We start from the raw sequence: 72089 nt of genomic DNA on the forward strand, positions 1-72089 counted from the left end.
TTAAATAATAGAATTACAGAGTTATAGATTTCTCAAAATTTGATCTAGGTTTGCCTCCAGGAAAAATACAATGAGGATACCAAAAGAAGTATTTTCTTCCCTGAAAAGAAACAACTTCTGTTCCTAATCAGTACAGTGATGTTTTCAGGGTCAGGGGTTAACCTGTTCTTTAGAACTTGCTTTCTCTCGTCCTACTTGAAAGTCGAGCAGAGAGTGACCTCTTACAAACCTACAGAGGATTTTAAAGGGCTGCTTTCAGGCCATAATAAGAGGCAAAGAGATTCTGCTAGGATAAATACTTTGCTTAGGTTCGGACCCAACACTCTCAGACAGTCATATACCTACAAACTCTTCTCAGATACAACTGTTTACATTTGTAAATGTGCCTTTCAATATCTTAATTTTCCATCTTCTTTTATAAAAATGTCTGCTTCATTACATAAATTTTGCAATCCTTTTATAATATTTCAACCTTAATACCTTTAAAACTTGAAAGTAGAAACAACTCATTGTTGAATCTATAAAGTTAAACACCAAGCATATATTAAGTCTTGTTTATTACTTAAGAGGAAAGTATGGTTAATATTTTAAAATATTACAATCTCTTAGTCTAGTATAGAAATAGGCTCAGGCGATTCTCCTGCCTCAGCCTCCCAAGTAGGTGGGGCTATAGGCACGCACCACACCTGGCTAATTTTTGTATTTTTAGTAGAGGCAGTGTTTTGCTCTGTTGGCCAGGCTGGTCTTGAACTCCTGACCTCAGGTGATCCACCTGTCTCTGCCTCCCAGGGTGGTGGGATTGCAGGTGTGAGCCACAGCGCCTGGCCGGTGGTTTTTTAAAAATATTCTTTGATGGTCTCATTGCCATGTAAATTAGGTCAATGCCTTTAAAAATATGTATATATACATCTCAAAAATAAGTAAAATAAAATAGTAAGTATTAGAAAAGTAATACAAACATAAGAAATAGAACTAATGTATGAAAAAACTCTATTCTGAAAAGGATACACTGTTGTAAAAAATAAGATCAATTTTCTTCTTTAAGAATATAAATTCTTATATAAAATTCTTATATAAATTCTTATATAAACTTATAAATTACAGTATTTCCAATACTTGTCAGCTTCCATGCTTAACCTTAATCAAACTGTTTCACCAAAAACTACATCAGTGTGCTTATCTCTTGATGTTTTTGGATTTTACTGTCATGTAAGTGTCTTATTAAAGCATTTTAGGGTATGTGCTACTCCCTGCTCAACAAGTCTGAGTAGCATGAGCTCCTTAAAAGAGTAAATCAGCTTGAAATTCTGTGAGGTTGTGCATTAGTATCCTAGAGCTGAGATAACAAAGTACCACAAAATGGTGGCTTAAAACAATGGAAATTTATTGCCTCACACGTTTCAAAGCTAGAAGTCAAGATGTTGGTAGAGGGTAGGGTTGGTTCCTTACAAGGGCACCAAGGGAAAATCTGGAACATGCCTTTTTTTCTAGCTTCTGGTATTAGCTGGCACTCCTTGGGATTTCTGGGCTTATAAATGCATCACATCTCTGCCTCCATCTTCACATGAAGTTCTACCTGTGACTCTATCATCTTCACATGGCTGTCTTCTTACAGGGACACCAGTCATATTGGCCAAGAGGACCACTTGACTTCAGTATAACCTCATCTTAACTAATTAACCTGCAATGATCTTATTTCCAAATAACATCACATTCTGTTGAACTGAGAACTGGGACTTCAACATATATTTTTCCAAGACATAATTCAACCCATAGTAGATGTATATTCAGACATATCTAGTTAATATTGTCAGAGAGCACGAATTCTGATAAAGCATGAATGTATGTCATTGAAGGTATAATATTAATGACCCTACTTAACAATTGGTTTTTAAAAATTTGCTTGATAGAGAAATGAATTTGCTCCAATATATCAATGACTTCCAGATTTCGGTTTACGTTGATCTTCATTGTCAAAGATCTATTTGGTTTTGCACCTCTGAACAACAGCTTACATTATAATATTATTTGAATCCATATTCCTGCATCTTTCACGTCTTTTTTAATGGTACAAATTGGTGCAATTATCTCAATAATGTGACACATACGGTTTGCTATTTGATAATAAGATGCTGTGATAAGAATTTACCCTGAGTTTTTCTTGCCATCTATAGCCCTGTCAGGTCAGGGGACCAATATGAGGATTCTGCAAGTTTCCAAATAACAATGTCAATGAGGCATTAATGAACTGAAAATATATATATATATATATATATATATATATATATATATATATACATATGTATATATATATATATATATATATATATATATATGTATATATATATATATATATATATATATATATATATATATATATATATATGTATATATATATAAGGTGGTTTGAGAATTTACTGGGCCTACTCCAAGATTCACCTGGGCCAAAATTCTACTTATCACCTCATCACCATAAGCCCTCTGGTAACCTATAAATAATCAAAGGAAGACTTGCAGCATATAACCTATATGCCCTTTTTTCAAGAGAACTGAGTGCTCATTTCAATCACAGAAATCTCAGGTTGCCAAGCAATGTGAGGAATCAAAGTTTGTATCCTGTTTGCAAGCTCATAATTTAAATTGCTAAAGTTTCATCGATGTTGGCAAAAGACAAGAGCCTCCTGAATCAGAGACAAATAATTTTATTACTCAAAGACAGGCAGAAAACATAAGCTTAATATTTGCATTGGTTTCCCTTGCCCACAGTTCCTACAGAGCATTGCAGAGCCACCAACATAGATGCTTTGCCTGCAGTGGGTTTGCATCTCAACTAAAAAACATCAAACTTAAAATACCCCAATCTTTCACAATGGGTTGCAAGCAAACCTGCCCAACCTTTGCCCCAGAAAAAAACATTATCTTTATTATGGGGAAAAATATCTCCATCTGTCCTAGAGGAGAAATTGTTTATCTTTCAGAGTTGCTTGTCTTATAAACATCTTAATAAAGATCCAAAACAAAAGTTGTCTATGTCTCTGCTCAAAAGACTTGCCAAAAAATGAGAGACCCCATGGAGAACTGTCTTTCAACACAGTATGTGTTGAATTGTATTGTGTTGAACCAATGTATGAATTGGTTTAGACCTGGAAAATGAGTGACAGATAATTACTTCCAATTGTAGTTACCCCAGTGGGATTTTTCCTAACCAGACTCAAAAATTTTCCCATAATACAGGTAAGTAATTTTTTAAGCTGATGGTACTCCCAGATTAGTGTGTTTCTCAATGTATTTGTAAGGAAGAGTCCTCTGGGCCCTCTGGTTAGCAAAGTTAGCAGAAAGTGGTAGTGGGAGAGAATGAACGGGTACAACTTAATAACTCTAAACAGCATTCTTATTGTCTTAGTCTTTGGATTTTTTTTCATAATGGTGGAGAAGTTCTAGCATTTTGATCTAATTTGACTATAGGCTACCATTGAATCTACATTTTTATTCAGATGGTTAGAGCCACTTTCCACTATCTGAGCAAGCACATTAAAAGCAAAAATCTCTGCTAAATGCATTTTTATGAACATATTAAGCCTGACAATTCTTAAATCAGCCTTAAGAATCAATTTCTACACTTCTTGTATTCCTGCTTATGAATGTTAACAAGATTTTGCAACATTTTTGACATCGAAGACATCTTAAAGATCTCCTAGACATGAGACTATCTCACTCAATGAATCTATAAGCAACAAGGAGTATTGGGAATGGATCCTGAGAAGCTGCATCTCCTTGCTAGGCAATTCCTGCATTGAAGGTTTGAGGATTCAATGTTCTCAGATTTCTCTAAATCTGGCCTAAGTTTGCCAGCCCAAATCTTAGGTTCCCTCTCCTTTCCAATTAATGCCCTAATCTTAACATTCGGTCAGACTGTGAATTGGACTTGCAACTTGCTCACACTACCCATGAACTTAATTTTTGTTTTGTTCTTCAGCAATGCATGATCAGATATTTTTAAAAAGAAAAAAATGAGAGATTTTTTTTAAAGATATAGGTACTGTGGTTCTCTATTCTTTCCCTGAATGAGAAGTTTATGCCCCTGTGCTCATAATATACTTTTGGTAAACTTTTCAGGGTAAGATGGCACAACATCCCATTAATCTTGTCTTTGTTGTCAATAGACTTGTAGGGTGCAGTAGCTGTTCATTTGATCAATACTTAATCCAAACCCATGTGATGGTATTTGTAATTATGCCACTGGATGCCATAGATGATAATTGTCCTATTTTCTGTTTCTATGAATGTTATCACTGTGTTCAGTCTCTAGCAGGTGAGCAGTTTATTTCCATTCTCCATCTTGGAGGTCTGTTTCTTAAAACAACCTAGGCTAAGAACTTCATCAGTCAGTGTTCAGTCAAGAAAAAAGAAACTTATATAGATGCAAGTCAATGCAATGGATATTTTTAACAAAGTTAATACAGTTGCTGAGAACACTAATGTGGAATGAGAGGAGATGTAACTGTAGCTTGATACATTGGCCGAGCAAAGGAATAATCAATAGCTTCCTTCTTCTCAATCTCCAACCTCCTCTTAGTGCCAACTAGTGGCTGAAACTAGCTTGAAATACTTTGCAAGGCAACAGAAATATGCTTGATTGCAATGCAAAGTGGAATGCGGCAGATAGAATAGCATTCCTACCATACCCCAAAGAGGTTCACAAACTAAACTCCAGAACTTGTGAATATGTTATGTTTAACAGCAAAGGAGAATTAAGATTGCAGATGAAATTAACATTTCTAATCAGCTGTCTTTAAAATAAGAAAAGTATCTTGGATCATCTGTAGGGCTCAATATAATCACCAGATTTCTCCAGATGTGGAAGAGTCATGCAGAAGAGTTAGAGTCAGAGAAGATACAAGGAAAGAAGCAAGTTTGAATTGAGCAAGGAGAGGTTCAACTCACCGTTGCTGGCTTATAATAATAATAAAATTAAAAAAAAAAAGACGGAGGGAGGCCCACCAGGGCTAGGGATACAGATAGCCTCTAGAAGCTGGAAAAGTCAAGGCAACAATCTCTTCTAGAGTCTCCAGAGGGAGCACAGCCCTACAAACACATTGATTTTAGCCCAGGGTGATGACCATTTTAGAACAGTAAACTCCAAAATTGCAAGATAACGAATTTCTTTGTATTTTAAGCCACTACATTTGTGGTAATCTGTTATAGTGACAATAGAAAACTACTACAAAGAGCAAGTAAAGGTATAGTATATGAGAACCAACAGGCAAATAACCCACACATCTAATACTTTTAATTCTTAGAGTATCAGCTCACAACATCTGTGCATTGTGAAAGAAGTGCCAGGTCCTTCTGTGTATGAGCAGTAGGCTATGCATAAACCCTACTGGTACCAACCCCCTTTTTATCCACTCAATTATATCATTGTAAAAGTAAAACTTTAGTACTAAATCTGGATTTATTTTTTAAAAGCAATACTTTACAATAATTTATGTGGAATGATTCATACATATGTATTTTATAAAACTGCTTTAGAATAACTTTTCATCAAGAACATAAGGGCTACTCAAAATCATTATCAGAATCAATTATGGAAACAGTACAGTGTGATACAAGGAACAATTGGTAGAGAAAGCTCAGCTGAGGCAGCTGAATAATTTGGGGACAGGATCAAGTTAAGGGTCCAATTTGATTCCTATAGATTAGGAAATGTATAGATTATTTTTTCTTTTTTTTTTTTTTTTGAGATGGAGTTTCCTCTTATTGCCCAGGCTGGAGTGTAATGGCATGATCTCGGCTCACTAGAAGCCCACTGCATGATTTTGGCTCCCAGGTTCAAGCGATTCTTCTGCCTCAAGTAGCTGGGATTACAGGCATGTGCCACCATGCTCAGCTAATTTTGTATTTTTAGGAGAGATGGGGTTTCTCCATGTTGGCCAGGCTGGTCTCAAAACTCCTGACCTCAGGTGATCCGCCCACCTGGGCCTCCCAAAGTGCTGGGGTTACAGGCGTGAACCATCGCGCCCGGCCTGTATAGCTATTTTATATTGAGATGGGTTAGCTTAGAACATAGGCCATGAAACCAACCTGCAACATATGGAGAGGATTCAGGACCAAGTTGAATGGACACTGTCCTCATTCGCTTCAAAGGTACAATTTGTGCAGGAGAAGGCTCAAGCGAAGTTGGATGCTAAATATATAAGTTAAAAGTTATGTGCTCAGGGTAAATGTACCAATGTCAGGTTGTAGATATCTAAGCTGGAGAACACAGGCAGAAGTGGAGCGCTCTTACACAAGCTCAGATAGACTTTTTTATTTAGAGGAAGCTAAGCACAAAACCAACCAACCGCCCAAATAAACAAACAAACTAAAAAGGCAGTAATAGGAAACGAAACACAGAGTAGAAAACTAGACAACCAGACACAGCTTTTCAGGATCCCAAGAAATTAAGTGGTTTCTGTAATCAGCCCAGCTAGAATGATTGCTTTCTCTTTCCTTCTTTTAAGCAGTCTTCTTGCTGATAAAATGAGTTCACAGTGCAGGCTGTTTCTCAGAGCAAGGTAGGTACAAATATTTGTTGTAGAGAAACAAATCTCTTAATCTGGGAAGTAATTGGGGTATTAAGATTTTTTTTTCTTATTCCTGCAGTTAACAGATATTTAAAAATTGATGACACTATAGTCATTTCGCTACACACTAAAAATTTAAATATAGCTCCTCTCCTCAAGAAATGTATTGTTGGTTAATTTAGGCATCTAGATTAGTTTAACCATCCTATAAATTGATTATGTCTTTCATGGACCTAAACTCTGACTTATATTCCTCATAGTTAAGTTTATTTAATTCTTATACTCTGTATAAAAAGCAAACAGCTGATCATTACTACCCAGACCATGTTCATGAAACAGGAGAGGGTTCAAATTTCTCTCAATACTATTCATCACCAGACATATTTTCTATTCTCAATTTTTATTCTTTCTTTCTTTTTAATGAACCATCAACGTTTTCCATGTCTCACTTGAGTTTTGGAACTTAAAATTAGATGTAAAGAAACATGTTTATACTGTACATTTTATTTGATAATGACAGTCAAAATTTCTAAATACAGAATGTGGATCATAGCTTATGTAAAAGGTGAAATAATGTATCTGGATTTCTGCTGATAAAACTTTCCACTATCTGTTGGAAAATAACATTGAAAACAGACTCTTGCAGGAAGCCTTAAAGTGGAAATCTGTAGGCTTTCCCAGATTTAGCAGGTTAAATCTGGAGTTAGTACTCCCTTGTGATACCTCAGCATTTTAGCATGTTAAAGATAAAGCACATTTAATGGTCACAGGAGAGAATGCAATTACAAATGCAAGCTCATTTGCACTCCCTTCCTATTCTCTGGTTTAGCTAGAAAACTAGAGTAAACATCTGTGTATATAGTGCAATTTGAACTGTAAGAGAAAATGCTACTTCTAGATTAAATGATTCCAGCCTCAACTAGCTAGCCAAAAGCAGCATGAATGCAGCGTTTCAAGTAATACTTGAAAATACATAGAACACTTCTATTTTACTTGGACTGGGTCATCTGAATAAAATCTGAACATGTCCAATTCAGTCAGAATAATCCAATTTAACTTGATACCTAATTGAAAATATGTTTCCTCTGCATTGTCTTACTAATTAGTAAACCAGGATTTTGTTGCTATGTAAATGTTTTCTGTCTGAAATATTTACATAAGCTAACATAATTGAAGTAATTATACTAAAACCTTTATTAATTAAACCATTAAATCTCTATCAATCTTAACTTACTTTTGACACTAAGAAAAAAACAAAGGCATAGATTTGGTATTTTGGCAAATTATCATATTTTGTCTTCCCTTTTGTAATTACCAGAGCTAAGAAATTAAAATAATTTTTTTAACCCATAACAAAGTCACAGGAGAATTCCACACAGATTCCTCTTGAGTTCTGCTGGAATTTCCCTGACACTTGCCCAAGAAAATGTAAAGATTAAAACCTGAATTTGGAACACTAAGCCTCAAACAGCTGACCTATTACAGCTGTTTAGATGACAAATACAAAATATTTTAGAAGCGAAAAACAGTGGTGGCAGAGAAGAGGAGGGGTCCAGGTGGAGAGATCAGATGTCTAAAATACGAAGTGTTTCCAATAATTCAATTTTTATAAACATTGTGCTAAACTAGCCAAAATACTTTGGAGGCATTTCATTTATACTGTGTGAATTTAAGCTAGAAAAAATAATTTTAAATAATAACTCAAACTAGTGGTGTCATAGACATAACCTCAGTGAAATCCAAGGAGCTATCTTATGAGCAATTTGAAAAGAAATATTTCATCATATTTTATCAAATAGGATATTTAAAATTCTGAGCTAGTTTATGTTAATCCCATGCTTTAATTAATACAATACTATTATTTGAATTATGTTTACTTAATAAAAGCCATGAAAGATTAGAACTCTTCACTTGCAAATAATAATATAGCGTTCTTTAAATAAACAATTCCCTGGCACTACTTTCTTCAGGTAATGCAAGTAACTGCTTTGAGTCATAGACAGTCAATAGATACCTTTTCTAGGTTTAATTATGAAGGGAAAAGACTTTCAAATATAGTTAAAGGGAAAATGATTAATGCAAAAATTGCAGTTTAAAATGTAATCATCACCCCTCAGATTACAAAGGATAACATTAAATGATCCACAGCTAATAATCACTCTCAACACATATTCTTCACAACTTCTCAATGTATACCCAAGGACTAAGGAGTTCATAAATGTTATATTAGGAAGCTTTTACTTTATCATGCAAACCACGGCTGTGACCCAAAGCAAGCATATACAATACTTTCCTATTGGATATTCAGTCACTTTCATTCCCTTTGATGCTCTTTCCTCACTTTCAGGGAAGGAGCAGAGGGAGTTCGGGTTTGTGGCCTGCTCCCCTGTTGTCCTTCATTCTACAGGCACTGAAAATGAGATGAAACCTCAACTGCTCACTAGTGCACACACACGCAATCCACTGGCTTTCATCAGTAACTTTACTTTTTTATGAAAGTTTCTATCAGAGAGCAGTGCACCTTATTATACAATCCATCCAGCTCCACTCATCATGGTCTAGTGTGAAATGAGGAATTGCAGAAAATTCCACAAAAGATTTCTTCATCTGTAAGATCCTCAGATGAGTTCTTTTTCTTTTACAGTGTTGAGGAGTAGCTGAACTGAATGAATCTCCATAGGCATGCAAGAATTGGTAGATCATAAAGGTTTCTATGGCCCTGATAACCTCCTTATTTTACTCCGCCCACAGAACTGTTAGGGGGTGGAGTCAGCATCTCCATGATCAAAGTAGGTGGTCCTAAATATTTGCCATTAGATGAAAGTTTCCAACAACAGTGAGGAAGAGTAGCTCTTATTAATTCTATTTATTTTTGTTTTTTGTTCATTTTTTTTTCCTTTTTATAAGGTATAGTTGAAATTTTTCTAAAGGTATCAAAGATAAAAATTCAAGATATCACTATTTTATACTTGCATCAACTTCTTTTGTACCTCATATAAATGTAAGCTTTTAAAAAAAAAGTAAAAGGAGGAAATAAAAACACAGCAACAATAATGCATAAATCCAAATAACCTTGCTGAGTCATATAATCTGTTTTTTTAACTCTAAAAAGGAATAACTATGAATATATTACAAAAAGTGCTAAATCTTACAAGCAAACATCTACCTTTATTAGAATTGAAAATATATCCCTCAATATTAAGAATTTGAAGTTCAGAAGGATTTGTAGAATAACCATAAGAAGTACATCTCTAGTCTAGGATTGCTCTCACAACTTCTAATGTTCTTGCTTGTAAACATATTGTAATTATTTAAAACATAGATATTATACATGTATTGATTTAAAAATATTTATTTATTTAATACCTTCTATGTATTAGGCCTTCTCCTATGCAAGGAGGATATAAATGTAAAACATATGGAGCAGGAGATAGAAAATAAATGAATAAATGAATATACCATAGAATGACAGATGAGGTAAGTACTATGACAAAAACAATAAATTAAGGTAAATATTAGACAGTGATGAGGGATGCTAATTAACACCCCTTTCTGAGGGGGACAGCTGAACAAAGACCAGAAAAACTGAGAGTGTAAGCCACACAGGTGTCTCTGGGAAGAAGCTATCAGGGAAAGAGGATATCAAGATGCAGTTCCTGAGGCAGGTGTTGCCTCGATATGTTCAAAGAAATACAAAGTGGTCCATATACCTGAAGTAGATGGATCAAGGGAGAAGGTGAGAAAGACATAATGGATAATGCCTAATCTTAGAGGCCATGGCTAGGACTTCAGGTCTTACAGTGTGTATGATGATGAGAACATATTGCAGAGATGGTAGAATGCCAGCATCAGGTATATAATTTAATGGGGGTAACTTTAGCTTGTAGATACACTATAGTTAGGCAAGAGTGAAAGCAAAAGAACAGCTTGGAGGATATTGTGCTAACATAGCACAATCAAGACAGAATGATGGCTTAATCTGGACTGAATGTTGGTGTTGATAAGAAGATAATTATTTTTTAAACTACTTTAACTTTATTTTATTTTAAAGTATAAAAATAAAAAATGAAAACATTTGATTGTGAATTTTTCTTGATGAAAATTATTCTTGTTGAGAAATATTCAGTATTCTTTTCTGTCTTCTCAAAGCTGCCATTGAAATCCTCTAAGTTTTTCATGTCCCTCTTGTATTTTTCAGCTTTAGAATTTCTATTTGATTTCATTATCTATTAGTATATTATATCATGTACTATAATTATTTCTTTATTGATATTCTCTACTTGTTTATACATTATTTTTCTGGTTTTTTATAGGTCTTTGAACATATTTAAGACACTTGATTTAAAGTCATTGTTTAGTGAGTCCAAAGTCTATATTTCTTCAGAAACAGTATTTTAAATTTTTTTGATAAATGAGCCATATTTCTTGTTTCTTTTCATGATATGTAATTAAATAAAATCAACGTTTTAAATATGATAGTGTGGTAATTTGGAAATTAGAGTCTTCCCCTCCTCAGGAGTTGTTTGCTTGCTATAAGCTAGTGTTATTTCCTTCAATTTCAGAAGCCAAAAGAGGTGGGGGGAAAAGAAGAAAGGAGAAAGGAAAAGAAAATAAAAGAGAGAGAGAAAACCAAAACAAAAAAGAAGAAAATGAAAAAATAAATAAAACCTCTCCCAGTTTTTGCTGATGGCTCCCTGCTGACACACCTTCCACACTTAGGCCATTTATAACTCTGCCTTACCTTTTATTTTCTGCTTCTAGTGTGCCTAGAGATTAGAAAGAGGTAAAAGTTTAGGGTTTTTGAAGACTATTACAGAACATGCATCCTGCCCTGGGCCTGACTGCGGCATTGTATATTCTTCATTATGCATGGTTAGTTTAAATGCTCTAATTTCCTCCAAGCAACTCTTTTTTCAGCTTTTTCTCCATAGATTTGTTGCTTTATTCTATATCTCAATTTTAATCTTTTCCATGGTAGCTGTGGATTGTTTGCCTTACAGTGTTTTGGACAAATACTCACTGCTTATCTGTCCTGAATGAATTCCACGTTAGGCGAGCCTAGGACAAGCACCTTGTGTCAGTTATTCAGGTAGGTCTAGAAAGGCTAAAACTGACTAATACAATTATTTAAGAGTAAAGTTGGAAGTCCTAGCAAAATAATCAGGCAAGAGAAAGAAATAAAAGGCATCCAAATAGGAAAAGAAGAAGTCAAACTATCTCTCTTTGCTGACGATGCAATTCTATATCTAGAAAACACTAAACACTTTGCCAATAGGCTCCTGGAGGCTGACAAACAACTATCAATGTGCAAAAATTAGTAGCATTTCTGTGCACCAACAATGATTACGCTGAGTGCCAAATCAAGAATGCAATTCCATTCACAATAGCCACAAAAAAGATAAAATACCTAGGAATACATCTAACCAAGGAGGTAAAATATCTCTACAAGGAGAACAACAACAACAACAACAAAAAGTTAAAAGAAATCATAAATGACACAAACAAATTTTAAATAAAACATTCCATGCTCATGGACTGGAAGAATCAACATATTAACAAATTAAACAAAAAGACATCAAATGAAATGTCTATAAATAAATTCAACCAAGGAGGTAAAATATCTCTACAATGAAAACTATAAACCATTCATGAAAGAAATTGAAGGTGATACAAACTTAAAGAGAGATATCTTGTATTCATAGTTTAGAAGAATATTGTTAAAATGTCTATACTATCCAAAGCCTATCACAATGCTGGTAACATTCTTCATGGAAATAGGAAAAAAAAAAGTCTAAAATTTGCATGCAATCACAAAAGAGCCTGAATAGCCAAAGCAATCTTGAACAAAAATAAGAAAGCCAGAGGCATCAGACTACCTTACTTCAAAACATGGAATAAACCTACAGAAGCCAAATTGCATGGTACTGACAAAAATATCATAATAATAAATTTAAAAACAGATGAAAAGAGCAATGTCAAAGAATAGAAACCCCAGAAACAAATCTACACATCTACAGTTAGCTGATTTTCCACAAAGATGACAAGTACATACAATTAGGAAGAAACTGTGTCTTTAATAAATGGTACTAAGAAAGCTGGATATTTATAAATTTTTGATGTAAGTTTTTGTAAGATATGCAATTTGAAAATATCTTCTCTCCCAGTCTGTGGGTTGTGTTAGCATTCTCTTTACAGAGATTTTTTTTTGCTATTTTAAATTTATTTTTTCTTTGATTTTTAATTTTTAAAATTATTAATATTTTTTAAATCCAGTAAAGTACAAATTACAGATTTTTTTCTTTTGGTGTCTCAATTAATCTGTCCAAATTTATGTCATGTCTTCATATTTTTGAGATATATACAGAATTATTTATGAGTAAGATAACTTTTTAGAAGTTTTTATTTGGAATAATTAAGCAAAAGGAAATTTGTTGGGAAGGGTTTAGCCAAAAGTTGATAAATGTCAAAATTAATTGAAGGGTATATTTGAAATTATGAAGCTATTTTCTCTGTAATTTTATGTTTGCTGTGTTTCAGAAATTAAGAAATTATGGTTTGTTATACACATTTACAATTTGATCATTGCACAATGATCTTTCCAGCAGTGTGTGCACATGACTCTATCCACATATATTTTTTACTTTATGTATGTAAAATCCTCTTCATTGTTTTTAAATTTTATTTTCCAACCAATAGGTTTTATACTACTTTAATACCTCCAGTTGAATTGCCATATTCTCTTTAGAACAAAAAAAAAAGAGAGAGAGAGAGAGACGTGTTAAGAATTATTGTAGAGCCAGCCTTAGTCATAAGTAAGGATTTAGCAAATATTTCACTTGGTGTTCTCTATCCATTTATTTTAGGCTCCTTCCCATCAGTTCATAATAATTCTATTGTAACTAAACACTCTGACCTCTCTGATAGTATTTGCATTTTTTTCAAACAAAACTTATTTTCAAATTCTTTACATTGTTATTTTATAAGCAACTATAATCAATAATGTAAACATTCAGTATATTTATTTACATTATATATTTATAAGGACTGAAATAGTCAGCTCTTACAATACTCAGACTTTTTGCTGTTACTTGTTATTTTTCCCCTAAGAGTGATGTTTCAAAGAGAGGGAAGCTGTTGGACTTTTCGTAAGTATTTTGCTAGCCATATTTCAACTATTGTTTGCTTAATTATCAAAATAATCCTATGACTTTTGCTATTATTGTACTCATTCTGTAGATGGCAACACTCATACAAAAAATAGGCAAAGAAGGTCAAACAAAAACCTTAGTTGGAATTTTAACGAATCTTTCTTATATTTTTTTGTAAAATCAGAATGATCTTAAAATGTAAATATCATAAAGTAAAATCTGAGATTGTTTTCTACCAAATTTCTTCATATCATGGTTAAAGTGTGAACTAAAATATCTGACTTTTAACAACACTTTTTTTTTTAACCACACAGGTCATAACTTCAGATATACAAACACTATGTTCCAGTAATTTCAAAAATGTAGCAACAGAATTAGGTATGTAAGGGTGTTCGTTATAATTTCTATGGAGTTTCAGTTACCCTTTATCATAAAAAAATCAACAATCTTAAAATTTGTTCATTCTTGGATTCATTTCAATTTTATAGTTTTATTCTGGTGAGGTAGAACTACATTTTATTGCCATTTTTCAACGATCACTAAAAACGAATCCACATATAAAGAACTTTAACCTCCTTGGTTTTATATTATTTGAATATAATTCCCAAATAATTGGGGATCTTTTCTTCCAAATGGTAATATATGAAATGCCATTAAAGAATGATATCCTTGAAAGAGCAAGAATTTAATTATGATTAATCTTCTTATTTTTATATTCATTCATGTACTAGTTGCTTTTTATAACTTAGTTTTTATATCTGTGACTAAGTGATTTTTATTCCACATATATACAATGAAAATCATCAATCGGGAGACATCTGCTGACTGTTACTAAGCCCAAGCTAAGCCATCATATCCCCTGTGACCTATACCTACCCATCCAGATGGCCAGTTCCTGCCTTAACTGATGACATTCCACCACAAAAGAAGTGAAAATGGCCGGTCCTTGCCTTAAGTGATGACATTACCTTGTGAAAGTCCTTTTCCTGTCTCATCCTGGCTCAAAAATCTCCCCGACTGAGCACCTTGTGATCCCCACTCCTGCCCGCCAGAGAACAAATCCCCTTTGACTGTAATTTTCCTTTATCTACCCAAATCCTATAAAATGGCCCTACCCTTATCTCCCTTCACTGACTCTCTTTTCGGACTCAGCCCGCCTGCATCCAGGTGATTAAAAGCTTTATTGCTCACACAAAGCCTGTTTGGTGGTCTCTTCACATGGACGCGAAAGAAAAAGTGGGCTTTCAAAGTGTTCATGGATCTTTAACTTTAATGGAATATACTTCCCTTATAAAAATTTGCTGCAAATGCAAAGTAATTAATTATCAAAATGTGGTCTGAAACCACTCAGTGGTAGCATCATTTTCTCACATCCACACAAGTTTGCAGTTTAATGTGTTTTTTATTTATACATTAAACAAAATGCTTCTGAGAAAGATTTAAAATAAATTCCATGGCTTTTAGAAAATTAATACAATTCATACTGTTTGATTACATCTTTTAAGCCTAATATTATACACAAATATTTAAGTTATTGTATTTATCTCTTTTTTTCTTTTAGTGCCTGCATAGTACTCCACATTACAGATACACCAGAGGGTATTTAAATAATAAATATCTTTGGGCATTTTAGTTAATTCTAGCTAAATATTAAGATAGTTCCTGGCCCAGCGTGATGGCTCACGCCTGTAATCCCAGCACTTTGGGAGGACGAGGCAGGCGGATCATGAGGTCAGGAGATCCAGACCATCCTGGCTAACATGGTGAAACCCTGTCTCTAATAAAAATACAAAAAAATTAGCTGGGTGTGGTGGCAGGCACCTGTAGTCCCAGCTACTCAGGAGGCTGAGGCAGGAGTATGGCGTGAACCCGGGAGGCAGAGCTTTCAGTGAGCGGAGATGGTGCCAATGCACTCCAGCCTGGGAGACAGAGTGAGACTCCATCGCAAAAAAAAAAAAAAAAAAAAAAAAAAAAAAAAAGTTCCTTATTCTTGTATAACACTGTGAATAATGTATTTTATATAAATATTCGTGCATTTGTCTGATTGATCCTTTAAGATAATGAAGAATTTGTAAGTCAAACGCTCCACCCACTTATAAAGCTTTGTTTTTTTTTGTTTGTTTTTTTTTTTTTTTTTTTGAGACAGAGTCTTGCTCTGTCCCCCAGGCTGGAGTGCAGTGGCACAATCTCGGCTCACTGCAAGCTCTGCCTCCCGGGTTCACGCCATTCTCCTGCCTCAGCCTCCTGAGTAGCTGGGACTACAGGTGCCCGCCAACACGCCCGGCTAATTTTTTGTATTTTTAGTAGAGACGGGGTTTCACCGTGTTAGCCAGGATGGTCTCGATCTCCTGACCTCGTGATCCGCCCGCCTTGGCCTCCCAAAGTGCTGGGATTACAGGTTTGAGCCACCGCGCCCGGCCTATAAAGCTTTTAAAAAATATTGGCAAAGAGTAGTTGGAGCAAGATGGCTAATTAGAGCCCCCCAGAGAACATTCCCTGCACAGGAACATCAAACGGAGCAACTATCCATACAAGGATGCACCTTCATAATAACCAAAACTCAGGTGAGCAATCACAGTATCTGGTTTTAACATTATATCAAGGAAAAAGACACTGAATAGTGTAGGAAAGATCATCTTAAATTGTGTACAACACCTCTCCCCCCACCTCTGTCAGGGAAGTGTGGTGCGGAGAAAGTATCCCTATGCTTGGGGGAGAGAGAGCACAGTGACTGTGGAACTTTACATTGGAACGCAGTGCTTCCCTGTCACAGTGGAAAGCAACACAGGGAAGATTCAGCTGGGGCCCATTGAGGGAACATTTAAACTGGCCTTATCGAGAGGGGAATCATCCATCCCAGCAGTCAAAAGCTAAGTTGCAGCTAGCCTCACCACCATGGCCTAAAGTGTCCTGGAGTCCTATTTAGTTTATTTAAACCTCAAAATAGGACCCCAGGGCACTTTAAGCCAGAGGTCTGCAACTACTGGGCAAGACCTGGTGCTGTGCTGGACTCCAAGCCAGTAGAGACTTGTGGTGCACACAACCCAGTGAGATACTAGCTGGAGTGGCCAAGGGAGCAGTGCTTATGTCATCCCTCCTCCAACTCCAGGCAGTACATCTGGCAGCTCTGGGAAAAGAAGGAAGAGTAAAGGAGACTTGGTGTTGCAACTTGGATACCAGCTCAGCCACAGTAAGATAAAGCACCAAGGAGACTTGGTGCTGCAACTTGGATACCAGCTCAGCCACAGTAAGACAAAGAACCAAGGAGACTTGGTGCTGCAACTTGGATACCAGCTCAGCCACAGTAAGATAAAGCACCAAGCAGAGGTCTGAAGCTCCTATTCTGGGCCATTGTTCCTGTGACACATTTTGATACCCACCCTGGGCCAGAAAGAACCTACTGCCCTGAAGGGAAGGACCCATTTCTGGGAGAATACACCACATGCTGACCAAAAATCCCTTGGGCCTTGAATAAACCAGTGGTAGCCAGGCAGTAGTAACCATGGGCCTTGGGCAAGACCCAGTACCATGCTAGCTTCAGGTATGATCCAGCACATTCCCAGCTGTGATGGTTACAGGGAAAAATTCCTTCTCCTTGAGGAAAGGAGAAGGAGAAGCAAAATGGACTTTTTCTGGCAACTTAGGTACCAGCTTAGCCCCAATAAAATATAGTATCAAACAGATTCCCAAGGTCTCTAGTTCCAGGGTTCTGTGGGGGAGTTTCTAGATCCTTCCTGGTCCAGAATGACCTACTTAGCTGAACAGAGACTCAGGCCTGCAGGATTCACAACTTGCTGACTAATGAGCCCTTGGACCTTGAATAAACATCAGCAGTATCTAGGAAATAGTCGCCACATGCCTTATGTGAGTATCGTGCTGGCTTCAGGTGTGACCCAGTGTAGTCCCAGCAGTGGTGACCATGGGAGTGTTTATGTCACTCTCCCTCCAACTCCTGGCAGCTCAGCATGGAAAGAGAGACTTTGGGGAAATGTAACGGAAGAGAACAAGAGACTCTTCCTGGTAATCCAGGGAATTCTCCCAGCTCTTATGCAAGAACACCAAAGTCATACTGCTACAAGTCTCCAACAGTCAAAGCATTACTGGGCTTGGGGTGTCCCCTACTGCGTATAGAGCTGTAGTGACCAAAGACTTAGATCACAACACTCAATTCCCTTTGACTACTTGTAAAGGCTTCCCAAGAAAGACAGGTGCAAACAAGCCCAGACTGAGAAGATTATGATACATATCTAAGTCTTCAATGACCAGATATTGATGAACATCCATAAGCATCAATACCATCCAGGAAAACATAACCTCACTAAATGAACTAAATAAACTACCAGTGACTAATTCCAGATTTGCAGTGATATGTGACCTTTCAGATAGAGAATTAAAATAGCTGTTTTGAGGAAGCTCAATCAAATTGTAGATAACACAGGGAGGGAATTCAGAATCCTATAAGAGAAACTGAAGGAAGAGATTAAAATAATTAAAAAGAATGAAGCAGAGATACTAGAGCTGAAAAATGCAATGACCTATTAAATAATTCATTAAAGTCTCTCACTAGCAGAACTGATCAAGCAGAGGAAAGAATTAGTGAGGTTGAAGACAGTCTATTTGAAAATACACAGCAGGAGGAGTCAAAAGAATAAAAAATAATGAAGCACACCTACAGGATCTAGGAAATAGCCTTAAAAGGGCAAATTTAAGAGTCACTGGCCTTAAAGAGGAGGTAGATAGATTGGCATAGAAAGTTTATTCAAACAGATAATAAATACTATGCAAGCCAAGAGAAATCTATCAATATTCAGGTACAAGAAGGTTAGAGAACATCAAGCAGATTTAACCCAAATAACCTCAAGATATGTAATAATTTAATTCCCAAAGCTTAAAGATAAAGAAAGGACCTAAAAAAGTAAAAAGGGAAAAGGAAAAAAATAACATATAGAGGAGCTCCAACACATCTGGCAGTAGCTTTCTCAGTGGAAACCTTCCAGGCCAGGGGATAGTGGCATGATATATTTAAGGCAATGAAAGTGAAACAAATCTCTTTTATTCTAGAATATTATATCCAACACAAATATTCTTCAAACATGAGGGAGAAATGAAGACTTCCCCAGACAAACAAAAAGCTAGGGGATTTTGCAAACATCAAACCTGTTCTACAGGACATGATGAAGAGAGTGCTTCAATTTGAAAGAAAATGACATTAACAAGCAATAAGAAATCATGTGAAGGTACAAAACTCACTGGTAACAGTGGGTACACAACAAATACAGAAATACTATAACACTGTAATAGTGGTGTGTAAATTATTCATATCTTGAGTAGGAAGATTAAAAAATGAACCTATCAAAAATAATAACTACAACAATGTTTTATAACATAGACAGTATAAGATATAAATAAAAAACAAAATGTTTAAAATGGGGGTGATGTTAGAGTTTTTGTTAGTTTTCTCTTTGCTTGTTTTTGCAATCAGAGTTATGTTTTCATCCTTTAAAAACAGTGGATTAAAAGGCGTTATTTGCAAGCTTAATGGTAACCTCAAATCAAAAAAGCTACAACAGACACATAGGAAATACAAAGCAAGAAATTAAAACACATCACCAGGCCAGGCCTGGTAGCTCATTCCTGTAATCCCAGCACTTTGGGAGGCCAAGGTAAGTGGTTCACTTGAGGTCAAGAATTCAAGACCAGCCTGGCCAATATGGTGAAAACTTGTCTCTACTTAATAGAAAAAATTAGCCAGGTGTGGTGGCACACACCTGTAGTCCCAGCTACTTGGGAGGCTGAAGCAGGAGAATCACTTGAACCTGGGAGGCAGAGGTTGCAGTGGGCTGAGATCACACCACTGCACTCCAGTCTGTGTGACAGAACAAGACTGTATCTCAAAAAAAAGAAAAAATGAATAACACCATCAGAGATAATCACTTTTAGAAAAAGGAAGAAGGAAGGTAGGTAGGAAGGTAGAATGACAGGAAGGCAGGAAGAAGGAAGGCAGGAAGGAAGGAAGGGAGGGAGGGAGGACTGGAAAACAACTGGAAAACAAGTAACAAAATGGAAGTAATAAATTCTTACTTTTCATTAATAACATTGAATATGAATGAACTAAACTCTCCAATCAAAAGACATAGGGTGACTGAATGGATCAAAATATAAGACCCAACGATCTAGTGCCTACAAGAAACATACTTCACCTATAAAGACACACATAGACTGAAAACAAAAGAATGGAAAAGGATATCCCATGCAAATGCAAACCAAAACAGAACAGGAATAGAACAGATATAAACTATCTATTATATAAACCAAAACACAGCAGGAATATCTATCTATGTAAACCAAAACGAAGCAGGAATAAAATAGACATAAACTATCATATCATCTATTTAGATAAAATAGATATAAAAACAAAAACTATGAAAAGAGACAAAGAAAGTCATTATATAATGATAAAGGGATCGATTCAGCAAGAGGATGTAACAATTATATATGCATGCAACACTGGAACACACAGATACATAAAGCAAAAAATATTAAAACTAAAGAGAGAGGTAGATCCCAATACAGTAACAGTTGGAGACTTCAACACCTCATCTTCAGCATTGAACAGATCATCCACACAGAAAATCAACAAGGAAACATCAGACTTAATTTTCACTACAGACCAAATGGACCTAATACATATTTCTGGCACATTTTACTCAACAACTGCAGAACACTTACTCTTCTCCTCAGCACATGGATCATATCTAAGAATAGACCATATGTTAGGTCCCAAAACAAGTCTTAAAAAATTCAAAAGAATTGAAATAATATCAAGCATCTTCTCTGACTACAATGGAATAAAACTAGAAATCAATAGTAAGAGGAGCTATGGGAACTATACAAACACCTGAAAATTAATTTGTATGCTCCTGAATGACCAGTGGGTCAATGAAGAAATTAAGAAAGAAAATTAAAAATATCTTGAAACAAAAGGAAAATACAACATACTAAAACCTATAGGATATAGTGAAAGTGGTACTAAGAGGGAAATTTATAACAATAAACACCTACATTAAAAAATTAGAAAAACTTCAAATAAACAACTTAATGATGTATCTTTAAAAACTAGAAAAGCAAAAGCAAATTGAACCTAAACTTTGTAGAAGAAATAAGTAATACAAATCAGAGTAGAAATAAATTAAATTAAAATTGAAAAATACAAAAGGTCAATTAAATGAAAAGTTGATTTTTTAAAAAATGATAAACATAATCAACAAACCTTTAGCAAGGTTAATTAAGAAAAAAGGAGAGAAGACCTAGATAAATAAAATCAGAGATGAAAAAGAAGACATTACAACTGATACAGCAGAAATTCAAAGGATAATTAGAGACTACCATGAGCAACTATCTGCCAATAAAGTGGAAAACCGAGGAGAAATGAATAAATTCCCAGACATATTCAACCTACCAAAATTGAATCAAAGACATCCTAAACCTGGACATATCAATAACAATAATGAGACAGAAGCTGTAATAAAGTTTTTCAGCATAAATAAGCCCTGGACCCAGTAACTTCACTGCTGAATTTTACCAATTTTTTAAATAAAAACTAACACCAATCCTACTTAACCTATTACAAAACAATATTAGAAAAGAGATACTTCCAAGAACACTCTGAGGCCAGTATTGCCCTGATACCAAAACCAGACAAAGACACATCACAAAAATAAAACTATAGGCAATATAGTGTTTCATCTGATAAAAATTGATGTAAAAATTCTCAGCAAACTGAATTCAGCACCTTAAGAGGATCACTCATCATGTCCTAGTAGGACGTATCCCAGGAATTCAAGGAGGGTTCAGCACATGCAAATCAATGAGTGTCATATATCATATCAGCAGAATGAAGAACGGAACTATATGATCCTTTCAACTGATGCTGAAAAAGCACTTGATAAAATTCAGCATCCACTCATGATAAAAACCTGCCAAACAGGGAACATACCTCAATGCAATAAAAACTATATATGATAGACTCACAGCTAGTATAATACTGAACGAGGAAAAACTGGAAGTCTTGCCTTTAATATATGGAACTAGAGAAGAATACCCACTTTCACCACTGTTATTTAACATAGTACTGGAATTCCTTGCTAAAACAATTACACAAGAGAAATAAATAAAGGGCATCCAAATTGGAAAGGAAGAAGTCAAATTATCCTTGTTTGTAGATGATATAGTCTTATATTTGAAAAATGCTAAATATTTCACTGAAAAACAATTAGAACTGTTAAACAAATTCAGTAATGTTGCAGGATACAAAATCAACTTACAATAAGAAATAACATTTCCATATGCCAACAGTGAGCAATCTGAAAAACAAATCAAGAAAGTAATTTTATTTAAAATAGCTAGAAATAAAATATCTAGGAATAATGTCAACCTAAGAAGTGAAATATCTCTACAATGAAAACTATAAAACACTGATGAAAGAAATTGAAGAGGTCACAAGAAATGGAAAGTGTGTTAACGTATTAGAATAATCAATATTGTTAAAATGCACATACCACCCAAAGCAATCTACACATTCAATGCAATCTCTCAAAATATCAATGACATTTTAAAGAAATAGAAAAAATAATTGTAAAATTTATATGGAGTCACAGAAGACCCAACATAGCCAAAGTCATCTTGAGCAAAAAGAGCAAAACTGGAGGAATCACATTTCCTGACTTCAAGTTATATTAGAGAGCTATTGTAACCACAACAGCATGGTACTGGCATGGAAATAGACACATACACCAATGAGACAGAATAGAGAACACAGAAATAAATTCATGTTTTTGCAGTGAACTCATTTTTGATGCAGGTTCCAAGAACATACATTGGTGAAAGGATAGTCTCCTTAATAAATGGTGCTGGGAACACTGGATATCCATAAGCAAAAGAATGAAACTAGACACTTCTCTCTTGCCATATATAAAAAAATCAAAATGGATTAAAGATTTAAATCTAAGATCTTTTTATTTTTTGTTTTTTGAGACGGAGTCTTGCTCTGTCGCCCAGGCTGGAGTGCAGTGGCTCAATCTCGGCTCACTGCAAGCTCCGCATCCCGGGTTCAGGCCATTCTCCTGCCTCAGCCTCTCTGAGTAGCTGGGACTACAGATGCCCGCCACCATGCCCGGCTAATTTTTTGTATTTTTAGTAGAGACGGGGTTTCACCGTGGTCTCGATCTCCTGACCTCGTGATCCGCCCGCCTCGGCCTCCCAAAGTGCTGGGATTACAAGCGTGAGCCACCGCGCCCTGCCTAAATCTAAGATCTTAAACTATGAAACTACTAAAAGAAAACATGAGGGAAACTCTCCAGGTAATTGATCTGGGCAAATATTTCATCAGTAATATCCCAAAAGCACAGGTAACGAAAGCATAATAGACAAAACAGATTACAAGTTAAAAAGCTTCTGCACAGCAAAGGAAACAATCAACAAAGTAAAGAGAGAACCCACAGGAGAAAATACTTGCAAAATATTTTTGTCAAGGGATTAATAACCAGAAAATATAAGGAGCTCAAAGAAAAGGAAAAAATCGAACAAACCAGTTTAAAAAATAGGCAAAAGATCTGAATAGACATTTTTCAAAAGAAGACATAGTGAAAAAGTACATGAAACAGGTATATGGAACAGGTATATGAAAATGTGTTCAACATCACGGATTAACAAATAGGAATCAAAATCACAATGAAATATTATCTCAATGCAGTTAAAAATGTCTTTTATCAGCCAGGTGCAGTGGCTCACGCCTGTAATCCCAGCACTTTGGGAGGCCGAGGTGGGCGGATCACGAGGTCAGGAGATCGAGATCATCCTGGCTAACTAGGTGAAACCCCGTCTCTACTAAAAATACAAAGAATTAGCCGGGTGTGTTGGCGGGCGCCTGTAGTCCCAGCTACTCAGGAGGCTGAGGCAGGAGAATGGCGTGAACCCGGGAGGCAGAGCTTGCAGTGAGCCGAGATTGCACCACTGCACTCCAGCCTGGGCGACAGCCAGACTCCGTCTCAAAAAAAAAAAAAAAAAAAAAAAAAAAATCTAGTGTGTGGAAGCACAATGGGGAGACTATAGTTATTGTACATTTTAAAGGAGCTAGAAGAGAGGATTTGGAATGTTCCCAGCACAAGAAATTCTCAATGTTTGAGGTGACGGATATAATAATTGCTCGGATTTTATTATTACATATAGTATACTTGCATCAAACTACTTCACAGACTGCATAACTAAGGTACAACTGTTAAGTACCACAAAAATTTTAAAAATAAAATAAGAAGTATGCTTAGATTTACCTTTTAAATGACTATGTGTAAACCCATCATAATAAAAACTAATGCAAAAAAAAAAGCTTTTAATAACAAAGAAAGAACTCTTGGAAAAAGTTGCCAGCTATCATTTCAAAATATTTGTTCTATTAGACCATACGTCATGATTAAGCACTCTAAAGAAAGTTTCTTGAAAACATTCATGGTGATTATAACCTACTTATTTTCAAATCTCACTAATTTATTTCTCACAGGCCTCCACTAACCTTTACTTGCTAAATCTGATGGTTTCTCATTATTCTGTTGATTTAATTTCAAAATCTGTAATGTTCAGGTTTATATATGCTTATCAAAACTCTCTGAAATGAATTTAAATGGGTGCAGGTAACGGAACATATTGTATGCCTCAATAAAGTGACTACAAACCAAAATCTTTAATATGTCTTGTGTGAGCATTTGCTGTTTGGTCCTTGCCTATCTTCTTCACATGATCTTAAATAATATACATGTCATGTTCCAGCATTCCTCTTCCTTTGATTTTTTTTACAGCATTTAATGCTACTGAGTATTCCTCTTTTTTCTTTTTTTTTTTTTAAGACTAGTCAAGTGCAGTAGTGAGAAGGGAGGAAAGAGTACAACAAGAAATTCTGTCTGTTAATGTTTTTGAATAGTCATTTGAAGTAACTCAGTACGTTCGGACCAGCCTATTTACTCTTTTTTTTTTCTTTTTTTGATACTCTATTCTCTCTTTCTTCTTACAACTTTCTTTTAGTTTTCCTCTAAGAAATTAGAACATCCTCTTCATTTACTTATATTTACTTCTAATTCCAAATTATTGTTTCATCTTCCTAGTCATTCTCTATGTACTTTTTTGTTAGATGATTCACTTAAAATAAATGGATCCAAGTACTTTAAGACAGATATAATTAGACTTGAAGCTTAATACCAGGAAGGAAAACTATGTCATGATAAGATGGGCTTATTTTATGGTCAAGGTGTATTAGACTGAATTAATCTGATTCATCAGGGTGCATGTCAATTTTTGTATTAAGACCCTTTCATGTAACAAACACTATGAAGTCATGTAAAAGAAAGACAATTGCCAACAGGTTAAATAATGATAATATAGACGTAAGGATTATGATAAGGATAGTAATCCAAGTTGAGTTGCTGAAACTAAATTTTCATATCTCAGAATGATGATTAAAATTTCTGCCTACCTTAGGTTGTTAGGAGGATTTAATGAGATGCCAGTGAAATCCCTTTGCAAATTATACAGAAAATAATGTTTTATTACTTTATACAATTGAATCTTTAGGTTTATAATATTCTGAATATCAATTAAAATAATGCCACATTGCAACTTTATGTGAAATAAAAGTTCAGGGATAAGAATTCATTGAATTCTATCTACTTTATCAAGCAAATTAATTTTCATTTAAAGTTGCAAAAATGCTACATGAATTTGTTTTCAGCCTAATAAACTATTAAGTGACCCACATGGCTATTTTACTCTATAAATGTCTCTTTTTCTGTCCAGATATTTTACATTATGCCCTTCCTTTCCATTATCTTTATTTTTGCTTCTGTGATATTATCCACATAACTGAAAGAATTTAAACTTTATTTACTGTATTTTAAGCTCCAACTTTCACTTTAACTGGAATGAATAGCTTTATGTTTTTTTTATTCTTTTCTTTCCCCTCATTAATTACCCAGGGATACAAACCTCTGAAGGCTTTACATAAGCAAAGGGCAGGTGACCTAAGAGAATCATTGTTGTTTTAATTGAGAAAGAGACATTTTCTACAAAGTTATCAGCAGCCATGCTTGCATTCTGCTGAGAAACAAGAGAGAGGGAAACTCCTGAATAGTAAGATGGTGAAAAACATGCTATTAAAATTCATTCTCCAGGAAAAATTCAGGAAAAATATAAATACCACATGTCAGGAAACTCCGAGGTATGGCTTGAAACTCCACTTGGTGATCGTGGAGACCACTGTGCACAGTGTCCAGGACCATCAGGAGGCTCCCTTGCCTAGTTTCAGAGGCTGAATCCTTGTGATCAAACGTGGCTTAATGAGTTGTTGGTCATGTTCATGAAATCCTTCCTTACTCAAATGTTGTTGAAGATAACCTCTTGTTTTCTGCCAAATATTTGACAGTTTTATGTTTTATAGTTTCATTTTCACATATAGTTCGTGAGCATCTACAAGAGGTTAAGAAAATGAAAAACTGATTTGATTTACATTTTAAATAAATAGTATTAGCTTATGTGAAAAACAGAAATTGCCAGCAGAGGCAGGGTGGGCATTCAAGGCTAGATGGAAGAGACCCGTTAGGAGGCTCATCTCACTTTGGCTTATATGAGATAACTATTTACACTTTTATATTGAGAGTTATTTTCAATTAAAAAAATAAATCTTGCATTTTATCAAATCTGCTTTTAACAGCCACAACATTTATATTGTTTTCTATATTGATCTATACATGTGGTAAATGGCATTAATCTATTTTAAATTTTGAACTACCTGTCTATTTGGAATATAGCAACCATGGCCAAATTAATATTATCTGTTAATATTTGACAGGGTTCTGTTTGACTGTTGGATTGATGCTTCAAAGTCTCACTTTTTCCTCAATGTATTATATCAGCACAGACTAATGGCTATTTGATGGGTTATAAGTCCATGCTGTCATTATTTGTACTAATCTTCAAATTGCCCTAGATTTTGGCAAGGAGAGCTCTTTCAGACTGGCCCGTGTGTCCTTTCAATATTTTCCCATAATTTTTTACCACTTTCTTATTTTCTGACACAGTAAGGTGATCCTGGTTCCCCTTTAACTTTCTGTTTCCTAGGCCTGCAATTTGCAATTGATCCAAGGAGGTCTGGTTCCTTTAAGCGGAAAAAGGAGAATTGTACTTGAAAAACAAGATCTGATATTGCCTACACTCATTGTTATAGAGGTATTCCTGCTCTAGTCACTCTCTGTGGACAGAGTTAGAAAATACATATTCATATTTGTATACACACACCTTTACATCTATATTATTTTTATATCTATTCATATATACTGAAAACCATAATTTCACACGTTACTACTCCAATCCAATTCTATAGTGTTTATTTTCGTTTTCTCCCTTTTCTTATTTGTAACTCTCTTCCCGGTGACAAACCTGACTTTAACCATCTTTAATATATTTACGTATGTGAGTCCACTGCCTGTATGAACTCATCACTGTCCCAGTGTGGATACCCTGTTCTCCCCTGTGGACTCCACACATAGCGTGGTACCCTGTGTGGTGCTCTGCTCACCCCAGTCTGGCCCAACACTCTCCACTGTACAACAGTCACATGTGGAAGCCCTACTAACCCTGCTGGTGGTCTAACATCCTGTGCTAGGCTGTTGTCCCTTGTGTATGCTCCCTCCAATTCAATCAGGTTGGGCTTTCCTTTTAGATTCTCCATCAGGCCATCACCTTGATTGAGTTCTAATACCCTATTTCAGGCTTGCACTCTACAGTGGCACTCTCCTCATTCCACCTGACACTCCACATCATATCAGCCTCCTCCCAGCGTGGATACCCTTCTCACCCTAATCAGGCTCTTACAACCCACAGCAGACATCATCTCTATGCAACAGAGCTGCTTTCTCATCCTGGGCTTGGATTTTCCACACAGAGAAATTGTCCTCTTCTCCTTCACCCAACTAGGGCTTCAAGACCCCATGCCAGGCTGCTTCCCATAAGTGTGGATGCCATTCTCACCTGACTCAGACTCTGGCATCCTGTGCTAAGATTCATTGACACAACTGCATTGACACACATCCAATGACAACATTCTCACATGTATCATGTTCTAGAGCCCATGCTAGGTCACCCACCTGTGTGAATGTCCCTCTAAACCCACAAGGCAGTAACAACCTCACCAATAATTCTTCAAATCAGACATCTTCATCACTCTTCTTAGACTTCACTACCTGATTCTAAGAGGCAATTCTTTATTACATTTTATATTTATTCAATATTAAATATGATTGGCATTTTTAATTTTTGTGTGTGTGGGCTCAAATTTTCATCCAATGTCTTTTGTTCTACAACTGAAGACCTTTTCTTAGTAATTACTGTAAAATGGATGGGCTGAATTACACACACACACACACACACACACACAAAACAAAAACAAAACACAACTCCACTTCTCTACAGCTTTAACCCCTCTGGAGTGCGAGTGAGATAAGGCTGGTAAAAACACCATGAGATTTCCTCCCATTTAGAATATGGCTTTTTCTTAATTGGGCATTCCCGTAGTTGCTGTAGACTTTTGGCTGTCTTTCAGATTCCTATAAGGTTATTTTCTCCTCGTTTCTAGTAGCGTTTAGTATTTCCATGGGAAAACTGAGGCTTAGATCTTCCTAATCTGCCATTTTGCTTGTGTTGTCTTTCATTTTTAAATGCTAAATTTAGTTCACTTTTATTTAGAGTAGTGACTGGTTTATGTGAATTTATTTCTAATATTTTGTGTGCTGTTTTGAATTTTTAAAACTTTTATTCTCTCTTGGTTTTTTGTTTTTGTTGTTTTTTTTTTTGAGACAGAGTCTCGTTCTATTGCCCAGGCTGGAGTGCAGTGGCGTGATCTCGGCTCACTGCAAGCTCTGCCTCCCGGGTTCACGCCATTCTCCTGCCTCAGCCTCCCGAGTAGCTGGGACTACAGGCACCCACCACCACGCCTGGCTAATTTTTTGTAGTTTTAAAGAGACGGTGTTTCACCGTGGTCTCGATCTCCTGACCTCGTGATCTGCCTGCCTCGACCTCCCAAAGTGCAGGGATTACAGGCGTGTATTTGCTTGTTTTTATGGGAGTGATTAAGTTCTTCTTACCACCACCACACTCATTTCATCCCTCTAGTGATTTGGAAGTTACATACTTTAGTCTAAAGTGAAACAATCCCTTTAAAATCTTCCTTGATGAGGCAAGACATTTAGACTTTTTTGATCCCCCCTATAATTACTTACTGATATATAATATTTGTGCTACTATTTCAATTTACCTTGAGCTTATAAACCAAGTATTAATATTAGCTTATAAAATTTATAACTTACATTTACCCAAATATGTTCTAAATTAACTAACTTGTTCATATTGTTTCCATTACATAATTTATTTCTTCCTAAAATATATTCATAAGAATTATCTAGAAATAAAAATGTAAGTAAAATTCAGTCTACTCATCTCAGAATATATTTATTTTGCTTTCATTAATATAATTTAATAGGCATAGAATGATATAGATTTGGCTATATTTTCTTCAATATATTTCTTTTCTTCAATAATGAGTTTTTTTAATTATTAAAAAATTTTTTGTCTGTTTTGTTTTATAATCTTTGATGTAAACAATGGACAGAAGTGAACAGAAACAAAAAATTCTGCTCTTACACTGCTTGCATTCTATGTGGGAGATAAATATTAAACAAATAAAGAAACTATTACATTGGGTTTGCTTGACTGCATCTGGAATATCAAACCTTTTGTACTCAAAAATGTGTTTCATTGGCATAAGCATCTAAAAATTTTAAAAACAATCTGAGTAAAAATTTTTGTCTCTTTCCTTTCGGGTAATCTCATTGTATATTCAGTCTTATAGTTATGTCTTTGACATCCATTACTACTTCAAATAATTCACTATCTTATTTTCTCTTTTATTTGAATTATAATTAAGTATCAGCTGAGCCTCTTTCTTCTGGTGCTCAGATTTCTTGATATATTTTCTATTATTTTATTTATGTAGTTTCTGAGCTGTAGTCTATTTAATGTACTTCTAGTTCACCAACCTTCTTTGGCAGTGTAAGGTCATCTGTTTAACTGCATTTTAATTTAAGCTGATAATTTAAAAGCTTAAATATATTCTTTCTATAGTTTCTGCTATTCTCTCTCCATTATTAATTTCATTTTATGTACTTTACTCAAATTGTATTTTTCTTTAATATTTTCATTCATTTTAATTAAAGTTAAAATGACTACATTTTTGGGGGGTGGAGCCAAGATGGCCTAATAGGAACATCTCCAGTCTACAGCTCCCAGCCATGAGCAACACAGAAAATGGGTGATTTCTGCATTTCCAACAGAGGTACTGGGTTCATCTCACTGGGGAGTGCAGGACAGTGGGTGCAGTGCACCATGCATGAGCCAAAGCAGGGCAAGGGGTCAGGGAATTCCCTTTCCTAGTCAAAGAAAGGGGTGACAGATCGCACCTGGAAAATCAGGTCCCTCCCACACTAATACTGCACTTTTCCAAGGGGCTTAACAAATGGCACACCAGGAGATTATATCCTGCACCTGGCTCGGAGGGTCCTACACCCACGGAGCCTCACTCATTGCTAGCATAGCAGCCTGAGATCAAACTGCCAGGCAGCAGCAAGGCTGGGGGAGGGGCACCTGCCATTGCCCAGGCTTGATTAGGTAAACAAAGCAGCCAGGAAGCTCGAACTGGGTGGAGCCCACCACATCTCAAGGAGGCCTGCCTGCCTCTGTAGGCTCCACCTCTGGGGGCAGGGCATAGACAGACAAAAGGCAGCAGTAACCTCTGCAGACTAAAATGTCCCTGTCTGACAGCTTTGAAGAGAGTAGTGGTTCTCCCAGCATGCAGCTTGAAATCTGAGAATGGATGGACTGCCTCCTCAAGTGGGTCCCTGAACCCCGAGTAGCCTAACTGGGAGGCACCCCTGAGTAGGGGCGGACTGACACCTCACACAGCTGGGTAGCCCTCTGAGACAAAACTTCCAGAGGAACGATCAGGCAGCAGCATTTGCGATTCACCAATATTCGTTGTTCTGCAGCCACTGCTGGTGATACCCAGGCAAGCAGGGTCTGGAGCAGACCTCCGGCAAACTCCAACAGACCTGCAGCTGAGGGTCCTGACTGTTAGAAGGAAAACTAACAAACAGAAAGGACATCCACACCAAAATCCCATCTGTACGTCACTATCATCAAAGACCAAAAGTAGATAAAACCACAAAGATGGGGAAAAAACAGAGCAGAAAAACCAGAAACTCTAAAAATCAGAGCGCCTCTCCTCCGCCAAAGGAATGCAGCTCCTCACCAGCAATGGAACAAAGCTGGACGGAGAATGACTTTGACTAGTTGAGAGAAGAAGGCTTCAGAAGATCAAACTACTCCAAGCTAAAGGAGGAAGTTTGAACCAATGGCAAAGAAGTTAAAAACCTTGAAAAAAATTAGACAAATGGCTAACTAGAATAACCAATGCAGAAAAGTCCTTAAAGGACCTGATGGAGCTGAAAACCAAGGCACAAGAACTATGTGACGAATGCACAAGCCTCAGAAGCCGATGCGACGGAAGACTAAATGAATGAAATGAAGTGAGAAGTTTAGAGAAAAAAGAATAAAAAGAAATGAACAAACCCTCCAAGAAATATGGGACTATGTGAAAAGACCAAATCTACATCTGATTGGTGTACCTGAAAGTGACAGGGAGAATGGAACCAAGTTGAAAAACACTCTGCAAGATATTATCCAGTAGAACTTCCCCAATCTAGCAAGGCAGGCCAACATTCAAATTCAAGAAATACAGAGAACGCCACAAACATACTCCTCAAGAAGAGCAACTCCAAGACACACAATTGTCAGATTCACCAAAGTTGAAATGAAGGAAAAAATGTTAAGGGCAGCCAGAGAGAAAGATCGGGTTACCCACAAAGGGAAGCCCATCAGACTAACAGCTGATCTCTCGGCAGAAACTCTACAAGCCAGAAGACAGTGGGGCCAATATTCAACATTCTTAAAGAAAAGAATTTTCAACCCAGAATTTCATATCTAGGCAAAGTAAGCTTCATAAGTTAAGGAGAAATAAAAGCCTTTACAGACAATCAAATACCGAGAGATTTTGTCACCACCAGGCCTGCCCTAAAAGAGCTCCTGAAGGAAGCACTGAACATTGAAAGGAACAACCAGTACCAGCCACTGCAAAAACATGCCAAATTCTAAAGATCATCGAGGCTAGGAAGAAACTGCATCAACAAAGGAGCAAAATAACCAGCTAACATCATAATGACAGGATCAAATTCACACATAACAATATTAACCTTAAATGTAAATGGGCTAAATGCTCCAATTAAAAGACACAGACTGGCAAACTGGATAAAGAGTCAAGACCCATCAGTGTGCTGTATTCAGGAAAACCATCTCACATGCAGACACACACATAGGTTCAAAATAAAGGGATGGAGGACGATCTACCAAGCAAATGGAAAACAAAAAAAGTCAGGGGTTGCAATCCTAGTCTCTGCTAAAACACACTTTAAACCAACAAAGATCAAAAGAGACAAAGAAGGCCATTACATAATGGTAAAGGGATCAATGCAACGAGAAGAGCTAAATATCCTAAATATATATGCACCCAACACAGGAGCACCCAGATTCATAAAGCAAGTCCTTAGTGACCTACAAAGAGACTTAGACTCCAACACAATAATAATGGGAGACTTTAACACCCCACTGTCAACATTAGACAGATCAACAAGACAGAAAGTTAACAAGGATATCCAGGAATGGAATTCAGCTCTGCACCAAGCATACCTAATTGACATCTACAGAACTCTCCACCCTAAATCAATAGAATATACATTCTTTTCAGCACCACACCACACCTATCCCAAAATTGACCACATAGTTGGAAGTAAAGCACTCCTCAGCAAATGTAAAAGAACAGAAATTATAACAAACTGTCTCTCAGACCACAGTGCAATCAAACTAGAACTCAGGATTAAGAAACTCACTCAGAACTGCTCAACTACATGGAAACTGAACAACCTGCTCCTGAATGACTACTGGGTACATAATGAAATGAAGGCAGAAATAAAGATGTTCTTTGAAACCAACGAGAACAAAGACACAACATACCAGAATCTCTGGGACACATTCAAAGCAGTGTGTAGAGGGAAATTGATAGCACTTAATGCCCACAAGAGAAAGCAGGAAAGATCTAAAATTGACACCCTAACATCACAATTAAAAGAACTAGAGAAGCAAGAGCAAACACATTCAAAAGCTAGCAGAAGGCAAGAAATAACTAAAATCAGAGCAAAACTGAAGGAGATAGAGACACAAAAAACCCTTCAAAAAATCAATGAATCTAGGAGCTGGTTTTTTGAAAAGTTCAACAAAATTGATAAACCACTAGCAAAACTAATGAAGAAAAGAGAGAAGAATCAAATAGACACAATAAAAATGACAAAGGAGATATCACCACCGATCCCACAGAAATACAAACTACCATCAGAGAATACTACAAACACCTCTATGCAAATAAACTAGAAAATCTAGAAGAAATGGATAAATTCCTTGACAAATACACCCTCCCAAGACTAAACCAGGAAGAAATTGAATCTCTGAATAGACCAATAACAGGCTCTGAAATTGAGGCAATAATTAATAGCTTACCAACCAAAAAAAGTCCAGGACCAGATGGATTCACAGCCGAATTCTACCAGAGGTACAAGGAAGAGCTGGTACCATTCCTTCTGAAATTATTCCTATCAATAGAAAAAGAGGGAATCCTCCCTAACTCATTTTATGAGGCCAGCATCATCCTGATACCAAAGCCTGGCAGAGACACAACAAAAAAACAGAATTTTAGACCAATATCCTTGATGAACATTCATGCTAAAATCCTCAATAAAATACTGGCAAACCGAATCCAGCAGCACATCAAAAAGCTTATCCACCATGATCAAGTGGGCTTCATCCCACTTGGGATGCAATGCTGGTTTAACATACGAAAATCAATAAACATAATCCAGCATATGAATAGAACCAAAGACAAAAACCACATGATTATCTCAATAGATGCAGAAAAGGCCTTTGACAAAATTCAACAACTCTTCATGCTAAAAACTCTCAATAAATTAGGTATTGATGGGAGGTTTCTAAAAATAATAAGAGCTCTCTATGACAAACCCACAGCCAATATCATACTGAATGGAGAAAAACTGGAAGCATTCCCTTTGAAAACTGGCACAAGACAGGGATGCCCTCTCTCACCACTCCTATTCAACATAGTGTTGGAAGTTCTGGCCAGGGCAATCAGGCAGGAGAAGGAAATAAAGGGCATTCAATTAGGAAAAGAGGAAGTCAAATTGTCCCTGTTTGCAGATGACATGATTGTATATCTAGAAAACCCCATCGTCTCAGCCCAAAATCTCCTTAAGCTGATAAGCAACTTCAGCAAAGTCTCAGGATACAAAATCAAGGTGCAAAAATCACAAGAATTCTTATACACCAATAACAGACAAACAGCCAAATCATGAGTGAACTCCCATTCACAATCGCTTCAAAGAGAAAATACCTACGAATCCAACTTACAAGGGACATGAAGGACCTCTTCAAGGAGAACTACAAAACACTGCTCAATGAAATAAAAGAGGATACAAACAAACGGAAGAACATTCCATGCTCATGGGTTGGAAGAATCAATATTGTGAAAATGGCCATACTGTCCAAGGTAATTTATAGATTCAATGCCATCCCCATCAAGCTACCAATGACTTTCTTCACAGAATTGGAAACAACTAAAATTCATATGGAACCAAAAAAGAGCCCGCATCGCCAAGTCAATCCTAAGCCAAAAGAACAAAGCCGGAGGCATCATGCTACCTGTCTTCAAACTATACTACAAGGCTACAGCAACCAAAACAGCATGGTACTGGTACCAAAACAGAGATATGGACCAATGGAACAGAACAGAGGCCTCAGAAATCATGCTGCATATCTACAACTATCTGATCTTTGACAAACCTGACAAAAACAAGCAATGGGGAAAGGATTCCCTATTTAATAAATGGTGCTGGGAAAACTGGCTAGCCATATGTAGAAAGCTGAAACTGGATCCCTTCCTTACACCTTATACAAAAATTAATTCAAGATGGATTAAAGACTTACATGTTAGACCTAAAACCATAAAAACCCTAGAAGAAAACCTAGGCAATACCATTCAGCACATAGGCATGGGCAAGGACTTCATTTCTAAAACACCAAAAGCAATGGCAACAAAAGCCAAAATTGACAAATGGGATCTAATTAAACTAAAGAGCTTCTGCACAGCAAAGGAAACTACCATCAGAGTGAACAGGCAACCTACAGAATGGGAGAAAATTTTCGCAACCTACTCATCTGACAAAGAGCTAATATCCAGAATCTACAATGAACTCAAACAAATTTACAAGAAAAAACAAACAACCCCATCGACAAGTGGGCAAAGGATATGAACAGACACTTCTCAAAAGAAGACATTTAAGCAGCCAAAAGACACATGAAAAAATGCTCATCATCACTGGCCATCAGAGAAATGCAAATCAAAACCACAATGAGATACCATCTCACACCAGTTAGAATGGTGATCATTAAAAAGTCAGGAAACAACAGGTGCTGGAGAGGATGTGGAGAAATAGGAACACTTTTACACTGTTGGTGGGACTGTAAACTAGTTCAACCATTGTGGAAGTCAGTGTGGCCATTGTTTAGGGATCTAGAACTAGAAATACCATTTGACCCAGCCATCCCATTACTGGGTATATACCCAAAGGATTTTAAATCATGCTGCTGTAAAGACACATGCACACGTATGTTTATTGCGGCACTATTCACAATAGCAAAGACTTGGAACCAACCCAAATGTCCAACAAGGATAGACTGGATTAAGAAAATGTGGCACATATATACCATGGAATACTATGCAGCCATAAAAAAGGATGAGTTCATGTCCTTTGTAGGGACATGGATGAAGCTGGAAACCATCATTCTCAGCAAACTATCACAAGGACAAAAAACCAAATAGCGCATGTTCTCACTTATAGGTGGGGATTGAACAATGAGAACACACGGACACAGGAAGGGGAACGTCACACTCTGGGGAATGTTGTGGGGTGGGGCGAGGAGGGAGGGATAGCATTAGCAGATATACCTAATGCTAAATGACGAGTTAATGGGTGCAGCACACCAACATGGCACATGTATACATATGTAACAAACCTGCACATTGTGCACATGTACCCTAAAACTTAAAGTATAATAATAAAATTAAAAAAAAAACCTCAACCACTGAGATCTTAATTTCAGTTATATCACTCATATGTTTAATAATTGTGAATTTTAAAATTTTCCAGTTCTCTGTTAAATTTCCCATTTTGTCACTTAACTTATGAATACATTAATTAAAATTATTTTCAAATAAAAAAAGACTACATTTTATATCATTAAAATGACTAAGGTATATTTTTATTTATCCTCATTTTATAACAACATCAAACTGTGGTTTTAATCTTTTTCTGTTTTGTTCCATGTCAAAAGTTTCTCAATCCTAGTGAAACGTGTATGTTTATGTATGTGTGTTTGTAATTATACAATAAATTTATTTTCATGAGGCCTGATCTTTTCATAGTTGGGGAAGAAAAAAACTCAGCTTTTTTGAGGAATATTCTCCAAATAAGTATACAATTTGCTTCTGTTGTCTTGGTATAAAAGTAATTGCAATTTTTATCACTACTTTTAATGTCAAACCTAAAATTACTTTTATACCAACCTAATAGAACTACTGCTGACCTAATCCTTATATGATGTTAAGTTTTGGCTTAGAAATTTCCAGAATTCCTAATTCAAATACAGATAATGAAGACCTCAAACTGTCTTGAGAATCGGGATAGTGGTTAAGCCTCACAGGAGAAGAAGGAAAATCTTTTCTTCATACAGAACTTTCACATTTCTGTTTAACATCTACCTGAGATATTGGTTCATTTTTTAACTGAAGCCATAACTCTTTGAAGGTAATAGACTTATGCAGCATTATTCATTCTAACTTCTTGGCTCATCTGTCTCTGAGTGGACATTAAAACCAAATGCCCAGATTACTAAGATCAAAATTCTTCATCCCGACCCAGGAAGCTCTAGCATTAGTTTGTACTCTGGTTTTTCATATCTCCTTCATTGTAGCTTGTGCAGTTTGTTTTATTCTATCTTTTCTTAAAACATACACAAATTAAGCAAAATATTTCTTTTTATATTTAAATAATTGGATATATACAGCCTACTTTTATTTGTGTATCCATTTATTGGTTGGCTTATTTTATTATGGCTAAAAAAGAAGCAACCATGGATTCACCCTGTCAACCTTGTGCATGTCTCCTGATGCATACATGTTAAAAAGCTCTATGGGCTATGTACCTGAGAGAATGATTGCTGGGTTGAAGGCTATGAAAATGTTCAGTTACATGTAAGACCAAACCTTTTTCAAAAGTATTGTTAAAATATGAGCTTGTTTGTGTCCACATTGTCTTTTATCTTTGGGATTTTCAGAATTTAAATTTTTTGCCAATCAAAATGTATGGTCTTGGTTTGCATTTTCCTGATCACAAATAAGTTTGAACATGTTTAATATACCTATATTTTTGGTTCCATGCATTTTTGTTTCTAGTAAATGTATTTCATTGTCTGCTGTGCATTATTTCATTAGTATTTTTCTCTTAATAATTTATAGGCATTGCTTTTACATTCTTGATATTTAGCCTTTGTAAGTTTTGTGTATTGCCAACATATTTTCAGTCTATAATTGTAGTTTTCACTTCTTTTAAATTGTTTTATGAGGTACAAAAGATTTTATGTTTAATAGTTAAATTTGTCAGTCCTTTATAACACATAAAGTCAGTGAAGTGTTTGAAATAGCATTGACTGTCAAGATGCTTTTGAAAAAAGTGAGATTTTAGGTAACGTACTAAATTTTTTTTCACAATTTTCTTGAAGATATATGGGAAAAAATATACACAATAGCTGTACCTTTTAAATCCCACTGTTAAAATAGTTTATTTTTTTCCAAAGTGAGTTAATGAGGAAGCATTTGCCCATGTGGACTTGAGGGCACAATCTGTCTTCATGGGAAGCTTCCTCAGAGCCACGAATGTGAACCTCTGAAGATGCCTCCTTTTAACAAACCCTACAGTTAGCCTCAACATCAGGCTTAGATTCCTGGATCAGTTCTAATTTGGAAAATACACAATGCTTACTAAAATTTCTGCTGCAGTTTGAATGCAATGCAGAGTATTTCTTCACTTTTCATAAAACCTTCAATATGAACTCAAATATATTAAAATATATTTTAATCTCCAGGGTAAATGATGATGTTCAGGGTTGCATATTCTTTTTTATGACATAGTCAAAACTTTGTTGTTTCAAAAATAAATACATAGTTTGAGCACATTCTTATTTCATTTAACCTGTATGTATTTACTGTCAAAAAGCCTTTAGGTACTATTTCAGATATGATAACTGAGGTAGGTAGGTAGACAGATTGATTGATTGATAGACAGATAGACAGATGTGTGTTTGTGTATATATATATTTACACACACTAGTAAAAGCATCAATTTCAAATGATCAGGCCTGGATTAGCACAATTTCTATATTGTATAACCTGAATCTAAACTTTAGATTTATGCAGATTTACAGACAGTTGAATATTCTAGGGCAACAAGAGAGAGATTGCAGATACCTCTTTCTAAATTTGTAATCTGACCTTAGTAGATAGCCCATTAGAGCAACAATTCAATATTAAAATGCATAAACGGCTATGTTGTACAGTACAATTCTACTAAGATTCTGTCCAGAAGATCAAAATAATGGATTGAAAAATGTTATTTGGGCTAGCTTAACAATTGAACTGATTGACTGTATGACTAAATCTATTGAGATCACAGAATAGAATCTTTATGGCAGTCAAAACATGGAGACAGATGAGTATTTTATTTATGTATAGATTATATTTCGAATTTCTCAAAAAATTTTAACTACAGTATTACATTCATCTACTGATTCTTTTTCAAATACATAAAGTGAAATTACCTGTACTTCCCTCACTGCATAACCTCACTTAGACACACGAACAACATCCTTCTTAGATACTATACATTCTAAAAAGTGGCCCATTAGGAAAAAGGAATCCCTGGAATAAATGAGACAACGTTGGTAAACTAGATAAATTTTTATTGGTTTGGCTAGTGCTCAAAATCATTTTCTGAGTAGAAATGATAGTAATAAGAATAGCCTTTAACTGTTTCTTTGCTCTATCTAGAGCAAGTTTAAACAGGCCAAAATAATCTCATCTACTTCTCTGGAACTACGTAAAGTTTAAATAAAACACAGGAGAGTAATTTTTATCAGGTGGCCCTATGTTTGGCCAAAATGAAAAACCTGTGCCCTATCTTATTTCTGATGAACATATCAAAACGATAGTTGTATGCCTTATCTTTTTAAGAAAGCGTATGTTAAACAGTGCAGGCAAAGATAAACTTGAAAAGGATTCACTTGTCCTAACAGCCCATCTGTTTCATACTCCCCGCAGAGCACATCTCTTTTCTGGGGTCCCTTTCAGGTGCGCTCTTACCTTATGTAACACTCTCTTTATTGTAAGTTCATGCTGTGACCCTGTCAGAATTGCTACAGCAGGGGTGACCTCAGTAATGACCATCCACAGCCTGCCAAGCTAACTTGGTCAGTGTTAGCTGATTAAACTTTTAACAACATCCCCTGTGCGATAAAGGGCAAAATGACAACTTTGCCCATCGTCAAGGTGTCTGTATAATAAACTAATTAGTAAACCACACAGTCTGTGGAGCTTTTAATGAGTGCTATCGGCTGGCCTCTGTAATAAAAACCCAGTCTGCCCCCTTTTGGGATTCAATTAAGGCACAGACTGTCATATGCTCGGTCTAGCTGATCAATGAATCCATTCCGACCTTTGTCGGAGCTGTTTGCAAGGTCAGTGGCAGTAGTGAAGAAAGCCGCCTTGGTAAAGGAGATATACCCAACAGCGGCCGACAGGCTCCAAGTCCAGTTGTTAATATCCTCGTGGTCATTTGACATCAGCAGAAGTTTCTCTCATTCAAAGGTTAGCTGAAAGAGAAGACAGCAATGAAAAAAATATATATTGGTATTTTTTCACAGAAAGGTCCTTCTGTTATTAAAAAATGATCATTAGTCTGTTAACATCTAGTTTTACCTTGTGGTATCTTCTTTTTCTTCACCCAGTGGAATGTATGATCCAAGTTTTGTTCTTCCAAATATAACTTATTGATTTAATTCTTTTCCAGAAGTGAAAACAAATGTAACCTTTATGAAATGTGGCTCCGTTTTTATGATTCAGGATGCTGAGGTTTTTACAATGGAATTAAATTAGAAAACATGATGTTATTAAAAGTCTATGAAGGCAGGAAAGTTTTTATTATAATTGTTTTTAGTACTCTATAATTTTGGATATTGCAGGATTCTTCGAGTCTACATCTCAAACATTTTTGTTTAGTAATTTGAAAATCCCCATATTTATCTTTACACAAAAATCTTCAAAAACGAAAATAGTCATTTTAAAGATATTTAAATGATAGTTTGACCAGATAACATATTTTTCTATTTTCATAATAAGTTACATAAGGAGAAAATATTTGCAAATTCTGTGGATTGTAGCATTGCTAGACTTAATATTTATGGATTTTAGAATAACCCCAAATATCCATGAGAATTAGCAATCTATAATTTTATTTACACCCAGGACTGAAATGCTTTACTGTCAAACTGTAAAATGAAAAATCCCAGGGCTGGAGAGTGAACCTAGCGGCTACTCAGCAGCCACAACCTGAGGTACCACTGTCGTTGTATATGCAATGAGTATTTGAGAAGTCCTATAGGCTATTGCTATTTATACTTAATATCAGGTAAAATATATTATAAATGTAATTTAAGATTTCAGAAATTTATATATAAAAGTATATCAAGTATATGTATATCAAGATTCTACAGTTTACTATTTTTTTTACAAAATGAGCATTTATGTTCAAATTATGTTCAATAACATTGAAATTAAAACATTTTAAAGTTCAGAAATTTCAATAAATATGTTTGTATAAAATGAAGCCTAATTAAAATTGAACAGTCTCCACCTTTGTTTGAGTAACATTGGTATGATTTTTAAGCATTATAAATGAAGATAGCATGAAGTCTAGGAATTCTATTAAAGGTTTATCCTAAGGGAATATTTCTACAGCTATAGAATATGCAATTACTAAAATATCCACCAAAGAGTTCATTTTAGTAGGAAACAATAGTGTAAAAACTAAATACCCAACCACAGGAGACTACATATTAAAAATGGTAAGTAAGTACACTTAGCGAAATATTATGCAGCCCTTAGAAATAATGATTCAGGGCGTTTAGTCATAGTCATAGAAAAAGATCCATATATTTGTCAGTGAAGTGAACAGTGTGAAAAGCAATATGGTTACCTTTTTATTATATGTATTTCTCTATAGTATATATTAAAGACATAAATAAAATATATGTACATGTATATTAGTATATTAATGTACACGTGTACGTGAATATATCGGGAAATATACATGCATAGGTATGTCTATATATGTTTGCATCATGTACATATATAGACAAATCAATAAATAAAAATACATGTATATACATACTCATTTTATAAGGGTACTTTCCATTTTTTACATTCAGTATTTTCTGATTTCTTCTAATTACTTTTAGTAATGTTTTTATGAGGAAAATTATTTAATATTCGCATTTTTTTGAGAACGGGTCTTGCTGTGTTGCCCAGGCTGGAGTAGAGTAGCATGATTACTGCTCACTGCAGCCTTGACATCCCAGGCTCAAATGATCCTCCCACCTCAACCTCCTGAGTATCTGGGACTACAGACACATGTCACCATGCCTGGGTAATTTTTTTAAAATGTTTTCAGAGACGTGGTCTCCCTATGTTGTCCAAGATGGTCTCAAACTCCTAGGTCCAAGTGATCCTCCTGCTTTGGCCTCCCAAAGTGCTGGGATTACAGGCATGAGCCCCTAGGCACACTAAGCAAAACTGTAGCTGGTCAGGGTGAAAATAAGTTGATATTGGGGGTGGGGGTAAGCAAAGGTTAGGGGAACAATGAAGAGAAAACACTTCCCATACTCCCCAGACTAAATTTATTACATAACTTGGCATGAAATCATGAGTTGATTGTCTTTTTCCACGTTGCCAAATTTCTAACTTAATTGGACTAGTACTGCACAATTATGTCTTTGCAATCTATGACTTTATATCAAAGTTAAGTTGCAGCATAAAGAAAAGAGAACACAAGATTTGCTAATTCAAGAATGTCTTAATGTTTTAAATCTACCAGTATACTATTCAAGTAATTAGATTTCAATTGGATAGGAAATTTTATTTATACAAACTATTTAAATAAATTATTCATGCTCAACATATTGAAAATTTTCATAAATACAAAATACAAACGTCCTGTGATTGCTCATGACAAAGTGATCTTTTGTGCCTTCACAGATATAATTTCCTTTGTATTTGATGTTATCATATTTCTACTCATACTACAAAGCACCTAACAGAGTAAAGGTATGTTATAATTAAAATAATAATAATAATGAAACTGATTTTTGTTGGAATACTCAGGACAGACATTACTAACATTGGAAGTATATTAATCCACAGAAATTTCTAAGCTTTATATTGTAAAATCAGTCCAGCTCTACTTCTTACGAGATATAGGAGGTAAAGGGAAGTCACTGACTCTGTTTGCCAGATATTTCATGAGACATCTTATAGCTATTGTGTCATTTAGCTCTTACAGCAATATTGTGAAATAAGTACTTATCATTATTTTTAATTAGAAGATAAAACTAAGATTTGCTCAATTATTAAATACTAGACTTAATTGATATATTATTTTATGATTAAATGTGCCCTTTCAGATTTGCCAATATAATCAAGTATTCCCTGTAATTGCTATATTAATTTTTCTATGTATATTTATTTAACTCTAACATGTAAAGAACTTAGAAGTTAACATTCTCTTATAATAAGAAAAAGCTACATGAACTCAAACCCAATAACTTTTATTTGACCTACAGGAAAAATGAAATTGCAGGGCAAAATAATACCCTGAAGTCTGGAGAGACAGATGCATCTACAGAAATGTAATAATTGATATCTACTAACTTGGAGGAAAAGCCATTGAATGATAAATTAATGAGGGCACTTAAATGAACTAATATGGCACTTTAAACTGGGAGGAATTGCTGGAGGCTGCGGAGTAGCATGAAAATGAGAAGCTCCTTGGGGATGCAATCCTAGACCCCCTTACTTACATGGGTTTTCCTTTCAGGGACCCCACTTGGCTCTGACAGGGGGACAAGAAAGTCACTACTGACAAACTCTCCCAGGCCCCCTTCTCCATTAAAAAAAAAAAAAAAAAAAGGCTACCCTCCGGAGAAATGTACTTTGTCAAAGTTCAATTCTCAAGCCTTTTTCTAGCAAAATAAATTCCTTCCCATTCAAGCCCTTTTCAGCTTTCTTGTCTCTTCTTCTTTCTCTTTTTCATTATACTTTAAGTTCTAGGATACATGTGCACAAAGTGCAGGTTTGTTACATATGTATACATGTGCCATGTTGGTGTGCTGCACCCATTAACTCGTCATTTACGTTAGGTATATCTCCTAATGCTATCCCTCCCCCCTCCCCCTACCCCACGACAGGCCCGGTGTGTGATGTTCCCCTTCCTGTGTCCTAGTATTCTCATTGTTCAATTCTTGTCTCTTCTAAGGGGGAAAAATAACATAGTCAACAAGATTCTGAAATTCCCATGAATACATTGCAAACTCTGCAGCAAAAGAAGAAAGGAGAGAATGGGTGGAAAGTGAGGTGTTGCTGGGGAAAGGAGGAGGAGGTCATACCACTGGAGAAACAGTTGTGACCATCTCAAGCCAGAGACACAGACCTATTAAAAGGCTGAGATTCTATCATTAGACTATAGAATGTTCCCTCACCCTGCACCCTACCACCAACATCAACAGGGCTCCAGTATAATAGCAACACATTACATTTAGAAAAGCTACACTTCCTGATGGATCCAAAAGGCTAAATATCAAGCATTGAGAAAAACACAAGGGCACTAGAGGAATTGGAAGCTGTACCTATAGTTACTATAATCATTAAAGATAGCCCTCTCCTTAGCCAGATTAATACAAATTCTCACACCAAAGGCCTTTTTTTTTTTTTTTTAACCTCAGTTCCTGTTACTCATTACAACAACATTTGGCTTTCTACAAAAAGTTACAAAGCATGCCAAAAGGCAAGAAAGGACACTTTTAAGACAGTGTCATCATCACAAGAAAACTCAAATACGATGCGTATGTTGAAATTATCAGGTAGGAAATTTAAAATAACTATATGTTAAGAGTGATAATATAAAAATAAACCATTGTACTGCATAATGCAAGCAGAGAGATAAAATTTTAAGAATCAAAAGTATACACTACAAATCAAAAATACAGTAACAGAATTGAATGTTTTTTGTATGTTCATCAATAGGCTTAACACAACTGAGAAAAGAAGGGGAAAAGAATCATTGAACTTAAAAATAAGTAAATAGTTTCTAATCTTAAATGCAGAGTTAAAAGGATGAAATATCAGAACAGAACATATAAGAACTGTAGAAAAACATCAAAAGGTATAACTATATATTATTGGAATACCAGAAGAAAAAGAAAAAGATAACAGGGCAGAATGAATATTTGAAGTAATAATGGCTAAGTTTATTCAAAATTAATAATCCCCAGTAAACCAAAGATCCAGGAAGCTCAAAGAACACCACTCAAGGTAAGTACCAAACTACCCAAAGCAAGCAAAATACCGACATGCTTAGGCATATCATATTCATACTGTAGGTGCAAAACACAAAGAGAAAATGTTGAAGGAAGACAGAAGGGGAATAAAACCATTTTAACTATAGAAGAACAAGGATAACAACAGTAATGGTCTCTTTATTATAAAGCACGCAATCAAAAATAGAATGGAGAAAAATATTTAAAAATTTTTAAAAATTATTTAGAATTCTATACCCAGAAAAACTATTGGGCAAAATGTAGGAGAAATAAATATTTAGGCAAAGAAAAACTAGGAGAATTTGCTGTCAGCTCTGATGTGCCTTGCAGAGACATTTTTTAAAAAGTTCTGCAGGCTGAGGAGCATTTCTTCATGTGTTTTTTGGCTGCATAAATGTCTTCTTTTGAGAAGTGTCTGTTCATGTCCTCTGCCCACTTTTTGATGGGGTTGTTTGTTTTTTTCTTGTAAATTTGTTTGAGTTCATTGTAGATTCTGGATATTAGCCCTTTGTCAGATGAGTAGGTTGCAAAAATTTTCTCCCATTGTGTAGGTTGCCTGTTCACTCTGATGATAGTTTCTTTTGCTGTGCAGAAGCTCTTTAGTTTAATGAGATCCCATTTGTCGATTTTGGCTTTTGTTGCCATTGCTTTTGGTGTTTTAGACATGAAGTCCTTGCCCACGCCTATGTCCTGAATGGTATTGCCTAGGTTTTCTTGTAGGATTTTAATGGTTTTAGGTCTAACCTCATCACTGGCCATCAGAGAAATGCAAATCAAAACCACAGTGAGATACCATCTCACACCAGTTAGAATGGCCATCATTAAAAAATCAGGAAACAACAGGTGCTGGAGAGGATGTGGAGAAATAGGAACACTTTTACACTGTTGGTGGGACTGTAAACTAGTTCAACCATTGTGGAAGTCAGTGTGGCGATTCCTCAGGGATCTAGAACTAGAAATACCATTTGACCCAGCCGTCCCATTACTGGGTATATACCCAAAGGACTATAAATCATGCTGCTATAAAGACACATGCACACGTATGTTTATTGCGGCACTATTCACAATAGCAAAGAGTTGGAACCAACCCAAATGTCCAACAACGATAGACTGGATTAAGAAAATGTGGCACATATACACCATGGAATACTATGCAGCCATAAAAAATGATGAGTTCGTGTCCTTTGTAGGGACATGGATGAAACTGGAAAACATCATTCTCAGTAAACTATACCAAGGACAAAAAACCAAACACCGCATGTTCTCACTCATAGGTGGGAATTGAACAATGAGAACTCATGGACACAGGAAGGGGAACATCATGCTCCGGGGACTGTTGTGGGGTGGGGGGAGGGGGGAGGGACAGCATTAGGAGATACACCTAATGCTAAATGACGAGTTAATGGGTGCAGGAAATCAACATGGCACATGGATACATATGTAACAAACCTGCACATTGTGCACATGTACCCTAAAACCCTAAAGTATAATAAAAAAAAAAAAAAAAAAGTTCTGCAGGCTGAAGGAAAATGACATAGGATAGAGACATGACTCTGCATAAAGAAACAGCTTTTAAGAGGACTTATGTGGAGGTATATCATATGTTTATATATATTTACTTTTCTTATCATTAACTAATCTAAATAATAGCATTTTGAAGTAATAATAGTAAAGTATTGGGTGGTTATAGAATAAGTTATGTGAAATGAATGACAACAGTGTCATAAATGATGGAAGAATGGAGAATACTCTGAGATGCTTACACTACATGACTTCATGTGAAGTGGTATAGTGTTATTTGAAAGTGGACTAAGATTGGCAAATTATATACATAACATATATATTATATTTATATATTATAAAATGCATATATATTATAAATTATAAAAAATTTGTAAGGATGTATAAATGCCATGTTAATAGAACAGATGAAACAAAATGATACACAATGTTCAATTAAAACCACAAAAGACAGAAAATGAGTAGAAAACAAGGACAAAAGAACAAACATCATAGAAAACAGTTAAGAACATGTCACATATAAGTTTAAATATATCAGCAACTATTACTAATGTGAATGGTCTAAAACAGCAAGGAAGGAAAGATATTGTGAGACTGGATAAAACAAGACCCAATTATATGTTGTCTGTAAAAACCTACTTTAGGCCGGGCACAGCGGCTCACGCCTGTAATCTCAGCATTATGAAAGGCAGAGGTAGGTGGATCACCTGAGGTCAGGAGTTCAAGACCAACCTGGCCAACATGGTGAAACCCCATCTCTACTAAAAATACAAAAATTAGACAGGTGTGGTGGTGGGTGCCTGTAATCTCAGCTACTTGGGAGGCTGAGACAGGAGAATTGCTGGAACTTGGGAGGTGGAGGTTGTGGTGAGCCGAGATCATACCATTGCACTCCAGCCCGGGCCGACAACAGCGAGATTCCATCTCAAAAAAAACAAAACAAAACAAAAGAAAAAACCTGCTTTAAATGTAACCACAGATAAGTTAAAAGAAAAAGAAAGGAGAAATATATACCATGTTAATTCTAATCAAAAGAGAGCAAGTCTGACTACACTGATTTTAGACAAAGCTGACTTTAGAATAAGAAAGATTACTGGGGACAAAGAGGGTCATTACTTAATCATTAAGAGACTAATTTTCCAAGACATCACAACCTAAATGTGTATACACCTACCAGAGGGTTCTTCAGAGAAATAGAATAGAACCAATAGAATAGATAGATAGATGATAGACAGAGAGACAGATTAGATAGATAGATAGATAGATAGATAGATAGATAGATAGATAGATAGATAGAAGATAGATAGATAGATAGGCAGGCAGACAGACAGACAGGCAGGCAGACAGACAGGCAGGCAGGCAGGCAGACAGATAGGCAGGCAGACAGATAGGCAGGCAGACAGATAGGCAGACAGGAGTGGATTTACTGTGAGGATTCGTTCACAGGATTATGGAGGCTGAGAAGTCCCATGACAGGCCATCTGTAAGCTGGACAAACAGAAAAGCCAGTAGCATGTGGCTCATCCAAGTCCAAAGATTCCAGAAGGAGGGAAGCTGATTGTAGTAACTCAGTTTGAGGCCAAAGGCCTGAGAACCTGGAGGTTCACTAGTGCGAGTCCTGGAGTCCAAAGGCAGGAGAACCTGGAGTTCTGATGTCCAAGGACAGGAAAAGAAGGGTATTCCAGGTCCAGAAAAAAAGAGGGTAAATTTGCCCTTCCTTTGCCTTTTCATTCTATGTGTTCAGCAGCTTCATGGTGTTCACTCACATTGCGTGAGGGCAGATCTTCATTGTTCAGTCTATTGATTCAAAAAAAATCTCTTCTGCAAACACCCAGACATACTCAGAAATAATGTTTTATGACATGAGCTCTCAAGGTATCCCTTAATCCAGTCAAATTGACACCTAAAATTAATCATCACTGCACCGAAGCAAAAGAGGCAACACTGATGGAACTGAAAGAATAAATAATCAAATACATTATCATTGTTGGGGACTTAACACCTCTCTGTCAGTAACTGATAGATCAGACAGGCAGAAATCAGTAAGAATACAGATGACCTTAACAGCCTTATCAATCACCTTGACCTAATTAACATTTATAGAATATTACATTTAACAAGAGCCCAAAACACAATCTTCTCAGGTTCACATGGAACATGAATTAAGATAGATCCCATTCTGGGGCATAAAGCACACTTTTACAAATTTTTAAAAATATCATACAAAATATATTTTGAAAACACAACAGAATTAAACTATAATTCAATTAACTAAAAAAAGCAGAACAATCTCCAAATATTTAGAAATTAAGTAATATACTGCCAAATAATTCACAGGACAAAGAAACCTCAAAAGAAATTTTGATAAATCTTTGTGAATTGAATTAAAATGAAAAGACCATTTCTCAAAACACTAGGGATACAGCAAAAGCAGACTTAAAGAGAATTTATAACACTATATGTATTTAAAAGCTGAAAGAATATGAAATAAATAATTAAGCTTCTGGAAAAGATAAGAAATTATAAAGCAAGGTCAATAAATAATGCAAGAAGAATATACTAAATTCCTTTCCTATATGACATCAATGAACAATTTGAATTTGAAATTTCGAAAAAACCCACCATTTATAGTAACAACCTTCCCCCAACCCCAGTCCCACAAAATAAATACATAGGTGTGTAAGTCTGAAAAAATGTGGATAGAAACAGTATGTTGAAAGTACAAAACCATATAAGAAGATCCAAGAAGATCTAAATAATTGGAGAGATATTCCATTAAGATGTCAATTCCTTCAGTCTGTATCTATGAATGTAATGCACTCCCAATAAAAACCCCAGTAAGATATTTTTAAGATATCAAAACACTAATTTAAAAATGTATATGGAAAGGCAAAGAACCTGGGGTAGCCAACACAATACTGAAGATGGATAACAGAGTTAGAGAACTCACATTATCTATTTTTAATATTTACCATAAAACGATGGTAAATAAGAGATTGTGTACTAGTGAAAGAATAAATACGTAGATTAATGAAATAGAATTGAGAGCATAGATAAACTCACACAAATATAATGAACTAACTTTTAATAAAGTTATTAAGGCAAGTACATGGAGAATAGCTACTCTTTTCAAAAGATGGTGCTGGAAAAATTGGATGTCAATATGCAACAATAAGAAAAAAAAAAAAACTCAGATCCTAGATAGAGACCTTACGTCTTACACAAATTTAAAAACAACAGATCATAGACACAGACATAAAACGCAAAATTATAAAATCTCTAGAAGAAAACAGGAGAGCATTTAGGAGACGGTGGGTTTGCTGCTCAGTTTTTGATACAATATAAAAAGCATGTTTCATGAATAAAAACATTTGCAAATTGAATTTTAAAATTAAAATTTTTTGTTGTATTAAAGGTGTTGTGAAAAGAGTTAAAAGACCAGCCACAGACTGAGAGAAAAATCTCAGCAAAACACAAACCTGATAAAGTACTTATTTCCAAAACATATAAAGTAGTTTCAAAATTCAACATTAAGAAAACAAAAGCACAGTTAAAAATGGCCAAAAGATCTAAACATCTGCCTCACCAAAGAAGATATACAGATGGCAAATAAGCATTAGACAAGATGATCAAAATCATTTGTCATTGGGAAAAGGTGTAAATTAAAATACAAAATTAGATGTTACAGCACATCTAATAGAATACCTAAAATCTAAAACTGTGACAAAGCAAAATGCTGACAAGATGTGGGACAACCGGAACTTTCATTTCCGGTGGGAATTTTATTGCTGCTGGGAATGAAAAATGGTACAGCTATTTTGAAGACAATTTGGTAGCATCTTATAATATAAACCATGTCTTATGATCCAGTACTCATGCGCCTAGGTATTTACTCAACTGAGTCGAAAACTTATGTGTATTCCAGATCTACATATTAATGTTTATAGCACCATTATTCGTAATGGACTCAAACTGGAAGTTACCAAGATGTCTTTCAATAGGTGAATGGATAAATAAGGGAATAGGTAAACTTTGGAATATACATACACTGGAATACTGTTTAGCAATAATACAAAATGGACTATCAAGCAAAGCAAAAACAAGTATGAAATTTGGGCAAAGGCAAAAATATAGAGAAAGTAAACAGATCAATGGTTGCCAGAAATTTGGAGAGAGTTAAATAGGTGAAGCACAGAAAATTTTTATGTCATTGAAGCTATTTGTATGTGACTGTAATGGTATAGCTATAACACAATGTACTTGTCAAAACCTACACCTTCACAGAACAAAATGTGAGCCTTACTGTATGCAAATTTTAAAAACTCACTTAGAAGTTCAGGGATACCAGGATAGAATGCAGGCTGTGATCAAAGTATCTAATCTAACAAGTGCATGAAACACCATCATTGAAAAGAGTTGGGTGAAAGTAACCTTGGAAATGAGTGGAGTCTAAAACTAAAGTCAAAAGAAACTGGACATAAGCACTTTACTCTAGCTGATAACATTGCTTCCCACAGGAGTATAGGATAACAATTCCAAAACATACATAAACACATATAACACAATTTAATAAATGGTAAATAATGGAGCCCAGCTTATCACTGTTATAGTGGTAGGTTACTGACAAGAACCTGTTGACTAGAGTTGGAGACATCAATATAAAGTCATATTTATCTTAATGAGTATATGTAAATAAGCAGAACACATTTACTGATATTTATGAAAATGTAAACATGGGTTAGTGTACACATATATTACACTCTTCTGTCAATGGAGAAGCATAGTAGCAATGACACCATGGCAGCAATGAGTACATCTAGTTCCCAGGTTTGAGATTCTAATACCATTCTCCAATAAAAATAACAAGGGCTCTTTTTTTTTTTTTTTTGAGATGAAGTCCCACTCTTGTCCCCCAGGCTGGAGTGCAATGGCACCATCTCGGCTCACTGCAACCTCCACCTCCCGGGTTCAAGCCATTCTCCTGCCTCAGCCTCCTGTGTAGCTGGGATTACAGGTGTGAGCCACGGTGCCCGGCCAAAAAGGGCTTTTTAGAGAAGTGGCTAGGTTCTAGGATAGCAGCAAGTAATATACAAGATGAGCCTAGAACGTCTTATAGTGCCAAAAAGCAAGGAAGTATGTGCTATAAAAAGACAACAAACAAACACCAATGGGAGTATGTCAAAAGGACACAAGACTCAACTTAAAGAATCCCCAATAGCCAAAGATGGAACCATATGAGCAACAAATACAATGCCATTGAATTATCGCACAAAATATAAAATATCTATAAATCTATACTGATAAATAAATGGATAAACAAATGGAGAACGGACAGATAACCCATCAAGGTGAATTGCAAAAACTTTATGTTGATAATCCACTCTCATGGAGATTGAGCATAAATTCCCCGTCTTTAAGCATAGGCCGCACATTATTACTTCTGAAGAATACATTAAAAACATGGAGAGGGAGTATAATATGTCACAGTGGAGAAAACAGAAAAATTTGACCTTATAAAGATGATTAAGGGTAACACCAACATTGGTAGATTGTGTTGCTATAATGTACCTCCGATGTGATGTGAGGTGATATGATGAGAATGATATATTACCTCTGTGGTTTTTCTCTTAAAATCTATAAATCCAGTCTAGTCATGAGAAAAGAATCATATAAATACCAACTGAGGGACATTCTACACAGTACCTGACCAATAATCCTCAAAACTGTCAAAGTCATTAAAACAAGTTAAATCTGAGAAACTCACAGCAGAAGGTGCTTAAGGGGAAGTAATAACTAAATGTAATGTATCCTGGATAATATTCTGGAGGGGAAAAGGGAAAAATCTGTAAAAATTAAAGATATCTTAATAAATTATAAACTTTATTTTATAGCAATGTTTCAATATTGGTTTATTAATTGGGACAAATATTCCATAGAAAAGTAAAATGTCAGTAATGTAGGGGACTGAGTGTGGAATATATGAAAACTGCTGTATTTTCAGTAAATCTAAAACCATTCTAGCATAAAATTATAATTTAAATAAAAGTTTAAAAAAAAAACCATGGTAGCTAGACATGCAGGAAGGGAATTCAGAGAGATTAGAAAATGACCATATCATGGAGTATCATGAAGGCCATGTTATCACAGAGATATTGTGTACTCTGTTGATCGGAAGCCTTGGTGATATTATGATTTTATTTCCATTTTAAAAAGACAACACAGGATGTTATGTGGCATACAGATTACTGGATGAAGAAACTGGAAGTCAGCAAATAAGGAACTATTTGAAAGCTAATAAAAGAGCTCAGAAGAGAAACACTGGTGGTCTTGATAAGTAGAACTGGTGGGAGATGACAGACCCATGGAATATGAGACAGGGCTCAGGGGACAAGCCAGTGATTTTTGTTCTGTGCACACTGGTGTAATAATGGTAGCATTTTCTGCTATGGAGACATTGAAGAAAAATCCTGTTTGAATGTGGGGGTTGCCAATTAAATATCACAACAATTCTGCTAGTTACACATCATAGCACCCATTTTTCTTACATACAGAGGAAAGGTGGCTGAGAGACATTGTGAAATTCACCAAAATGTTTACACCTAAAAGCACTACAGCTGAGACATCATCTCATATGAGTCCAAAACATGTGATCTTTCCATATTTCACATTGTTTACTCTCTGGCATGGAGAGAATAAATTTCTTTCTCTGTATCTACAATTTTCAAGGTAAAGTCCCTGTGGCTATTGGCCTACTAACCTTTCAAAAACACATGTGAAAACTTTCCAAATGAGAGGAATTCAGTAATATGATCACAAAATCTACTTTCACCTTTCGGTTTCCTTGGGAATTCAAGGCAAAGGGGCTTAACTTTACTTCTCGCAAAGGAGGGAGAAACTTTCACCATCTTCTGAAAATAAACATAGGGGTTGGTTTATGTCATTTGATTCACAGTCTAGGGCTGCATTAGCACTTCTGTGAGCCCTACCCACTTTTGACTTTGTATGCCCCTTCTTCTATTAAAAGCATATTCAAAATTATATTTTACCATACAGTTGCAATAATAAATTAATGTTACATCATAACATTCTCTTTGATGATCTACAGTACCTACAATGCCTAATAGGTAAGTCAACCCTGTTCATATCTCTGTGAAGAATGTTCCTGCAGTGTTAAGATGATGAACAATAGAAGATATAGCTTACCCCAAACCACAGGTTCTAGAGTTTTTCAAATGAGAATTATTTCAATTCATAATGATGGTCTATAGAACCGATAACTCATTACAGATTACTAAAGCATATCCCCTGGCTCCCAAACTTTTACTAATGTAGTTTGTTTTTTTTGTTGTTTTTTTTTTTTTCCAGTGAGGGATGCGATTCTTTTGAACACCAGTACAGTTTTTTAGATTAAGCCAGCACGTTTTCTTTCCTTAGATGGTTTGTGACATTTATATTCATTTGGAAACCCTGATTTTACTCAACTTATTATTATTGCTGTTGTTCATATTTTATTATATTTTTCTCTTTAGTTATCTCATTGTTAAAAGGAACAGGACTTTTAAAAATTATTTATGTGTATGTGTGCATTTCTTTCTTGCCCAAGTATTATGTCACTGCTTTCTCAAGTTTTTACCTTACGTAGTGCATCTGGGCACATTTTCTGCTCTTTTAGGCTTGCCATAAACAAGTAAGTTTAAATATCTCAAGCATTTGGTCTTTGCCCTAAATATGCTAAAGCAAGGGAAATATTTTTTATTAATAATTTTACCTTTCTAAGCAAGTCATCACATAAGAAGGGCATCACATTAATTAATACATGTACCCAGAGGAAAATTAAACAGTTGAAATAATAAATGTGGACATGTCTCTGAATATTTGAATAGAATTTTATTATTTAAATTACTAGCAAATTTAATCTGTAGTCTCAGGCAAGATAATGCTTGGAAATGTTTTATTCTTAGAACTGAGAATTCTAGATACCTAAGAGCTTATACTTTTGCTCTTTAAAATGCATTTTAATTACTTAGAGTGGAATAATTTTAAAGATGATCAATTACTACATTTTTAATAGAATTGATATATTGCATTGATGACACAAAGACATTATTTTAAACATGTTATTGTTATATGTTGATATTCATAGGTATTTTTAGGATCCCAAAAGGCACTTGGATTGTTTTATCCAACTTAAAAAGTTTCTAGACACTTGTACATTTTGAGGTGTTACAATGCTTCCATTAGTAGTATAAGATCCATCAGGGGAAGGCAGTTTGTGGCAGAAAATGTGCATGTTGCATTTGGTTATTGTAAGGATTATAAAATTAAAAAAACATTAAATGAAACAAAGTAACATATGTTATCCTAGTCAGCTGACATGTCATGCTGATTTTTCAAAAATGTTATTTGCAAATAAGAGTGCATCAGACTACCTGAGTACAATTTATAAAAAAAAAAAAGAATCCTTTCTTGTTAGGAAAAATTTGACAGAGTTTATCAAAGTCCCCAATAGCAACGATGTTGCTAATAATATGGACTGTTAATTGCTTCAATAATAAGCATGTAAAGTGTATATTTATATTAAACATTTCAAGTAAAAGTGATCTACATGAATAGAAGAAGAAAAATTTGCAAACGTATAGGCTGTTAATCATACAAAAAGGGCAAAATTGAGCAAGGCAATTGGATATGTTTGAAAGACAGGTTTTTTTTCCATTTCTTCTTAAATTCTCTCTAATAAAGTTATCACTTTTACTTCTCTATTGAAGCTACTTGTATCAAAGTCACTGATTCTTCCACATTTATAAATCCAATTGTGAATTCTCAGTCCATATCTTAACTTATTCCAGAAACAGCATTTGAACCAGGAGATCAGAGTTTCCACCCCCTGCTTTAGCACCAAACTCTTCAATTAGAAGTTTTCAGAGCATTTCCTTAGGTTAATTTTCTTTCTTTTCTTAACTTCACCCAGTCTGAAACATTTAAATGCCATCCATATGGTGTAACTTGAACATCTCCCTTGAATTGAAGACCCCTATGTCTACCTGACTACTTGATATTTCCATTGAATGTGTCATAGAATTCCCAAACTTTGCATGTTGAAGTTTGACCTATATTCACAAACTTGCTCCATCTATAGTGTTTTTTGTCTCAATGCAAAGACTGTTTGGTTCCAGTTATTAAGGCCAAAATGCCTTGAAGAAATAATAACTCTTCTTTCTCATATATCACATGCAACTAGTCAAATACTACTATTGAATCTTCCTTTAAAATATATCCAGAATATGACTACTACTTACTACTACCCTGGTCATAGCCACCATCCTTTTTCCCAAGTATTATTGCAATAACTTTATCTGTCTTCCTGCTTTCATCCTTGCTCCTTCTAAAATCTGTTCAGCACAGAACAGTGACACAAAGTCATTCAAACTTAGTGAAACCAGTTCATTGTATGTGTGTGTGTGAGTGGTAGTAGCGTAAGTGTTGAAAAATGTTTACATTATTGATTTTGGTCTATAATGTTAAGGTAGAGCCAACAGGATCTGCTGGAGTATCTGGTGAATGTTGTCAGGTGTAAGAGGTGTCAACAAAAAGAATGAGTGGCCTGAGCAAATAGTAAATAGAGTTGTCTCTAACTGAGAAGGAAAGACTGAGGAGAAGAAAATTTGAGGAGGAAGAAGATGGGCAGGAGTTCAGTTTTGGACACTTTAACCTTTAGAAGCATAATAAGCATCCAAGTGGAGACGTCAATGAACCTCTGGATAAAAATGTGAAGACTGGGAAAACAGATACAGTTGCATTTATAAATTTGGGCACTGATAGAAGAGAGGTTGCTTTTAAAGCTGTGAGCCTTGAAACCAGGTCATCCTTTTGCTTAACACCTTCCAGTTGCTCTACATCTCCTTCAAGGCCCTACACCATCTGGCCTCTCACTGCCTCCCCTATTTCTCTATGGCTTTGCTCCTTCCCCTCTCTCCGCTGTTGTTATTTCTCAAGCACATCAGGCCAGCTTCCCACTGAGGGCCTCTTTGTAATGGCTGTTCTTTCTCTTGCAGATGCTCTTTTCCCATCTCTTTCAAATTTTTATTCAAAAATGCAAAAATATATGTTTGCTCCCTAACTGTTCTATTTTACATTGCAACCTTTTTCCAGACTCCCACTATCCTTTATTCCTATTACCTTCACACATAGTTGGGCTATTGTTTATTGTCTGTATTCTCCCTTATTATTAAATAGGCCCATGAGAAAACTTATTATTTTTTGTTTCTTTGTTTTACTATTTAATTTCTTTTTATAACAGTAGGTAAAATCTGTAAATAGATATGAGTTGGACTTGTTGAATGACTATAGATCCATATGGTGAATGACAATTTTAAACAATCATGATGAAATTAGTCTATGTGGGTTGGCTGAGAGTATGAAGCATTGTTTATAGAGGTGAATTTTCTTATGAGAATTCAAGCTAAAATTATAGTTATCATTATGAAAGGATTAGGTCAAATTCATAAATAAGAAGGACAAAGTAGTTTTCAACATTAATAACTCTTAATTAGCTACTTGAAAATAAAATAAAATCATAGTTTTTCTGTCATCTCCTCTAGATATACTGATCTACAGGTATCTGCATTTTTTTTTTTTTTTTTTTTTTTTTTTTTTTTTTTTTTTTTTGAGACGGAGTCTCACTCTGTCAGCGAGGCTGAAGTGCAGTGACATGATCTCGGCTGACTGCAACCTCCACCTCATGTGTTCAAGCAATTCAAGCAATTCTCTTGTCTCAGCCTCCGAAGTAGCTGGGACTACAGGTGCCTGCCACCACACTCGGCTAATTTTTGTATTTTTAGTAGAGACGGGGTTTTACCGTATTGGTCAGGCTGGTGTCTAACTCCTGACCTCAGATAATCCTCCCGCCTCAGCCTCCCAAATATAGTTTTGATGCAACTTGTCCAAGGACCATGCTTTGAGTAAATGCCTTAGAGAAAGAGAATGGAAAGTTGAAAGAAAACTTCTAGGATTTGACAGAAGTGAGCTCCCATTCTCACTAAGAGACATCTTAAAAGTATGTGATTAAATAGCAGAATTAAAAATTTGATTTAGTATTAGAGAGTCTTTTTCTTCTTGGTCAGGACTGATAAACTGAGGAAGATAGACCATTTTATTCCAGGAAGAATTTAAAAATAGATTCTCATCTTTCTGCAGGGATTTTTATGATAGTCTATTTTAAGATATCAGATTAGCAAAAATGAACTTGCATTGTTCTTTTCAAGTGCTGTGATTATGACTTTAAATCTTTTTAACAGCTATGAAGGGATAGAGTATATGTTTCACTGTAAGTTTTAAGTTGAGATAATTGATAATAGGGCCAACTTTTCTTTGAGCATCAAAGTGAATGAAATACAATTTTAAGTTAATTCTTTTGAACTTTTCTTCCTTCCTTCCTTCCTTCCTTCCCTCCTTCCTTCCTTCCTTCTTCCCCTTCCCCTTCCCCTTCCAATCTCTCTCTCTCTCTCTCTCTCTTTCTTTCCGATAGGGTCTCACTCTGTAGCCGAGACTGGGAGTGCAGTGGCATGAGGCACGATCATGGCTCACTGCAGACTCAACCTCCCCAGGCTCAAGTGATCCTCCACCTTTGCCTCCTGAGTAGCTGGAACTACAGGCATATGCCACCATGCGCGGCTAATTTTTGTATTTTCTATAGAGACAGGGTTTTGTCTTGTTGCCCAGGCTGGTCTCCAATACTTGGACTCAAGCAATTCACCCACTTTAGTTTCCCAAAGTTCTGGGACTGCAACCATAAGCCACTGCGCCCAGCCTCTGCCTATATTTTTAGTGATTTTCTCTCTCTCTCTCTTTCTCTCTCTTTCTGGGTCTCTTTCTCATCAAGGTGTACATTTTTAGACCTTATCAAGGTCATATATAAATATAAAAATATTTTTTCATTTATAAAATTAGTATTTTGTGCAAGATTTTCAATGGGAAAGACACTCCAGAAAGGTATAATTTTTACCATTTTAATTTAATAATATGATTGCTATGGTTTAAATGTGTCTCACAAAATTCATGTTTTGGAAACTTAATTCCCAGTGCAAGTGTTGGGAGGTGTAGCATCACAAGAAGTGATTAGGTCATAAGGTCTCTGCCTTCATAAAGAGATTGATGTCATTATCTCAAGAGTAGATTCTGATAAGCCAGTTTGGCCTCCTCTGGTTCCCTTGCTGTCCCAAACTCTCTTGCACTTTGCCTTCTGCTGCAGGATAATGCAGCAAGAAGGCTCTCACCAGATGTGGGTCCCTTAACCTTGAACTTCTCAGCATCCAGAACTGTAAAAAATGCGTTTCTTTTCTTTATAAATTATCCAGTCCATGGCACTCTATTATAGCAACACAAAGATGACTAAGACATTGACATTTTACATTTGTCAGTGTTGATGAAATAGGATGTCTATCACAGTAGTAACAGAGGGCAAAAAGAAGGAGGGATTGAGAAAAATAGTCCATTTTTCTCTTGACATTTTCAAATATATCTGCACTGTGGTGTTGGATACTCAAATAAGATCTTAGCTTACTTCAAAATATTGCTGAGCTAAATGTTTCCTTTGTTTTCTTGAGTTTTAAAATAACCAAAATGTAAACAGAAAAACTAGTCCAGGACAAGGTTCTAAAGTAGTCATTTTCTTATTAAAGATCCCCATCAAGTGTATATATACAGTTTTATTTAGCATTTCCAATCCCACATAAATACAAATATACACACCTTCTATCTCTAATTATACTCCGAGCCGTTTCAAATCTGTTCCTGTGTAATTGGGGCAGGGTTTGTCTGTGTGACATTAAGTAATTTTTTTTTTTAAAGAACAGCTGCGGAATTTGAAGTGATGAAACCATTTTAATTTTAAACTTCCAGCCCTATCTAAGACTTCAATTTAAGAATGGGAAACTGAAAGAAATATATACACTATTTTGTTGAAATAAATCTTTCTTTTCTACTTCCAGAAACATCATGAGATTACACAGCCTGATTTATAGAAGAATTTGGAGCAAGCTTCAGACTTTAAACATTCAAAACTGAGGTTTATTTCATTTTCTACTTACTAAAAGAAGAGTTTTTAGCCTGAACTAAAGGCCTGTGCTATATGTACTTGAGGTACTGGAGTGCTATATGTACTAACTAAATTGTGACCCTATTTTACTACTGGTGACCTGAGTGAGGATTCAAACTTTCTTCATGTTTTTATTTTTAACATAAATATAAAAATGCTGAGCTGTAGAAAATATTGAATACACATGGATTTAACCTCAAGAAGCTCCGTAAAATTCTTAGATGACATTATAAAAACAAGAAGTAGTTAAACCTAAAGCATCCTCCTTAATATAATTTGAGAAAAATAAAATGTTCGTATCTTCTGTAAGATACCAGTAACTCCTTGTTAAAACACTAAAATGAGTAAGAAATATGCACTGACCAATTTAAAACTTTAATTTTTTTTCTATTGATGATCATCAGATAACTTGGTTAAATTTGTTAAATAAAACAGATATACTAGTCAGTAATTATTGATGGGTATGCTACTTTTGGCATGACTAAAAGTTTGCTCTTAAAGAGAAGGTTACTAACAGGAAGGGCGAAACACACTAAGATATAATCAACTCAAATTAGAAAACTCTCTTCCACTGGAAAAAAAACATAGACTTTTGGTCACCCTAAGTATAAGTTACAACGTTTATAGTTTGGTGCTTTTAATATGAAAAATGACTAATATTTATATGAAACTTTTCAACAGTTATTTCAAATGTTATTCCTCAAAAAATATCAATTTGTAACAGTATTGTCTTTATTTAAAAAACTCACATTCAAAGAGACTAAATTTTTTATATCTATTAAGTCACATATCTGATAATTGATGGAGAGAAATCTGAATGCCACTTCTTTGACAATAAATCCTGTGACCTATCTGGTGCCCAATTAATTTGGATGCCTCTAAAGCCTTTATTTCAGACCTATTTATAATTAATTTACCCCCTAAAAACTCAAACTATTTTAATTTGCATCTAAAACCTATGACAAATTTCAAGACACTGAATATACCCAACTCTGGGAGATAAAGAGATGAGTCTGCCAAGGTCCTTCTTCAGAAAATAATTTGCTCCCCATCTTGGAAATCTGTGCAGTTCTGTATCTGATGAGCACATGGCCATATACATGTGTGGCCATATGGCCCCATGTAGGGAATGTTGATAATGGGTGGGTGAATGAATGTATAGCAGTTGGACCTTTTCTTCCTTCCATTTTGAATTCCTCTCTTCCCTTCACAGTAGTTACTCCCTAATATACATCTTGCATCCCAAACTGTGTCTCAGAATCTGCTTCCATAACATCAGGACCAACTACATCATCTGTGGGGCCAGTGCAAGGAGGAATCCCAGAGACCCCTTTTAATAAAGCATCTGACTGCATGTTTTTATGTTTAATTACTCACAGCTTTCAAGCCCCATAGTGGGACAAGCCCATAAGAAAGCTCTCACTCCCTTCCTTGTCACCAGATGAGAATGATCAAACCAGGCTAACCCAGCTCCTATGCAGAGGCTCTCCTCCCCGCATGTCTGAATCACAACAGAAACCAAAGCTATATTCCCCTTATTCACTCCAGCCATTTTGAACCTGCCTGGGAGTCTACCCTGCTGTCCCCAGAAACCCCCATAATGACAGTAATACCTTCTCATACTCTGTGCGTGTGTTAACATCTAAACCTATCCTGCCTTTTCCAGGACGCTACCAAAACACCCTTGTTCCAAAATATTAAAAGTCTCAAGACTGCAGCAGCAGAGGATTGAACCAAATGCAAGGCCATTCTTAGCATGGGATCCTGTGTACCTACACAGGTCACAAACATGGAGCCAGCCCTGGGTAAACCCAACCTCCAGCATCAGCTATCCCTTGTCTTTTCATTAATTTTGTGGTCTCAGTTGGTGAAGCATAATTCATAGTATTCATTTTTGGGGAGTCTGTTGTAGCACTCTTATACCTACAGTTGCTTTTCCACTTTTCTCTTTTCTTGGTGTTTAACGCTGTGCTTCCACACTCAATTTTATGAATTCTTGTAATTTCTCCAGTCTTATTACTAGCCCCTTTCTAAGAAAGCCCTCCAAGTGGAAGAGATGATTGACTTATCATTCATGTATTCCATTCCCCCAAGTATAAAGAGATATCTATCATAGTTATTTATGATACTTATGTGTGTGCACTGTCCTACCCTCGCCACCCTCCTTACACAGTCTAAATTCTACATTCTTCCATACCATTTTGTGCAAACATTGCCAATAATTGTGCCCTTCTTTCACTTTATTATCCTCTCCTTGCAAAACTCTAATCAAGTTTAATTGTATTCTCTGGTGCTCTGAACCTGGACATGGCTCACTGTGTCAGTTTAAAGTCATAAACATTAGTTTCAAGTGACTGTTAACTTTCCCTCTCTACCGGATTATCTTATAAACATATTTTGTACATATATACTGTACTTCCTTTCATATTAAAAAGAAAACTTTCTAAATCTATATTGTCCTCTAGCTGTTACTCCATTGTTTTTTCTTACCTTTAACAGAAAAACTCTTCTCCTCCCATTTTTCCTTCAATCACCTTCTTTCAGGCATTTGACTCCACAATATGCTGCAAATGCCTTTGAGTTCACAAATGAGACCCATGTTGCTAAAAACCAAATTCTAGTGTCATTGTTGACACTTTTCTTTCTCTCATAACATATATCTGATCAGCTATCAAATTATTTTACTTTAATTTCAAAACATATCAAATTTGGCTTTCAATATCCAAAATGATAACCTGATTTGATCCACTCTCATCTTTTGATGGGATGATCTTTAAAGCTCCTTAACTAGTCTCTGCTTCATCTCTTTAACCCCATTAGCAGATTTTAAGTTCAGATGTCAGAGTTATAATTTTTAAACCTAAGTAGACTTATGTCCCTTCTTATTTGAAATATTAACATCGCCTTCATCTCACAAATTAAAAAAGGTCAAAGTTTCTGCAAGAGCCTAAAGGTAACATGTAACCTGGAGCCCAATAGTTTTTTGAACAGATATGCAAATACTCTAACTTTCCTTCCTTCTTTCCAACCACTTACTTTCACATTGCTCCTCAAACAAGCCAAGCATCCTCTTGCCTCAGGGTCTTTCTACTTGCCTGCTCTTCCTGGGATACCTGATACCCTTGAGTAATGCTTGCCAGTCTTTGGTCAAATGTCACTTTCTCAATGAGTCCTTCTAAGATCACTCAAATTAAGGTAGTAACCCTTTTTCTGATTCCTAATCATCAATTCCCATATTACTCTTGAGTTTTCCTCTTGCTTGTAGTATTTTAAAGTTTTTATCATTAGTATCTATAGTTACTTATATATAGTATCTATATATACTATAGACAGCGACGTTGAAATAGAGGTAAACTTATTTATTCTGTCTATTGTATGTCTCCTGTCAGTGGAATAAATGTTTCATGATAGCAAGAACCTTTACGTGCCTGGAGCACAGCAAATACTCAATAAATCATTATGAATTAATTAATCAAGGTATAACTACTGATAGGGCTCTTATAAAATATTCTTAAAGCTTTTTATAAGTTCTAACAAACTAAGACACAATTGACATTATATTAGTGACTTGTTAAGGTTCCTTGCAAGGACAAAGATTGAAGTATATATGAATGACTGAAGAGGTAGAAAATGCAAATAATGTTTGAAACATGAAAAAATACATGTTAATAAAATAATTCAAAGTGTAGACATTTTATAAGCAGAGGATATGTAATACTTTCAAACCCAATAAAAAGCTAAGTGGAAAATGACAAGATAGGCTGAATTTGGTGAAAAATACGGGCCAAAATACTGATGGGTTACAATTGGTCCACCATGGCTTTAGCTTATCATGATCCTAGGATATTAGCCGAGAAGGCAGCTTGTGACTTCTTCAGGAAGCTACCCTAACTTGCGAGTTGTATGTGTATGCCTGTGTATGTATGTGCGTTTAAACAAGGAGTGAGCAATTTATTGCAAAGTGAAATGGGTAATTTCTCACTTTTGTTATTAGGTTAAGAGGCCAAATCTAGTCCACTTTTTAGAAACACCTTCCTCTTGTTTCAGCTTGTTTAAGCTTTCTTCTTAATATTTTGGCAGGGGTACAGAAAGGCTATAGTCAAATTTGTCATAGTTTGATATTAAAATATGGGTGCATTAATCTTACAATGACCTTTTCCCTGAACTTATTCCTAGAAAAAAAGATGCTGCATCTTTTGTAAGTAACTTCAAGGCAAGATATCATACAGCATTCAAATATAAGCTTTTATCCAGTTAATCATCAAGCATTACCTACTTTCATCAATGTTCAGGAGCTTAATTCCAGGATTACTTATCCCAAAAAAAGCTAAATACAAAAATCAGAAGCACAGACCCAAACAATAGAACTTTTATACCATGATAATTAGAAAAGGAACCTATTACCCAGGATTATAATTAGTGACTAACATATTAAATGACCTTTACCATTTACCTTAAGCCCTGGATTTCTGGAAAACCAGCAAGGTTATGAATGCCATATTAGTGATCTTTAATCTTTATTACTGCTGTGGACAGAATTTTAATGATTTTTAAATAGGCAGTGGTCACTAACACATCCCTATTAAAATTAAAAAAACTCATAAAAAATTAAATGGATTAAGACTTCAAATGTACCATCATCAAAAGTATTATCTAATTATGGAGTTCAGTGAACAGGCCAAGTGAAATGGTTGGTAATATTAGTTACTTGCCACATGGGAATGCCCAGGATTTATGCACAAATAGATTCTGCTTCTGTTGCAACATAGTAATTAAGAATTTGTCAGGGAAATTTGACTCTCTAGGGTAGAAATTACTTTGTAAAATAAGAATGGCAGAGCACTAGTCTCCTTGCTGCACATAATTTAACTTGATTATTTATACATCAAAGAGAGTCTGCAGTGACTGCAGTATAATATTTAAGTAGAGGGATATTAAAGAAAGAAGCATCTAGTGAAATCTTTTTCCCAAATCTCCGTGAGAAAATAGAAGAAATTTTCATAAAGCATTTCATTTTGCATATAAATTGGAGCCTAGATTGTGCCTGTGAATTTACTGCTGTCAAATTTAATTTTTCTTTAATTCTTCAGACCCAGATGTGAAAGGCTCTGTGTGCAGGCTGCAATTTTCAATGCTTACAGGTAGCTCCCGGATCGATAATGTGTCTTTATGAGAAATTACCGTTAATGTTATTGAGTACGCATTTTGTTTTATAGGATAATAAGGTAGTATGAAATGCCAATTCATTCATTAGAAGAGAGCTAAGTGCTTAAATGAAATGGGTGACAGGTCTGAAAAAAAGATGTAGTAATGGGCAGGAAGGCAAGAATGGATTTTTAATGACCTAATATGTAAAAGTTAACCACGTTTTTGCATTTTCTCTTTATACATGATGTAATCTATAATATAAAGAAGTTTATTTAAATTGGAGAATGTGTCTTGGCTAAAAACCCTCTGCAAAAGTGAATAAATAGATATCAACTAGGTTTCAGAACATTTTTCTAATGAGTTAGTTTTACTGAGAACACAGCACCTAAATTAATTAAAAACAAACATTGCCATATGAAATCAATGCTATAAAAATCATCAGTTAGTATTAGAATGCCACAAACAAGACCAAATTTGATATATATTTAATATCTCTGTTTTTGAAGTATGGTGATCACAAGAAAAACTAACCCTGAACTTAATGCAAGGGCACAGTGCAAGAACACAACATTTGGGAAACTATGTTCAAAGTCATTGGAGATTAGACTAAAAAATGACTTTAAAAAATCAGTTAAACCGAATGTGAATGTTAGCATTGCTATTAATAACTTTTTATTTTGCCACTTAGGAAAACAAGTTTCACACCTTCTTGAGTAAAATAGTTCTGATTCAGCCCTGTGCTGTTAAGCTGAGGGGCATTCTAATTATCTAGAAAGTTGGATGGACTCATTAATTTGATGCCTGTGATTTTATAAAGCACCAGTAGGCACTCTACAAGAAAAGCTTTGAGTAATTCAGTTAAACAAGGCTTTTGGAAAAAATATAAATAAACATATCTATGCTATTACATAATTTGAACTCAAATTACTTGCTTCTGACATCTTAACTATATGTAATTCTGAAACCAATTTAAACTCATTGGTGGGCTGAACACAGTTTTATGAACAAAATGTTATTAGGCCAAAATGAAAAGGACACTAATATCTTTGAAGATGTTCCCAAATCAAACACTTAGGTCCAAAACAACCAAGCAGGAATATTCACAGTTATAAACAAAACAAAGTAAATAGAACAAATGATTATCAAAATTATATTGATTCTCTTATAAATTAAAACAGTATAAACTTGAATAAAGCAAAAATGCAACACTATTTCATTACCTGAGAAGCCAAATTGTAGAGGACCATATGGACTAATAAAAGTACAGAAGGTCTGAAGTCAGAAAACCTGTGGTCAAATCCCAGCTCTCATACGCACTAGCGGTTTAAACATAAATTATTTAACCTCTCCAAATCACTTGCTTTGTCATAAAATGGACACAAAAATACATAAGTCATCACAGCCGATGGCCGTACATTGAAGCTGAACTGAAATCTGCCTATATCTGAACCTTAAGTGCTGATGTCGCATGCTTTAAGCACTGATGTCTCCGGTTTTAAGCACAGCCTCCTGTCTTGATCACTCTCACTACTCTGGCCATAAACAGCTTTACAGAAACAACGAGTTCTGGATTCCACCCCACCTCCTTCTTTCAGCTGAGCTAGACATTTCAAGGCTTGATGTCTTCGCTCCTCAGCCTGGGTCCTGTTGCTGATCATCTGAACTATTTTGTCAATAACCTCAATGCCTTGCATCCTTACCTTTACAGACATCTGACAGATAAAATGTCAATCTTGAGTTAATTCCATTATCCACTTTATCTACTCTAATGCAGAGCCTTGACACTGCTAGAGAAATGCCATCATTTAAACATTCATATGTCCACAAATTTGTACATTCAATCCTAGTCAATTTCTCAGGTCTTTGGCCTTCTCGATCACTTGTTCTTTCCACTTCCTTCAGCAATTGTTCTACCTTTATTCTTAAGGCTTCTCCACTCTCTCATCCTTACTTTTTTTTTTTTTTTTTTTTTTTTTTTTTTTTTGAGATGGAGTCTTGCTCTTTCGCCCAAGACGGACTGCAGTGGCGGTATCTCAGCTCACTGCAAGCTCCGCCTCCTGGGTTAACGCCATTCGCCTGCCTCAGCCTCCCGAGTAGCTAGGACTACAGGCGCTTGCCACTGCACCCGGCTAATTTATTGCACTTTTAGTAGAGATGGGGTTTCACCGTGTTAGCCAGGATGGTCTCGATCTCCTGACCTCATGATCGGCCCGCCTCGGCCTCCCAAAGTGCTGGGATTACAGGTGTGAGCCACCGCGCCCAGCCCCTCTCTCATCCTTACTCTTAATAAACAAACTTCTATATTATTAGAGAATTTGATTTCATAAAATATGAATTATTGGCTCTTCTGTCCCCCTCACCTTCTGATTTTCTATACCCACCCTTACCTTCTGAGAGGATTATATACTTCTCTTCTTTATGACCAACCATCAAGCAGACATCTGTTCTCTATTTTCTAAATGTCCTTCAGAGTTTTGTTTCATCCGTTGCAATTTTTTCTTCCCTTACCATGGTTTTTCCTTTATCTTGGCTTTACCTTTGCTTTCAAACACATATAATCTTTCTAAGCAATCCCTTATCCCAGGAAACAATTAGAAATACATTTATTTGAAAGTTAAACTCTTTTATTTGTGTTGATTCCTCTTTTCCCTTTACCTGTACTTTTCTTGAAATAAGATACTTTTTCCTTAGTTCCCATTCATTTTTTAATAGCCTATAACTTTTTTAATGTCTCTATCATTTCCCTGAAACTATTTTCTCAGAGTAGCCAATGATTTCCTAATTATCCACTGGAATTTAAAAGAAAAAATCTTAACCTACTAGAACAGTGGCAATACCAGTCTGTTTTTGTTTTTTGTTTTTGTAATCAAGAAACAAGATGTTTTTTGACTTTTTTTCCCCCTCAATCTCCAATGAGTTCTCCCCTTCTGCCCACTCCTTAAATGTTCCTCAACATCGATCTCTGGTTATTCTCACTCCACACACACTCCATGGAGATGCCTTTTCCAATTTTCTAGTTTTAGCTACAAACTGATGTTTATAACTCCTCTCTGTGTATTTCTAGGGCCAATATCTACACTGAAGTTCAGATATCTATATCCAACTGCCTGCTAAATATTTTCAAAACTATCTCAAAATTGTCATGTTTGTTTTTCCCCGTTAATTGTTCCTGCCCGTGTAATACTTGCCTCTCATAAAACCATTGTCCAAATACAAATACGGGCTGCAAAGATCACATTTTCTTTTCCTTACTCCATCTTCCAGGTAATCACCTACTAAATTTATCACTAAGTTGTTTACACATATATAACCTTTCCTCAAACCGTGCTGTCATTCTCCTAGTTTAGATCCTCCTCATTCCTAATTTAACTAACGGGTGCTAATTGTTGTCTTTGCCTGTAGCATTTCTTCCTCCAATTTTACAAAGTTACCATTAATATCCCATATAAGGCTGGGCGCGGTGGCTCACGCCTGTAATCCCAGCACTTTGGGAGGCCGAGGCAGGCGGATCACGAGGTCAGGAGATCGAGACCATCCTGGCTAACACGGTGAAACCCCGTCTCTACTAAAAATACAAAAAATTAGCCGGGCGAGGTGGCAGGCGCCTGTAGTCCCAGCTACGCGGGAGGCTGAGGCAGGAGAATGGCGTGAACCCGGGAGGCGGAGCTTGCAGTGAGCCGAGATCGCGCCACTGCACTCCAGCCTGGGTGAAAGAGCGAGACTCCGTCTCAAAAAAAAAAAAAAAAAAAAAAAATCCCATATAAAATAAGATCTGGACAGGTGTGGTGGCTCGTACTTGTAATCCCAGCACTTTGGGAGGCTGAGGCTGGAGGAATGCTTGAGTCCAGCAGTTTGAGACCAGCCTGAGCAACAAGGTGAAACCCCATCTCAAAAAATACAAAAATTGAACCAAGCGTGGTGGCTCACACCTGTAATCCCAGCACTTTGGGATGCCGAGGCAGGCAGATCACCTGAGGTCAGGAGTTTGAGAGCAGCCTGACCAACACGGAGAAACCCCGCCTCTAATGTAAATGATGAGTTAATGGGTGCAGCACACCAACATGGCACATGTATACATATGTAACAAACCCGCACGTTGTGCACATGTACCCTAGAATTTAAAGTATAATTAAAAAAATAAAAATACAAAATTTGCTGGGCATGGTGGTGCATGCCTGTAATCCCAGCTACTCAGGAGGCTGAGGCAGGAGAATCACTTGAACCTGGGAGGCAGAGGGTGCAGTGAGCCAAGATCACGCCATTGCACTCCAGCCTCGGCAACTAGAGCAAAACTTGGTCTCAAAAAAAAAAAAATCAGCTGGGTGTAGTGGTGCACATCTATTGTCCCAGCTACTCCAGAGGCTGAGATGGGAGGATCACTTTAGTCCAGGAGTCCGAGGCTGCACTGAACTGAGATCCTGCCACAGCATGCCAGCCTAGGTGACAAGAGCAAGACCCTGTCTCGAAATAAATAAATAATAAAATTAAAAATAAAATAAGATCTGATCATGTTACCTGCCTGCTTTAGAACCCTTCAGTGGAACCCTGTTGTCTGCAAAATCCTTGCTATTATCTACTGTACAGCCCTCCCTGTCCTATGTATCTCTTACCTTAACTCCTGCCATGCCCTGCCTCTTACTTCATGCACTTGAAATCAAATGACTTGCTGTTTTCCTCATGCACCATACTGCTTCACAGCTCTGTGCTTTAACTCATGCTGCTTAACTGCCCTGAATGCACTTCCCACATTCTTTGCCTGGCTAACTCTTATTCATCCTTAAAACTTTAGTTCCCACCATGCTGTCTTCTCAGGAAATTTTCCTGTATCCTCCCAGTCTAAGTATAAATACTCTGTGCTCCCCTGCAGCTAGCGCATCCCCACAGCCTCACTCTTATATCATGTTTAAATGTTTGTCTTTCTTACCCTACCAGATGTAAGCATCTCATAAGGAAGGGCCCTATTTTTTATTTTGAGATTAATTTATTTAAGATTCTCAATTTGCTGAAGTGAGACAACAAGCCATTTTATTTTTCCGATAGCTGACACCAACTGAGTCAACACCTCCCACTTTCTTGCTTGGTCGTGCATTCTCTGTAATGACAACTCTGTTCACTTCTGTAACTTGTCAATAATTTTAGCCGTTATGAGAGCCAACTTCTACCTCCTAAGACCCAGATATATCTGTTTTAACATTTACTTTAATATCTAATTGAACACTCTTTTTAGAAACACTTCCTCTTCTCTCCCCACACTGTCATTGCTTCTCTTTGTAATATTGACTATTTATAGCCATCCTCTGTGTTGCAAATATCCATCCACATGGGGCACATTCGATGCCACTTAAGAGAGACGGAGGCCAGGTGCAGTGGCTCATGCCTGTAATCCCAGCTACCTAGGAGGCTGAGGCAGAAGGATCGCTTGAACCCAGGAGGCAGAGGTTGCATTAAGCCGAGATCACGCCACTGTACTCCAGCCTGGGAGAAAGTACGAGACTCCGTCTCAATAATAATAATAATATAATAATAATAAAAGAGAGATGTAAATGCAATAGAATGCATCCATCTAATTCCCTGTCAAGGGAGATCAGATGGGTTTTAATCTGTGCCCTGACATGTGTATACACACATACTCATTGCTACCAATGTTAGCTTATCCAAGTTTCGTAAATGACGTTGATGGCAGCGGTGGCTTGTCTGGAGCAGCCGCTGTGAAGATGCTGGCTACAGCAGTGGAGGTGCAGCCAGGGCTGCTTGCTCCATGGAGTCAGGAGGGGCCAGGAACAGGTGGGAGCCCCACCATCTACTAAGTCAGCAGGGCAGGAGCCCCGCACCTGTGGGTGCAGCTGCAGCCACCCAGCCAGGGCTCTGGACCCAGACATCCCTGCACTCCAGGGGCCCAGGGAGCTCCTTGCTCCTCGGGTTTGAAAGTGCCTGCTCCCACTGCCTGGTCTCTCCCTGCTTCCACAGCTTGCTCCTGGGTGGAACAAAGTTGTGGCAGAGGCTTGGCACTATTGCATCCCAGCCAGGTGTGCGCAGATTCAGGGCAGCCTGACGCACTAGCTCCCTGCCACTTTGGTCCCCTCCAGACTGCTGATGACTGCTGGAGGGAGGCTGGTAGGGGGCGGGGGGAGGCTGAGGGTGGCTCTGCACAGGCCTGCAGATGCTCCTCAGCACGAATAGCCTGGGCACCATGGATGGCATATTGACAGCAGGAGGTAGACATGTTCCTGGGTGGAAAGGGGCAGGTCCCTGGTAAAGTCCCACCTTCAAGCCAGGGAACTCCTGAAGCCTGGGAGCTGGGCTGCCAGTTCCAGGCAAAGTCTGCTGCCGATAGTGAGAACTTCACTGATGACCATTCGGCCAACTGGGTAGTGTGTTTTCCAGGCCCATCATGGCCACCCATGGACAAATTAGCACTGACTTTCACCCTTCTGAGCCCATAAAGTTCTCCGACTCAGTCAGACTCAGACAGATGTTGGGTGGACCTGCCTGCAGGAAGGAGCTACCCATTTGCAGTCTCCTGACAGCTGTTCTGTTGCTCAGTGAAGCTCCTCTCCACCTTGCTCACCCTCCAGTTGTCTGCATACCTCATTCTTCCTAGATGCTGGACAAGAACTTGGCACTCCAACCTGCTGAATGGCAGGAGTCAAAGAGCAGTGACATAATCAGGGCTGAAACACGACCCCCAACCCTCACCATGTTGCAGGCAATGAGAAGGAGAGAAGAGTTGCAGCCCTAGGGGCTCCCCCAGCCAGGACTGTAACACCCTCTTTGGGGCTCTGAAGTTTCTGGTGTCTCTGAGCTTTCAAGTGCTCCCCTGTTCCCCCTGTCCAGATGCCGGTGCCCACAGCGGAAGCCACTTGTGGTATGTCTGGTCCAGCTACAGCCTCAAACACAGCCTGCACCTATACCTATACCAGTGCCTGGAGCTGACCACCCTGCTGCAGAAGCTGATGTGCCTGGCTGTGTGCAGTGGCCAGACCCCACACTCGCTGGCTCACACACCCCTGGATACTCTGCACCTGGCTCCCCCTGGGCAGGTATGAGACCCAGGCCAGTGGCACAGGGCAAGTGCAGCCTGCCCAGCTGAGTAAACAGAATGAGCCTAGAGGGCATGAGCAATACTCAGGCAGAAGGAGCTGCCATTAAGAGGTTTCTGGCTGGCAAAGCAACACCCCAAAAAATCCCGCATCAGTGTTTGGGGATTGAGTGACATGGTGATGTTTGGTTGTAGGTAGCTAGCTTTTGAAGCATCAGCTTGCTGTGATAGCGCCAACAGTGAGCTGCAGCACTGAAATACCTCTCTTAAGCCTACTCTCTCACTCCTACACCTGTCTCAGCCTCAGCAGTATTAAGTACTTGTTTACTCAGTAGCTCAGAAACTTTCAGATATAAGATGGTGAATGTTCCCAAATTATTGAGAGACATCCCGTTTTAGGAGTGATTCTCTTGAGGCTTTTATCACACTCTCAGAAGAAAATAGTCTTTATTAACACTACTCTACCCCCCAAATGCATATTCCTTTCTCTTATCCAGTTGATAGTGACAATACTGATTGGCCTAAAATGGTCCTCTCAGCCCCAG

This window comes from Symphalangus syndactylus, chromosome 5, assembly GCF_028878055.3.
Source record: "Symphalangus syndactylus isolate Jambi chromosome 5, NHGRI_mSymSyn1-v2.1_pri, whole genome shotgun sequence".
In the NCBI taxonomy this organism is placed as follows: domain Eukaryota; kingdom Metazoa; phylum Chordata; class Mammalia; order Primates; family Hylobatidae; genus Symphalangus; species Symphalangus syndactylus.